Source organism: Papaver somniferum, chromosome 9 (genome assembly GCF_003573695.1).
Source record: "Papaver somniferum cultivar HN1 chromosome 9, ASM357369v1, whole genome shotgun sequence".
Taxonomy (NCBI): Eukaryota; Viridiplantae; Streptophyta; class Magnoliopsida; order Ranunculales; family Papaveraceae; genus Papaver; species Papaver somniferum.
In genome coordinates, this window is record NC_039366.1 from 5,595,374 (window position 1) to 5,648,145 (window position 52,772).

The window sequence follows — 52,772 nt, forward strand, 5'->3', positions numbered from 1 at the left end:
AATTGTGTCCAACTTCTGTTTATAGTCATACTTTTTTAATGAACTTTCCAATATACCCTTGAATTCTTTATATTCATAAATCCATTTTTAACGTGACTGAATCTAAAATATTAAAGAAATTAGTATAATTAAGGAAACAAATATATCCTTCATTCCTTTCAAGAAAATATACATTTAACTCTAAAAATAAAATTCCTTATAAAGTTTATACTTCATAAATACGATATTTTTTAAATTTTCCTTTTATATTTCGTATTTATAATTCTCACAACAATTTTGGATAGTCTTTATTGCTAGCATTTTTATTAAAATAAAATAAGTAAGTAACTAAGGGTAGTCAAGTAAAATAGTATGGTCTCCTTAATATTTTGACAAAGTCAAAGCGGACAATCTTTGTGAAATGGAGAGAGTATAACAGATTTCTAGAGTTGACTCGAGAATATTCGATCATTATTACCGAACATTCGTAATTACTGGTAATAGTTTACATATATAGAACATTCTTAAAGCGGGATATATTTTGGTAATTAATGTTGGGATATATTTTGGTAATTATTATTGTGCATACGGTGGTAATTGCTGTTAAAACGGGATATCAAATTTTTTTTTTGATCGAGAAAGGAGAATTTTATTGAAATGAGAAGAAAAAATTACAGCAAGCAGATATAACGGAAAAAACGAAAGAAAAACTAAAGAAAAAAAGTAAACAATGAAAGTTTTATCTCAGCAGAACATGTTATCCCACGAGAAGATGCAGAAGTCTAGCCTAAATTTAAAATCTCTTTTAAAGGCACAACTCCAAGTCAAAAGGGATGTTTTGACCTCTACACTTACTTGGAAGTGAGAGAGAGATTTTTGCTCAAAAATTCTTCTATTCCGCTCATTCCAAATTGTCCACAAAACTGCAGCTGGAACCAAATCCCACATTTTCTTTGCCGGACCATTTATGCCATTGGCAGACCAACTTTGTGCCAAATGTAGAACTGACGAGGGTGGGTTCCAAGGGAGGTGGTTAGGAAAGATTAATGACCATACTTGTCTAAAGAACTTGCAACTCAAAAGAAAGTGTTGCGACGATTCGCATTCGGACAAGCAAAGTGGGCAACGACTTGCGAGATGGAGACTTCTTCGTTGCAGAGCATCTTGAGTGGAAATCTTATCAAGTGCAGCAGTCCAGAAGAACAAACAGACCTTTGGGGGAACATAAGGGTTCCATATGGTCTTGTGGGGAAAAGGAGAGGTCTGTGTTGTTGATGGGTCGTGAGTGATATCTGTGAGGAACTTGTAGGTAGATTTGGCTGAGAATGTACCTGAGCTTGAGAGACCAAGTGCGGGAGTCAGGATGGTTTGTCAAAGTTGGGGGAGTATCACCAATGAGCACCAATAAGGACATAAGTTGGGCAACTTCAGGTTCTTTGAGATCTCTTTTAAAGTGGAAGGACCAACAACGGTTGTCGCTTGAAATGTGCTCGCGGATTGTACCTTGTTTGAGGCCTGCTAATTTGAAGAGAGCAGGAAACATTTCCTTTAAATTGCCTTCTATGTTCCATTTGTCGAGCCAAAAAGCTATTATTGCACCGTCGCCGATTGAAAGATGTGAGAGTGATACCACCAATTGAGCCTGAGTTGCGATATGCTTCCATACAGAACAACCATAAGGAGTTGACGGAATTTGAGGAGCCCAGATGGACTGAGGTCCATCATATTTGTTCCACATGATGTTGTGCAATAGAGTGTTACGTTCATTACCAAATCTCCAACCCCATTTTGAGAGAAGAACTTGATTCATTAATCTTAGATTCTTGATACCTAGCCCACCAAGTTTAATTGGTTTCATCATCACCTCCCATTTGACCAAATGCGTTTTTTTGGATCCACCGCTATCCCAAATGAAATTCCGCATAATTTTCTCTAGTGACTTGACGACTGATATGGGAGCTTGGAACACTGAGAAGTAATACACAACAAGATTAGACAGAACATACTTTACAAGGGCTACTCTCCCAGCTCTAGTGAGAAAGCCTTTCATCCAATAAGGTAATCTGAGTTCAAAATTCTCCACAGCAGGATCCCAAAGTGATTTTGCTTTGGATTTTGCTCCAAGTGGCATACCTAGGTATGAAAAAGGGATCTTCTCTGTTAAGCAACCAAGTCTTGCAGCCCAGTCTTCAAGTTCTGGAACCATTCCCACTTGGATTAATTTTGTCTTAGATGGATTCACCCTCAGGCCAGACACCGCCTCGATGCACTTGAGAATACTCATGAGGTTATGCAGTTCTTCCCAATCAGGATTGATGAAAAAAAATGAGTCATCTGCATAGTGAAGGTGTGATATAGATGGGGTCCCCTGCTTCACTGTGAATCCAGAGCACAAACCAGACTCCACAGCCTTATCAATAATTTTAGACAGACCTTCCATGACAAGCACAAAGAGTAAAGGAGATAGCGGGTCTCCTTGTTGGAGACCCCTGGAGGTAAAGAAGTTACCAAAAGGAGATCCATTTAGAAGAATTGAGAAAGTTGGAGAGACGTAGCAGAATCTAAGCCAACTCAACCATTTCTCTTTGAAGCCCATTTTCCGTAATACATCCTCTAAAAAGGACCAGCTCACTCTGTCGAAGGCTTTCTCTAAATCCACTTTACATATCAGACCGGGAGACTTGTCTTTTAATCTTGAGTCCACAATTTCATTGGCAATTAGAATACCGTCAATGATTTGTCTTTCAGAGATGAAACCCGTTTGGCTTGGATCAACTAAACTTGTCATTAGAGGTTGGAGACGTGATGACAAAGCTTTGGAAATGATCTTGTATGCACTTGTGAGAAGGCTTATTGGTCTGTAGTCCTTGACAGTCTCCACATGATGCTTCTTTGGAATTAAGGTAATAAATGTTGAGTTGTGTCTTGTATCCATGAAACTCGTAGTTGAAAATTCTTGAACCATAGCCATGAAGTCACACTTGAGAATAGGCCAACATTTCTGAAAAAATGCTATGGGGTATCCATCGGGACCTGGAGCTTTATCATTTGCTAAGCTTTTGAGAGCAGTCAGTATTTCCTCCTCGGTGATCATTGCGTCTAATGCATCAGCTTGATCTTCAGAGATATGTGGTAGATTGATGTCTCCGATATTGGGTCTGTGGGGGAATTCTTCCGAGAATAAATTAGAATAAAATCCAGTGATGTGGTCGACAATGATATCTTTTTCCTTTACGATATTGCCATCGATGAACAATTGCTTGATCATATTTGACCTTCTCCTATCAGATGCCACCTTGTGGAAGAAAGTAGTGTTTCGATCGCCATCTCTCAACCATTCATTTCGCGCCTTTTGTTTCATGGAAATATCTTTCTGAACCGACATATTTTCGAAGTCTACTTTAGCCTGAGCACGATTAATGAATTGAGTTGGTGATAGAGAACCCAAATTTGCTTCAATGCCATCTAGAACATCAATGGTGTGTAGACATACTTGTATCTTGGGATCAAGAAGACCAAACACCTTTTTATTCCACTCTTTTATCTTGTGTTTGAGAGATTGAAGCTTGTTCCAGAATACTGTGCTTGGAGATCCAGTGAAGGTAAAAGACGACCACCATTCAGAGAGGCTTGTCATAAAAGAAGGATGCTCGAACCACATCAATTCAATCCTAAAAGGAGATGGACCCCATGATGGATCAGCCAAGTCCAACACTATCGGGATGTGATCGGATGTTGGTCTTGTCTTTGCCAATTGTGTAATGAATGGGAATTTAGTCTCAAAATCTGTTGAGAATAGCCACCTATCGATTCTGGTTAGGACCGGAGATGCTCGACCATTCGACCATGTGTATCTGGATCCAATAAGTGGGGGATCTATCAGAGCATGGGTGGAAATGAATTGGGAGAATTTTCTCATGCTCCGAGTTGTTCTACCGAGATTATTCTTGTCTTCAATTCTTCTAATGACGTTGAAATCACCACCAATCACCCAAGGAATTTCCCAAAGGCCTCTGATATAGTACAGTTCCCTCCAAAAAAGTTTTCTTTCAAAGAGGTTATTAGGACCATACACACCTATGAGAAGCCAAAGAAAGTTAGTGGAAATAAATCTACATTCAACTGATATAGAGTAAGCACCTTCTAATGATGATAGAACTTCAATTATATTGGGATTCCATATTATGATTATGCCACCAGAGGCACCAATGGACGGTTGAAAAGTCCATCCCATCGATCTTGAACCACATATGTCAACAATGTCTGAGTTTCTGCATGTTGGCATTTTTGTTTCTTGCAAAATTACGATGGTTGGCTTATGGAGTTGTAGCAACTGCTTGACTGCCGCTCTTTTGGAGGGGGAGCACAGGCCCCTTACATTCCAGGACATGAATGTACCACTCATTTGAAACTCTTTTGAGCCCTTTTCCTTGCAGACTTGGCGCCTTCCGGGGAAGACTGTGGAGGAACACTGATGTCCAATCTTCGAATTTCTCTTTGTAACTTTTTGGGTATCAAAGGCTGGATATTTTCTTGTGTATTAGGGGATACGGGGGATGAAGAGGGATCAAGGGAATCAGAGATAAAAGGAGGAGATTGAGATGATTCAAGGGGATCTAAACTGGTTGAGGCTTTTGTGTAAACACCTGGAGGGTTCAAACCGGATATTGAGGCTTGGGATAAGGGGGGGATTCTGTAGATGGAGAAACTGGATTATTGTGGACGGGGTTAGAGAAAATGTTCGAAATATCTGGTAAGATGTCTTCAATACTTTCCGATGGTAGATTGGGATTGAAAGATGCAATGGGTAGTTCATAGAGAACCTCGTTGTTGGGGTCAATTGAATCAAAATGAGATAAAGCAAAATTTGTATCCGAATGGGTATTTAGAGGTGGGAAGATAAAAGGTGAGTTAAATTTGTCTATGGGACCATCTCTTGCAATAAGAGCATGCAAAATTGACTTTGAGGTGTTAGGTGTGGCATCAAAACCAATACCGATGCTTGACCCGAGAGAGAGGAGGCGCATAACCTCCAGGTTTATCCAATTTGACGATAATTGTACACCATTACCTGGATAGGGAACAAGAGAAATGAGCCATAATGGAGCAGGACAAGGACCAAGAATGCCATCCGAGGATGATACGGGATATCAATCTTTTACGTATTTATTGTGTATACGGTGGTAAATGCTGTTAAAATGGGATATATATTGGTAGTGATATATCAAAACAAAACTAGTCATAAAAACCCAAGGTGACCAAATTTGTGATACAAAAACCCCACTCAAATGTTGGGATCCACTAAAACTCCATCGTAAACAAAATTGATACAAAAACCCCAAATTTTTAAAAATTGACACAAAAACCCCAAATTTAAATGTTGGTTTCATCAAATTTTATTTTGGTTTCTAAAATTTGACGAAACCAAAATAAAATTTGATGAAACCAACATTTAAATTTGGGTTTTTGTGTTAATTTTTTTTTTGATGAGTTTTTGTGTTACTTTTGTTTTGATGAGTTTTTTGTGGAAGGATGGTGCATGATACCTCTGGGGTTATAACTCGCGGACCGTTTTCGTAGTGTGTGATCAAATCTATGTATGTTTTTTTTTTAATCCGGGATATTTTTGTGAAAATTGGTTTGCCTGCATATTTTTCTTCCTAAATACTCTGGAATAATTCTATCGTGGTGGCAACCATTATTATTCCTGAATCATGTAACTATGAAGCTGGTGATGTTAAGTCCGGTTTTAAACGTCTTTTTGAAAAAACGTTTTCTGTCCGTTATCTTCGGGATGTCGCCGTTTGAGTGCTGTACAGAGACATTTAAGTCCTTTAAATCACTGAGTTCATTGTTGACTCAGTCTAAAATCGGTCATTAGCAATAAAAAATCAACCAAGAATTGACTTCTCCGGTACAAAATCAACCAAAAACTGATTCGAAAGACCCCAAACTAGTTTTAAGCCATTCCAAGTAACAACAGCTCTTGCATCCACCTGACAGTAGTTTGCACTAGTGAAATCAAAACATAACATTAATTCGAAAGACCCCAAACTAGTTTTTGTGAGTTTGAGGAATCTTACTGACCAGGTATGTAACTCGAACACCACTCCTCTTCCTCTAGGCCAGGGAGGATGAAAGGCTTCAACGAACCCTGTAACAGAAGCAAAAGCTTGTTGTACCTTTACCATTTTACACATATAACAAGCTCTTAAAATGTGATCTTCAAAGAGGTGGGTCATTTACAGGGGTTAGTCAATTGTAATCTCTAGTAAACTTATTAGGTATTGGAAGACAACAATTCTTTTCTTCTTTTTTTTTCATTTTTTATGAATTTAATTGTATCTTATTTAGTTATTGTTTTTAGTATTTTGATATTAATCCTTCAAGAAAAGAAAAAGAACTAAATCTCTACAAATCTCAATTGACTAACCCCCTGTTAAATCAAACAATAAGGATCAAAGCAGTATTAGCTACCATTTAGTTTTTGAGATTTCTTTGACAATTAGGATCAGAATATTATAACATTTTAATAAGGTACAATCCATCTTATTCGGTTGATCCATGTTTCTTAATACTTGGTGCATTCTTTACCGCAATGGAATTTATAACAATCAATCACTTCCTGTCCCCGAAGAGCTTGAGCGGTGCTTTTGTTGATACAGTTGAAAAATGCACAACCAACTTTGCAGTAGGCGTATGCAGAGGTAACCTTACCGACAGAAGCCAGATCCTTTTCACACTTTAGGCGACAACCCATAGGACATATAGTTGGATCAACATCTCCGACGTATTGACAATCTGACACGCATTCATCCCAACACTCAATGTCTAAATTGCCATAATCTTGTGCAATACTCTTCCTAACAAACATTCCCAATATCAGCATCACCATCACAAAACTCATCTTCAAATTCCTGCCTGCCATTTTCTCTACTCCCTTTTTTCTTTTCTTTTTTTTTTCTGATCAGTAAAGAATTTGGTGCTGGCGAGTTTCTCTGCGCTTTCTTTCTCGCTTTCTCTAGGAATTTTTGATAAGATGAGTAAACAATGAATGTATACTCAATGACTAGTTCTGTCGATGAAGAAGAATATATATATAAGAGATCGTAGAGTTGACTCGAGAATATTCGATCATTATAACTGATCAAAAAAACAATATTCGATCATTATAACTGATCAAAAAAAAAAATTCGATCATTATAACCGAACATTCGTAATTACTGGTAATAGTTTACATATATGGAACATTCTTAGAGCATTTCCAACAGAGGGTGGATCTATTTATTTTTAGTGACACGTAGGATTTTAGACCCTCGTTTGGCATAAATCCATCTCCAAAAGTAGGGTCCTGGAAATTAGGAGACCAATTACTAAATATGAAGGTGTTCAAGAAAGTGTTATCTACACATCTGATTGCACCTCCACGTCATGTTTTTAACCAAATTTCTTTTAATTCTAAGGATTAAATTTCTCATTGTTGGAAATGGTTTTTTAGATATGAGGTCCTATATTTACTCTATGTGTAAACCCCATAAATAAAAGGATTAAATGAAAAATCCAGGTAAGGTTTTTTACACCTTCTCTTAGAGATGCTCTTAAAGCGGGATACATTTTGGTAATTAATATTAGGATATATTTTGGTAACTAATGTTAGGATATATTCGGTGGTAATTGCTGTTAAAACGGGATATCTTTTACGTAATCATTGTGTATAAGTGGTAAATGCCTTTTTTTTCTTTTTCTTTTTTTTCGAAAATGATTTGTGGCACCCGTTTTAGTGCACCCAACTGCACCCAACTTTAGGTGTGTCATCCAGGTGTTGGTTAAAGGGAAATAAATCGTTGAAGAACGTTTTAAGTTTTAACTTTCAATGGATGTTGATTCTGTACGATTTTTTATATCAGATCTAGATATAGTATGAGATTTATCATGCAGACTGATTGTTATGTGCTCTCTGCGTTAGAACTTAGAACAAAGAAGTTAGAACTTAGAACAAAGGAAAACCATCAATTCAATTTGTTCTTTAGAAAAAATACCTAATTGTTAATGGGAGCAGAAGGTCAAGAATCATGCTTCATTAACAACATCATCACTAGTACCAAGTTTTAATTACAGCTATTTTTTAATTTTTTTGGTAACCATTGATGATACCTCTTGGATCTTTGGGTAATAAATTTTTTTCTTAAGACGTAATCTGAAATCCACGTTATGGCTAATGAGGTTAGGGTTCTTTAGTTTACCGTAATGGTTAGAACAAATCATAAAAAAGTGTGGTAACACCAAAAACTAATTCTGAAATCAAAAAACTTAAATGAGATTTTGACATGGTGAGATTGCTTTGTGTGTAAATGTTATGGGATGACGTAGGTTTAGATTCTCCCGATTTGATATTGGTCTCTGTAAATGATAAGAAGAAACACTAATTTATGTAAACATGTTCTTTTTTCCTTTTAATTAACACGTCATCACCGAATAGATGCCACATAATATTGGGTGCATTGGGTGCACTAAATACGTGTGACACAAATCATTTTCGAATTTCAATTCATTCAAATCAAAATAGTGATTACATGTTCACTTACAAGATTAACAAAAACATAAAAAATATCAAGATAATCAAAACCCTAATACAAATAAGGATATCAACTACAAGTAGGCGAAGAAAAATAGCGATAAACCGCAGAGATACCCAATTTTTGATTATGTATACGGAAATAATTTCGACCATTTGATTTGATTGTATTCTTCTATGATAAGAGATGCTGCTGAAAGAAAGGAGTGTCGAATCGTTGATGTTTTTGAATCGAGAGTAGCAATCCACGAACTAGCCATCAAATATTGAAGAACTCGCCGCACAACGACGAAGAAAAATCGCCCCAAAACGGCGAAGAAACATGCTGAAAGACACAAAAAATGATGTAGATACATCTTATTCGATAACTATTACCTAAAACTAGAAAAGAAAAAATGATGATTATACAAAATCGGTTTGATTCATTTGAATCAATTCATGAACAGTATAGCCACGGTTCTCAAAGATTGCATTCCTTATAATTCATTTGAATCAAAAATCCTTGCTCAGATCTGGTCTTATTTGAGAAATAACCAGCTTGGGTAATCGTACGGGTATGCGTATCTTAGCTACCGGATTTGAGTTTCCAAACTCAGCTGAATTTTTCAGGTAGCAAAGTTCCACCAGTATGCGAGCGGGTACGCGTACCTAAGGTGACTGGTTTATGAGTTCGTAAACTCCAAACTCAGCAGAATTTTCCGGGAGGAAAAGTTCCGCCAGTACGCGTACGAGTACGCGTACCCAACCTGTCTCCTTCACCAATACCGTATGCACACATATGTACACACTTGGTTCCTGGCACATGGATTTATATACTAGTGTGCGAACACACTATATATGCTTATATCCATAGATGGTTACATAATCTCAACTCTACATTTCAATCATTGAAACATTCTTTTATAATGTTATAAAAGTCGTTATTCACAACTATCTTCATCAAATCCATTTTCAAGATTGAAACGTCATCATTGAAAAACCGGGGTATAACAACCTCACCCAATATTTCGATTAGCAATCTATATGGACTAACTCCAATATACTTTCTAGAGAATCAACTAGACAGTCAGACTCAATCTAGAGAAAAGTATATCGAGGAGTTAAATATCTCTGTCACCTGATTTGATCTTTACTCAAGTAAATAAGAATTTGCGAGTCTGTATCAAATATCATAATAATAAACTTGGATGGTACCAAAGACCTATATCCAAGGATCAATCAATTTCCAATCAACAACCAAAGGTTGGGTTTCACAATTGATCGATACAACGCACAATCTGTGATATTTCAATTATATAACAAAATATAATGCGGAATAGAAATAACATAGACACCAGAAGTTTTGTTAACGAGGAAACCGCAAATGCAGAAAAACCTGGGACCTACTCCAGATTGAACACCACACGGTATTAAGCCGCTACAGACACTAGCCTACTACAAACTAACTTCGTTATGGACTGTAGTTGAACCCTAATCAATCTCATACTGATTCAAGGTATAGTTGCGCTCCTTACGTCTCTGATCCCATCAGGATACTACACACTTGATTCTCTTATTTGATCTCACCCACAACTAAGAGTTGCTAGGACCCAAAGTCGAAGACTTTAATAAACAAATATGTATCACACAGAAAAGTATACGATGATAGATAAATCTGTCTCCCATATATAAACCTATAAGTTTTGTTCCGTCTTTTGATAAATCAAGGTGAACAGGAACTAATTGATAACCCGGACTTATATTCCCGAAGAAAAGCCTAGTATTATCAATCACCTCACTATAATCTAACTCGTATGGTAGCGAAACTAGATATTGTGGAATCACAAACGATGAGACGAAGATGTTTGTGATTTCTTTTTATCTTGCCATATCGGAGATATAATCTCAAGTCAATTATTCGATTTAACTCGTACGATAGAAAATGGTAAGATCAGATCGCTCAACTACAAGAAAGTGGTTTCGTCTGGCTTCACAATCCCAATGAAGTCTTTCAGTTGTTAACCGACAGGGTCTCGAGAAGAAACCTACGGTTAAAGGAGAATCGACTCTAGCAAAACCAACTAGTATCACACAAGAAGTGTGAGGATTAGTTTTTCCAGTTGCTAGATGTCTCCTTTATATAGTTTTCAAATCAGGGTTTGCAATCTAAGTTACCTTGGTAACAAAGCATTCAATAATCACTGTTAGATGAAAAACCTGATTCAACCAAGCTAATATCTTTCAATCGTTGGAACGAAACTTAGCTTGTCACACACAAATGAAATGTATTCATTTAGGTTTGAGTAACCATACCTAAACGTGTACACTTAGTTGGTTCACAAATAGTTAATCAATGGTTAGCCATATGAGCACTTTCATATTGACCGTATTCATCTTTCTCATAACTAGTTCAAATGACTCATAAGAACTAGTTCTAGAGTTGTTCAATTGCTTAGGTCTTTATACATAGACACAATTGAAACAAAATCGGTTTGATTCACTTGAATCACTAATGGAAAAAGGCCGTTTTAAGATAGTCGGATAGTGTCGTTTTGGCCAGTTAAACGACACTTCAGAGCTGCCGCTGAAAGTGCCATAGATTTAGTGTTCTGGAACGACACTTTCAAGTTTTCGCTGAATTACGATACTTTCTAAATGCCGTTGAGCACGACACCTGGATTACGTCGTTTATTTAATTTATTTTAATGTAAAAAGATAATTCAGTTTTAGCTAACTGATTTCGGCAATTCTGACTGGGATTAAATAATTCTGATTCAGACTCAAATTATACTGAAACTCAAATGACAATTCAAATGAAATTCAAATTCAGATAAAATACAAATAATGATTCATTTCATACCAGATGCCAGTTCCATTCATTAAATTGTAAATTTAGTTCAAAATCATACAACTACAAGTCCCAAAGAAATAACTAAATCAATCTACAAGGATTTTGTAATCAATTTCAGTGATTATGACCTGAGAACCAAAATCCTTGGTCACAAGACGCAAGACTTGCAGAAATTTAAACTCTACTGGTCAAGGACAAGGTATTCACCTCTACCAATCGCAATTGTAGGTAGGCAGTGGCCATGGGACTTGTCTAAATGCAGCAACTTCCAACCATCTGGTACAAAGTAACACCAATGCAGCAGAAAACATAAGCAACAATTCACGAGCATGATATCTTGCACCCTTCAACAATTCACAATCATAGAAGCCGATGATTTTGCACCCTTCAACGATCTTGCAGTCATAGGCAGCAACAACTTTCTGAATAGCTTTAGTTAGTAACTTAGTTGTTTATTCTGCATAACATTAAAAGAAAATCATCAATAGAAGAATCATTATAATGGCAGAACGTGAAGCTTTTTTGTGTCACGAGTAACTATCTAGGTTTAAGACTCGCAATCTCGCACATCATAGAAGAATCATTATATTTAAATTGTATTCATAAATTTAGTTCAAAATCATACAAACAAGGATTCAAGTCCTAATTCATAAGTTTAAAGTTTCTTAAAGAGGAGAACTACAAGTCATTGGCAGCAACAACATTCTGAATAGCTTCAGTTAGTTGTTTATTCTGCATAACATTAAAAAAAATCATCAATAGAAGAATCATTATAATGGCAGAACGTGAAGCTTTTTTGTGTCACGAGTAACTATCTAGGTTTAAGACTCGCAATCTCACACATCAATAAAATAATCATTATATTTAAATTGTATTCATAAATTTAGTTTGAAATCATACAAACAAGGATTCAAGTCCTAATTCATAAGTTCAAAGTTTCTTAAGGAGGAGCGCTACAAGTCCTAAAGTCCAAGGTTTCTTAAAGACAAGATTAAACCGTCAAAATAATGAACTGTCTGATGATGAATTACGCCCACGCACTTACGACTGGTGCACCAGCAATGAAAGTAAGATCTCAACATCAATTAACCACTGCTTATATTTAATAATCGGAAACTGAAAATAAACATTTAGAGTATCAACATAAGAAATGCCACAAGTTTAATGATAGACAAGGTGCCAAAAGACCTATACATCTAAATGCCATATAACAAAGAGATTGCATCATTTGTCCCACCTAACTTGAACAAAAGATGCAACTATATCTACTTTCAGTCCCAAAGGCAGCATCATTTCAGAAAATCAAACAACAAGCATTAAACTCAAAGCTTTACCCTAATAGAACATATATACAAATCCAAATATTTCTCTCGAACTCATATAGGAAAACGCAGAATGTGAGCATGCCTGACAATAGATATGCGCAAGAGCATGAAAGCAAAACCGTTACAGAAACAAAGATAAACACCTTTCAAATTCAAAAAGAAAAAGAGCCACAATATTCTGTCGTTGGTACTAATATTTGCACATAACCCAGGGATTGAATACTAACAACATCAGCTAAATCAACATTCGCATACCCACTCGGCAGACTCATTGGTGTGACATTTGCATACTAGTTAAGTGTAATCAGGATTGGGGCATGCATTAAGAGAAGGCTTACTATGACATTTCATAGTAAGGAGTGAATAAGTAAATCAAACAAATGGGGACTCGTACTGATACCTTATAAAGTTGTTTCCAACTGTTAAGAACCAATTCCATCGGCCACAAAGAGCCAATTTCATCTGCAACGATACAAAAAAGAGCAAGAGCAAAAGGTCATACACTAGTTAAAATAAAAGTGGAGGCATTGAACTTAAGATTCTATTGATATAAATGAGATCAGGAGATCAACTTAAAGGGGAGTTGTATTCATACCTTGTAAAATGGTTACTTCCAATAACATACGTCTGTTCCAATTAACTTTAAGTTCCTCCATCCTAGGGTCCCTTAATACTGCTAGCAAGAGTAAAGTTGGAGGATAACACTATGAGGCCGTGGACCTGAGTAATGAAATGAATGATGCATTTGACAATGACTGATGCATTAATAAAATTTCAGATTAATGAAAGCAGTTGAACTAAGGACTAAACTAAAAATCAAGTAGGTAAAATAAGTACCAAGTACGGAGCATCTATTGGTTCCCATCCTTCATTGAAGACATCAGTTGGTAGATTGACCATACCAGAGCAATTTTTGGTACAACCCTTTGGGTACATTCCAATCCTTAAGCAATTACAACCATCCACTGCCTATCTCATCAAAAGCCTACAACATATTTAGAAGGAAAAAAAAGACTGAAATGAGCCCATCAGGACATCGTCTGGCTTAATATCTTAATACACGAAAATCTAACATGAACTAATTCAACTCAATTGATCTGACATGAGCATTCACAAACGCGATAAGGACATGACTAACAGAAAAACATTAGCACTAAAAAATAACAGCATAATCATCAATACAAAGTTTATGGAGGCTTACTCATTATCTTTAGTTCAAATTGAAAAACTTAACTGCATGCTGCCCTGTGGTTCGCCAAAAACCAGAGAAGTTTGGTTAATAAAGAAACATAGTTATCTCAAAGCAAAAGAAACCAAAAAGTAATCAAGAGTAAGAGGAAATGTGTCCATCAAGGTTACATAAACCTGGGGTTTAAGATTGTGGCATATGCTTAGAATGTACCAAATGAATCTCAAGTAGAGAGAAACTTATAATTCATGAAGGACGAAGTAGATATAGAAATTTGGACCGACTTACATAAGCATATTGTACATGGAGAAAACAACAAAAGTCAACATTATGAAATGAGATATACCTTAAGATAAATGCTTTCTCATCCTCAGCCCACTTTTGTGATTAATCTCGAGTAAACAAATTATGTCCTGTTTGAAAAATTGCTTCCCAAGGCTTATACATAAGGCAGCCCCTCAAAGTTTCAAATAACTCTTTAAATCATATAATTTCCATAGGACAGGCAACGCAAAGTGCATCGTGATACCTCATAACTAATAATCGGCTCATTGTACACTTTTTGAACTTATTATAGTTCTTAAAAGAAACTTACATACGAGAGTTGCTATTTCAGATATCCCACGGACTTGGAACCAACATATCCATAACCTATAAACAAGTAAATAGGAGTCTTATCACATAATCATGTACAAAACACACACATTGAATGACTGAAACAGCCTCACTTGTTAGCACAAACCAACCAGAACATACCATGATATAAAAATCTCCTTGGTTTCTCCTGTAATGAACTCTCGGCACCCATTAGTACCACCAAGCGTGCTGCACAAACAGAAAAAATAGTACAAACACAATTTTTTCTGAACCACATAAACAAAAACCAAAACTTTTTTATGGATTTAATAATATACAAAAATTAGCACAAACATGAAAAATATAAAAAACCAATCGATTACTGAAGAATAGAGAGAAAATATGAAACCTTGGAAGTTTAAATTTCCACTCCAACTCTGTCAGTACTTGCTGGTTCAAAGCAAAACCAAAAAAAAAATAACAAAAATCAAAAACCAGAACCAGATCTAGAAAACTAATAATCCAGACATAAAAATATGTAAGAAATGAAGAATCGCTCGTTTCTTACCACTACAAACCCCCAATTTATAAATCCCCCAATTATAAAAACCTAGGGTTTCATTCTAATGAAAATCCAGAAAATTGATTATACGAAAAAAAACTAAATTGGTTGATTCTGTTGGCGCAATGCGGAAATGTGATGGGTTTATGGAAATGATTTTGAAAGAGAGGTTGGTTAATTGGAAAGTGAGGCTTTGATTAATATGAAAATGAAAATGTTACAAGAGGTTTGTGTAGCAACTTTGGCTTCCACTAGTTGTTTACAAAGAGGCACTTTGGCTCTTACTCTAACTCTAGCTCTCACTCTACTACTTGGTTACTCACTTGAGTTTTTGATGATCAAAATGAAACCATGGAGTGCCTATTTATAGGCCTAGTGAAGAAAACTCTAGAAATGAAAATTCTAGAGACTATGATCTACTATGCCTTAAGAGAATTCTAGAGAAAGAATTCTCTAGATTACATGTGACTAAAAAGAAGACTCTAGAGGCCCAAAAACTCTAGAATGTATTGGGCTTTACCTAGTCTAGGGAACTTCAAGATTATTCTAGAATAATGATCACAAATTAATTTTTATTTTTAACACTCCCTCTTAATTTGTGATGTTGAGCTTTTCTCTGAAATGATTGAACTTATCCACCGTGACTGCTTTCGTGAAAATGTCTGCATTTTGTTCTTGTGTTGGACAGAATTGGAGCTCGATTTCCTTGTCTTCTACAAGCTCTCTGATGAAGTGGTGTCGTAGCTCTATGTGCTTCGTCCTTCCGTGGAAGACTGGATTTTTTGTCATTGCAATTGTAGACATATTGTCACAGTAGATAGTCGTCGGCTGCATTGCCTTTGTTGTAGGTCGGTCATTATTCTTCTTAGCCACACTGCTTCACATGCTGCACTTGTTGATGCTATGTACTCTGCTTCGGCTGACGATAATGCCACCGTGCTTTGCTTTTTAGAACTCCAAGAGATAACTTTTGTTCCCATACAGAAAACATAGCCTGATGTGCTCTTTCGGTCTTCAATAGAACCTGCCCAATCGCTATCTGTGAAGCCAATTAAATCATTATCTTTTTCTTTTGTATACTTGATGCCAAAATCCTTCGTTCCCTTGATATACCGAAGAATTCTCTTTGCGGCTGCATAGTGTAACTTGCTTGGCTCGCTCATAAACCGAGAAACAATACTGGTTGCATTGACGATGTCTGGCCTTGTATTTGTTAAGTAGATCAGTGAGCCGACTAGACTTCTGAATAAGGTTGGATCAACTTTTGTCGCTCCATCATTTTTTACCAATTTCTCATTGGTACCCATTGGAGTTGCAATTGGTTTGCAATCCATCATGTTGAACCTTTTCAGTAAGTCTTCCGCATATTTTTCTTGAGAAATGAATATTTCTTCTGGAGATTGTTTTACTTGAATCCCAAGAAAATATCGCATAAGCCCTAAGTCTGTCATCTCATATTCTTTCATCATCTCCTTCTTAAATTTTTTCTGTCATCTCTTGTTTTGTACTGGCATAAATTAAATCATCAACATAGAGACAGACAATTAGGAAGTCCGTACCTTGTTTTCTGATGTAAAGTGATGGCTCACTTGGACTTTTCTCAAATCCATTATCTCGGAAATACTTGTCGATTTTGCTGTTCCATGCACGCGGTGCTTGCTTAAGACCGTATAGTGCTTTGCGGAGACGATATACCATTTTTTCTTTTCCTTTTCGTATATATCCTTGAGGTTGTTCAACGTACACCTCTTCTTCTAGTTCTCCGTTTAGGAACGCCGACTTTACGTCTAATTGGTAGACTTTCATTTTGAGTTGAGCTGCCAAAGCTAACACCATCCGAATTGTTTCCATGCGAGCGACTGGGGCGAATGTCTCGTTGTAGTCAATTCCTGGTTGCTGGGAATATCCTTTTGCAACTAGCCTTGCTTTGTGCTTTTGAATTGACCCATCTTCATTATATTTTGTCTTGTAGACCCATTTCAGACCAATTATTTCTTTATCAACTGGCTGATTGACGAGCTCCCATGTCTTATTTTTCTCAATTACTCGCATTTCTTCGTCCATGGCGTTTCTCCATTTTTCTTCTTTTGCCGCTTCCTCATATTTTTGAGGTTCTAGTGCTATAAAAGCACAATTAGATACATTATAAATATCTCTTAGGGAACACACCTTTCTAGGTGGGGCACTTGAGTCAGATGAGCTTGGACTTTGTTGTGTTGGACTAGGAGATCTCGGGCTTGCTGGTGGAGTGTTTTCTTCTTGGTGTGACAGATATGGCTCTTCTTCGATGAGTAGTGGAGACTCGTGGTTATCTGGTTCATCATTCAAATCCCAAGCTTTGAATTCATCAAAGATAACATCTCTTGATATTACCAGTTCCTTTGTATCTGGATTTAGAAGTCTATAGGCTTTAGACTCCTCGCTATATCCGATGAATATAAGATTTTCTCCTTTTTCATCGAACTTTTCTCTATGTTGGGATGGAATATGTGAGTATGCTACACAACCAAAAATTCTGAAAGAAGTTACCTCAGGCTTTTTATTATGCCATCCCTCGTATGGAGTTTTATTGTGAACCTCTTTTGTTGGCGAGCGATTAAGGATGTACACTGCTGTGTTGACTGCTTCCGCCCAGTAGGTGTTGGGTAGCTTCCTTGCTTTTAGCATACTGCGAGCCATTTCCACGATCGTACGATTTTTCCTTTCCGCAACGCCGTTTTGTTGTGGAGTGTATCGGACGGTGAGCTCCTTTTTAATTCCATTTTCTTTGCAGTAGTTGATAAACTCTTTTGAAGTAAATTCTCCACCACGGTCTATACGGAAAACTTTCAATTGATGGCCACTTTGCTTCTCTGCCAGCGCCTTGAATTCTAGGAATTTAGTGAATGCCTCGGACTTTTGCTCAAGAATGTACACCCACATCATCCTGGTATAATCGTCCACGAATAAGAGAAAATATCTTCTGTTGTTGAGTGAAGTTGTTCTTGTCGGACCGCATATATCAGCGTGCACCAATTCGAGGGGCCTTCTTGCTCTCCACGATGTCTTCGTAAATGGAAGTCTATGAAACTTCCCTAGAATACAACCTTCACATACTTTATCTCCACCGTCGATATTGGGAAGACCAATTACCATGCCTTTTGATTTTAGAACCTTTAAGGATCTGTAGTTGAGATGCCCGTATCTCAAATGCCATAGCTTTCCTTCGTCAATATGGTTGGTACTCATTGCACAATTTTCAATTGATGGCATAGATAGGGGAAAGACAAAATTTCCTGACATTTTTACTTTTGCCACCAATTGATTATTAATTTTATCGTAAATTGTGCATTCTCCGTCTTCGAAATGTAGTGAGTACCCTTTTCTTATAAGTTGTCCAACACTTAATAAATTTTGAGCTAGGCCAGGAACATAAAGAACATCAGATATGTATCGAGTTTTACCTGACCTTGTACGTACGGATATGACTCCTCTTCCTTCAACATTCTGGAACTTTCCATCTCCAAGTTTGACTGGCGGAATCTCATGTTCCTCCAATTTTACGAAATATTCTTTGTTTCCTGTCATATGGCTGCTGCATCCGCTGTCGACGTACCATATACCTTGCGATTCTTGTTGCGAGGTGAGGCAGGAATAGAATACTTGATTATGAGAATTGTTTTTCTCAGAATAGTTTGCTTCATTAAGCCAACAATCTTTCTCCATGTGATTTAATTTATCACACTTGGTGCACTTATACTTGCAATCTTCAGTTGCATGTCCAAAATTTTTGCAAACATTGCATCGGAGATTTGAGGAGTTATTTTTTCTGTACCTTTGATTGTTGTTTCTATAACCTCCTTTTCCTTTTCCACGTCCGCGGGAGTAATTTCTGGGTCCTTGATTTGACGTCGACCCTTTCTCATACTGCGAGTTGGATGATGATCCCCTCTAGAGCTTTCTTTTTTGGCTTCTGTATTTTTCTTCTCACTGAAATTTATTTTGATTGAAATGCCTGCTCCAATGGTTGCTCCGCGAACCTATTTATTCTTTTCTCGTGCGCCTCGAGTGAACCCATTAATTCATGTCCGAGAGAGTCGATAAATTTTTGATTCTTCAATGGCAGCGACGATATGATCAAATTTGAATGGTAAGCTTCTTAATATCTTTTCTACCACTCTTTTTTTCAATGGTATCTCCAAACTACTGATTGATTTACTATGCCAGTAACTCTTGAGAAGAAGTTCTGGATAGTTTCATTTTCTTTCATAAGTAAATATCAAAATCTCGCCATAAATTTTGTAGTTTAATGGAGATTACCTTTTCTGATCCTTGGAATGCTACTTTGAGAATATTCCAGGCCTCCTGTGAAGTTTTTGCCACCGAAATTCGAGGAAAAATAGCTTTGCTTACGCCCTGTTGTAGAAACAGTAATGCTTTAGCATCTTTCTTCTTATTTTCCTTATACTCTTTTTTCTCTGCGTCCGTCATGACGACAGAGTTTCTGCCGACTCTGGTACTTTATAACCTTCTTCTATAAAATCCCATAGGTCTTGTGAAATGAATAGTGTCTTCATTTGTAGACTCCAATAATCGTAACTCTCACCATCAAAAATTGGAATTAGACTTTGGGCATAGTTGAAACCTTGAATATTTTGGTTAATTGCCATGAGTAGAATTTTAGGATTACTGGGTTAGGTTTGCTCTGATACCAAATTTGTTGGCGCAATGCGGAAATGTGATGGGTTTATGGAAATGATTTTGAAAGAGAGGTTGGTTAATTGGAAAGTGAGGCTTTGATTAATATGAAAATGAAAATGTTACAAGAGGTTTGTGTAGCAACTTTGGCTTCCACTAGTTGTTTACAAAGAGGCACTTTGGCTCTTACTCTAACTCTAGCTCTCACTCTACTACTTGGTTACTCACTTGAGTTTTTGATGATCAAAATGAAACCATGGAGTGCCTATTTATAGGCCTAGTGAAGAAAACTCTAGAAATGAAAATTCTAGAGACTATGATCTACTATGCCTTAAGAGAATTCTAGAGAAAGAATTCTCTAGATTACATGTGACTAAAAAGAAGACTCTAGAGGCCCAAAAACTCTAGAATGTATTGGGCTTTACCTAGTCTAGGGAACTTCAAGATTATTCTAGAATAATGATCACAAATTAATTTTTATTTTTAACAGATTCTTCAATTACATCTGAACCCAAAACAACTAAACTCAAAACTAATCATTAAACTTACCTTGCTAATGATATTTCATTAGTTATTAAGAGAAGTAAGTTAGTTGATTCTTCAAATGTTGATGAATATGAATCACTGTGAGAAAGAAAGAAGAATCAGAAGAAGAAGAAAAAGAAGTAGAAAGAAGAAGACGCTGGTGGTGGTGAGGTCGTGGTGGTGGCGGCTGGAGTGAGCAGAGAGGGAAGAGAGTCTTGAGTCTCAAAGGAGTAAGAAACTAGATTTAGGGTAAGAAACTAGAGGAAATTAAGTTTTGCTAGTTAGTAGTAGTGACTCAAGTGAGTTTCATTGTTTTAATATGCTGATTTCTGTGATGAGAAATGAAGTTGCAGATCTGGTATAGGTTTAGGTTCGATGAGAGACTGAGAGGAAATGGTGGGATGAAGTTCGCTTCGTCTGTGAAGGTGAGAAACAATTGAAACAAAATCGGTTTGATTCAAGTCAATCAATTCATGAATAATATAGCCACAGTTTGCAAAGATTGCATTCCTTATAATTTATTATTTTAAGTTCATGAACTACGGATTTGAGAAAGAACCAGCTTGGGACGAGTACGGGTATGCGTACCTGAGCTACCGGATTTGAGTTTACAAACTCAACAGAAATTTTTGGTTCGAAAACTTTCATGTGTACGCATACCTAAGGTGACTAGTTTACTAGTTTGCAAACTTATAAACTCCAGCAGAAATTTTCGGTATGAAACTTTCGTGGGTACGCGTACGGGTACGCGTACTCAACCTGTCTCCTTCACCAATACCGCATGCATACATATGCACGCACTTGGTTTCTGGCACATGGATTTATACACTAATGTGCGAACAAACTATATATGCTTATATCCATAGTTGGTAATCTCAACTATACATTTCAATCATTGAAACATTCTTCTATAATGTTATAATAGTCGTTAGACATAAAGAATCGACTATCGTCATCAAAGCTATTTTCAAGATTGAAACGTCTTCATGACTTGCATCACGGGTAAAGATGAAAATGGTTAAAGCAAAAGCTCACCAACACATATTTCGAGAAAAAGATACGCGAGTGAACTCGGCTCGAAATAGCAAATGTCTATGTATGAAAACTATCATACTTATACAACTTTGTCTCAAGAGTAGGAGATAGAATATACTTTTGAGTGACAGATAAGTTCAAGTCTCCATATACTTTTTTGTCGGATGAAGTTCCACTTATTCCTCGAGTAGTTCTTCGTCTTCGTAAGATGATCGCCATGGAGTCTAGAGCTCAACTGCACTTAACTATCCTAGACCGAGACTTAGTCATAAGTAAACTAGAAATCAAGACATATAGTTTTGATCACTAATATTGAAAAACATGCTTGATATAGCAACGCATGCGAGTTCGACCGAGCAGTGCTCTAACAATCATGACTTTCGTCACGGGTAAATATGAAAAATGGTTAAAGCGAAAGCTTACCAACACTTATTTCGAGAAATAGATAGGCGAGTAAACTCGGATCGAAATAGCGAATGTGTATGTATGAAAACTATCATACTTATACGACTTTTGTCTCAAGAGTAGGAGATAGAGTAGATAGACTTTTGAGTGATAGATAAGTTCAAGTCTCCACATACCTTTTAGTCGGAAGAAGTTCCAATGGTTCCTTGAGTAGTTCTTCGTCTGCGTAAGATGATCGTCATGGAGTCTGGAGCTCAACTACACTTAACTATCCTAGTCCGAGACTTAGCTATAAGTAGACTAGAAATCAAGACATATAGTTTTGACAACTAAATTTGACAAACAAGCTTGAGATAGCAACGTAGCGAGTTCGACCGAGCAATGCTCTAACACAATGAGCTTGTGAGAATTTGTATCAGTGTGAGAGAATTTAAAATAAAACTAGATAATCGCTTCCAGGGTGGGACGGCCGACCGAAGAAATCGGAGCGAAAGTATCATTTTTCGTGACACGTTGGGAAAGTATTATTTTTTCCTGATACGGAGCGAAAGTATCATTTTTCCTGACATGGGGGGAAAGTATCATTTTTATGACACGCATTTTTTATGACACGGAGTGAAAATATCAGTTTTCCTGACACGGGGTGAAAGTATCAGTTTTCCTGAAACGGAAAATTAGCCGATGCTTTAACCAATATATGGCTGCATAATGTGTTATGCATCTTTTGTGGTGGTTTGCATAATGACTATGCATTCGATTTTCGAAAATTGTGCCTATACTGAACGTATCACTGTTTTATAAAATGGAGGGAGTACATCGTTTTATTAGTTGCAACGGAATATAAATTGATGCATAAACCAAATTATGACTACATAAAATATTATGTATCCTTTGTGGTGGTTCGCTTAATGGATATACATTTAATTTTCGAAAGTTATGCCTAAAATGATAAACATCTCCGAATTTTTCGTAAAAACTTTAAATTTGATATTGTTGTTTGTACTCATTGATTAGATTTGTTTAATACCATTCCAACGAGATAAAATTTATTAAATTCCAAGGCACGGATTTTTAGATATGTTATATTAAAGTTTGGTTGTCAATTATACCCCTGAAAGAAATAGGATACATAATGAGGTTAAAGATATGCAATGAATAACAATACCAATAACCCCTGTAGATTTCCTTTTCGATTCACAAAAAAAGTTCATGAACTTACTTGTAAAACATTGTTTCCTAGGATGAAATCCTCACCTCATACTCATACATAATCACAATAGCATTCAAACGATTATGTCGATGTCTTATATATAAATTTTAATGGTTAAGCAATAAACCTCTTATTGTATTCCTTAATACTATGTCTATCTAGAGTGTTCATGCTTCGTAGTTTTGTTTTCAATATGCACGCCTTGAAAGATACGTTAGGGAATGAAACAGTTCAAGTCAAATATTACTAACCTCAAGTGGAAGAATGATGTTGTTGTTGTAGCTCCTTACTTCTTCACTTCTTCAAGTCTTCGCAATACTTGTAATGTCTCATATCTTAATACTTTCAAGCTAACCTATACGAAGTTGACTCTAATACATAATCAAGCGACTCTTAAAATGAGTTTTGATTCACGAAAATATGACAACCAAACTTGACATACCAATGCTTGGTGGGTTCAACCAAGCTATGCTCTAACAAGTGTGTTTTTGTTTTTCATAATGCCAAGCCAAACAGAATGATATCTTTGAGTAATATTGCTGCTATGGTGGACAGTCATAGATGAATGTGTTGAGTTGAATCTCCCTTGTGAAAGCTTGTTACTGCTTTTGCAGGTAAATCTTAAATTACAATTGTATTTTGAATTCAATATTTCTGTTAGAATGTATATTTATGTAACTGAACATTAGAGAGTTTACTTGTTGAAATGGTGTTAGAGTTATATTTGTATCCATGGATGATTTCATTGATTTTCCCAGTATTCATCAGCTCAGTAAGATGTATGGCTGGTTTTTTGTTTCTGACTCAGTTTATCTGAGTGAGTCAAGTGAACCCTGTAACCTGAGTTGAGTCGATTTGACTCAGACTTAACTAGTTGACCAGAGACTTTAACCGTGGACTTGAATTGACCCTTGACCAAATGTTGACTGTTAGTTGACCCAGATAGACAGGCCTTGTGTAGTGGGCTGATTTTAGTGGACTTGGGTTTAGAGTTAATCTTTCTAGTTTGATATTTTGGATCGCTTATGATCCAAATTGACCTTTGGTTCCTTCTACAAAGTTGTTTATCTTCATAATACTTAGCTAATGGACTATAGAACCAACTGAATTGAACTAGTAAACCTTAGATATGTTAAAGATAAATAATAAAAAGGTGTAAAGTCATAAATAGGCTTAGAACAATTAGATAGACTTGTATGATTCTTGATCCATTTTGGCTACATTCTCAGAGTTATTGTGTGATTAAAAATTAGTCTATTGTAGGATCAGAATCTCGCAACAGTTATGTCTCAGCGAAGTTAACAATGGTATTGCACGAAAGTGTCGCAGAATAATTTCAGAAGCGATATCAGCAAGGATCATGAGAAAGGTGTGATAGTCTTGCGAAAATAAGAAAGCTTGCGAAGTCAACATTTGTAAGGTTGGGAGAATGTCGCAAACCATATCCGAAAATAAAGGATAGATTAGCTGTCATCCACTATGTATTTCCCTTATAAATAGCCATTCGAGTTGTAAAGGAGAGGGAGATCTTTTTTGAGTGAGAGATAAGTAAATATGAGAGAGAAAGTTGAGAGCAGGGATCATTCTTGATTTCTTTATTTTCCTTGTAAGAATATTCTGAAATTAATCAATAAAATTAAGAGTGTAAACATAAAAATAGTCTGATTAACGATGAAATCATACGAGGGATATATTGTAGGATTTCCTGCAACGACATAATGGCGCTAGAAACAGGGAGAGGCGATTGAAGATTGAAGACTATTCTAGAAAAAATCGAAGATTAACATTGAGATTTGTGAAAATTTAAAGTAGTTGATTAAGAATTTTTCATAATTTCTTGAAACACTGTTAGCATTGAAGAAATGGCTAGAAGAAGAAATACATCCGAACAACCAACTACTATTAGAAGAAGCAAAAGAATTGCTGGAAGAGAAAGAAGTGAAGTGGGAGAATCTACTAGAAGGAGAAATAATAGAGAAAATATAATTCAATCACCAATTCAACAAACACTAGTTCAAGAGAGGAATACAGATTATGACAGAGTGAGCGTACACACTTGGCGATCAAATTCAGCAGAAGAAATAAGAAGAGCAACAAAATAGAAATTACAGACAGGAAGAGAGAAATCAAGAAGCAGATGAAGGAATAATTCATGGAGATGAAGAAATTGGAGCGTTAGAAACATTGAGACGAAGAATACGAAAGAAGAGCTGAGGCAGAAGAAACGTGCAATTTAACAAGACAAAATCACGAATTAAGGATGGAGAATATCAGATTGCAGAATAGAAGATCGAGAAGTATTACAAAATCATATTCCAGATCAACTAGAAGAGAAATGAGGCAAAATTCACCTACAATCAATGTTGGAAACAATATTCAAGAAGAAATGTCAAATCCTAATGAAGAATATCGCGAAAATAGAGAAAGAATTGATGATCGTTACATTCCACAAAATGAAACTTTTGATGATAGGCAAATTGGAGGAAATCAAGAGAACGGGAAAATTCAGAGAAAATAACCAAGATGGCGAAGGAAATCAAGAGGAGGGAAGAAGAATTTTACATGTGAGAGAAAATCAAAGAAATCAACAGACAATTGAAGAAGAAATTGAAAGACATAATGCTGAACAAGCACGTTTAATCTGCGAACGTGAAAGTTGAGAGAGGAAATGGAAGAGCAAGAGCTTCAGGAGACAATTCGCCAGAACAATCATGACAACCGAGAAAGAAGGCGTATACAAAACGGAATAATGATAATCTCAATGAGGAGTATGATAGAGTGAAGAGAATGGTGAAAGACAGCGAATTGAGTTGATAAGAAATGAACAAAATTATGGAGGGGAAAATGAACGACATCATCACTTGCGAATTCAAGATAGGGATGAGGAAGAGAATCGCAGAAGAAGACGAGATGAGGATAATGAAGAAGAGATACAAAATTTCGCAAGAGAAGATAACGTGAACGCAGAAGAAGAGAAGCAAAATTAAAGAGACCAATGGGTCAAGATTCAGGGTAAATAAACAAATCTTGAAAGAATTAGAAGAAATGAGAGGAATGCTAAATAACAGAGGAGAAGTAGGTAGAAGACAATTGGATGAAGCAATAGAAGAAGCTGCGAAAACTCCATTTACAAGGAAGTACAATTAGGAGGAATACCACCGAAATGCAATTTGCCCGCATTAACCAGCATTTTCGATGGAACAACTTGTGCAATTCAACACATTAAAGCTTATGTGAGGTGCATGTTACAATGGGAAAATCATGATGCGGTATTGTGCAAATATTTCGCATCCAGCTTAACAGGAGAGGCGTTAAAATGGTTTGAAGGTTACCAAAGAACACAATAACCTCCTTCAATCATTTGCAGACCACATTCTTGGGAGCATATATAAGTAATAATTCCTCACGACCTGGTATAGAAGATGTGTTTGGATTAAAACAAAGGATTGGTGAAAGTTTGAAACACTTGACTAAAAGATGGAGAACATGTGTAGCGAAATGGGGCCGTGTAGATGAGAGATATCTCATATTATCATTTATCAATGCTATGTTTGCAACAAACCTGTTGTATGTCAAATTTTCAGAGTCAAGAATACGATTACAATGACTGAATTGCGAGAACTTCAAGAAGAATACATTGCTTTGGAGGAAAGACAAAATGAAATGGAATCATATCCAGTTGCGAATACCAGCTCAAACAGCGAATGCAAGCTTATTACCCAAGCTAATAAATACAGTGGCGAATACTTCGCAAGTACAACAAGAAAAGGTGACAGGTAACAATCAGCAGAAGTTGGTAGCTATGGGAAGTCGAGATCAAGAAGAGTATGAAAGAGAAAGAAATTTCTACAGTCGTGGAGGAAATAACAAGATTCAAAGACTCGATCAACCGCAAGAAACTTATGGAGGTCAAAGACCAAACTTTAATAGAGGACAAGGAGGTCAAGGTAGTATGGGAAGAAATCAAGATGACCTCTATCAAGTGTGGAGAAGATATGGGAAGCTATAATCTTGATGGAAATATACCAACACCGTGGAACATGGGAACGGAACCACCTCCAAATCACAGAAGTCATGAATTTTGTTCTTATCATCATTTTCATGGACATACCACAAACGATTGCAGAAATGTAAAGAGATTATTTTGAGAATGATAGATCAAGGAAAATTAAACGACTTTCTGGTAGGGCATCCACAACCTCAACCATTACCACCACCACCAGAACATCACAAAGTGAATACAATGAAAAAGAAAGAAACATTCTTCATAGAAGTTGGTGCAAAAGCAAAAAATCTATTCTGTCACTCTATCGTACATTCATATAAGACAATTGAATTTTCATGATAATGTTTTAAGTAGAGTGTTCGCAAGAGATAATAATGGAAAGAAATTATGAATATTGCGAAAATTTCGCAACTAGAGGAATGGCAGAAACAGATCATTTCTTTACCGCAGAAGAAGTTCCCGAAGGAGAAGAGTGCATGACAATCCATTGGTAATAAAATTAGAGATTAATCCAAAACCAAAAGAAGATGAGGATGATGAAGCTGAAGATTCATGGGCAATCAATAGAATCCTAGTCGATACTGGAAGCTCTGTGAACATCTTATTTTATCATACTTATAAAACCATGGGTGGAAGAGATGATGATCTTATACCATCAACATATAAGATATATGGTTTTAATGGTACTGCAAACAAGCCTAAAGGGGAGGTTACTATGCAAATTCCATTGAAGGGAATATCTTTGAAATCTCATTCTGTTGTTGATGTAGAATCACCCTACAATGCATTAATTGGTCGACCTTGGCTACATGGGATTCGGGTGTAGCTTCAACTTTCCATCAATGCATCAAATTCCCTCACCCCAATGGTGTAGGAATCATAAAGGGAGATTGGGTTGAAGGAAAGAAATGTTACGAAACTGAGATAGAATCTTGCGAAGGAAGAGCAAAAGAAGGAAAACTGGCGACAAAATCAAGATGTACAAAGAAGTGAGAAGTTGATGGTGGATACAATCGAAAAGAAAGGAGAAGAGATGTTACAAAATCAATGCTAGCTCAGGTAAAAAGGATGAACATACCATTACCAAGGAAGCAGTAGCAGAAAATCATAAAGAAGCAGAGGAGGGCAAAAGTAATAAAAGCAAGAAATGTATGAATGATTAAGTTGTTGCGATAATCTCGCAATAAGTAAAATTCTCAAAAATACATTTGATTGAACAACAAAATTGAGATTGCGAAATTCAGATACAATATTATGAATTGCGAGACTCTCGCAGAGATAATGAATTTTACAGAAAATAATCAAAAGAATGACAAAAGAGAAAGAGGCGAACCTTTATGGCGTACACCCTAGTTCGCGAATAAATTTCGCAAGAGGCAAATGTAAGACCTAAAGTACGTCATATAGGGGGTACCTGTTACATGACTCAGGGAAAGGCTACACCGCCACCGGAACCTGAGTCATGGAGATTTGGGGTCAATAAAGCCCATCCGGGAGAGGCACCTTGGATTCTCAACTTAAGCATATGACTTAGGTTGGGCGACTAAGGTAATAAGGACTCTCCCAAGGAGTGCAGATCTGATCAAGGCGCCGAGGTACACGGTTGAGTCAAGAGTGCCGAGGGCGTTTGAAGCGTCCTTGCCATTCTTGACAAGTCTTGGCTTATACTGCACTCGGCCCGAAGAAAACCCCACTTAGGGTGCAGTCTCGTAACCATAAGCCCTATAGGTAAAAGGGATAAGAGGCTGCGAAAACAACTGGTTGTTGTTAAGACTGGATGGGAGGAGCTAACCTTGTATGGTAGAAGTACGCCTCCTTGAAGGGGCAACCAGGGGGAAGATAAGGGCGGCACCCTCCATTAGGGAGCTGATAAGTGTCTTAAGACGCAAATGTCATGAGGCTTTATTCGCAAGGAATTAAGGCTTGTCATATTTGTGCAACATTCCTGAAGAGGCAATACAAAAGAAAAAAGATAAGATGAGATCAATGGGTTTTCGCATGAAAGTGCGAAGACGTCCTGCGATTTCATCGCAAGACGGCAATGTCATGGGGCTTTATTTTCGCAAGAATATTTAGGCCTGTCATATTGTCGCAATATTCCTGAAGAGGCCATAATACAGAAGAAAAAGTTAAGGCAAGATCAATGGGTTATTGCATGAAAGTGCAAGGACGTCCTGCGATTTTGTCGCAATGACAAGAGGTGGCATAATAAGACCTTTAATTAGGAAGGAAAATAAGACCACACAGGAATGAGATTTTGAAAAGAAACAAAATTCACTTCGCAAGTTGCGAAATTATACAATAAGAAAAAGTTTATGAAATCTCTCATTTGGATTCAAATAACAGAGGCAAGTATGGGAATGTATGAAATTAGAAAATGTTATTTGTCTCCATATGAGAGATTTACTCAAAAATTCAAGAATTAATGATTATATTGATTAACTGTATTGCAAAGAAGAATTGTTTTAATTTACGCAGGCCAAAATGAAAGAAACACAAATATACAGAAAGAAGAATAAATATACAAGTGCTACAAAGAATCAAAGAAGAAATAAAGACTATTTCTTGGTTAATCCTTCATTATCTTCATCAGACTTATTTCCTTCTTCATCTGCGTCAGAATCCTCATCATCAGAACTTCCATCACTATCAGATTCTTCATCGTCAGCTTCACTATCAGAGATAATCAAACTGGGAGTATTTGTGGGATTTCTAAAAGACAAGGGTAATCAGAATGTGGGATATTATGATCATCACAAACCATCTGGATGGTTTGATTGCGAAAATGCATAGCATCATTCTTAAAATTCAATGGTGATTTTGATTTGATTCTTCAATCTAGAATACTTGTCGTTGCGAGAAGAAAGATTCTTTGCGAGTTCCTCCTTTTCAGCTTCAAGTTCTTCAATCTTTTCACGATATTATTTTCAGAATCTGCGAACAAAAGACAACCAATTATTAACTTGATGAAAATCATAAGAAGCAAAAGATTAGTAAAGAAGAGCAATTAGCAACCTTCTCTGTCAGAAATCATGTCTCTAATCAAGGCTGTATGTTCAACTTGGAGACTAACATTTACGCCTAAATCTTTTCTAGCATCATCTAAAATTTTCGCAGCCCAGACAAATTTCTCACTACTTATGAGAAGACGAGAACGAATTTGATTTTCCCTTTCGCAGAGTTCAATATTCTTGCGGTTAGCTTCATCTCGCTCAAGTTGAACTTCAAGGAGAGCCTCTTGGAATTTCGCCAGAGCCTTGGCACCTTGATCAGAGATACGATCTTTATCATCTATGAGACCGCTAATTGGTTCTAACTCATTGGTTTTCTCTTTGGAATCAATAAGGAGACGTTTAAATCTGTTAGCTAAGCCTAAACTGGATCTATGATCAATTTCTAAGAGGCGAAATTGTGATCTAAGTTCATTTAGAGAAAGAGATGAAATTCTATCATTAGAAAAGCTATTTAAGGAATTGTTAAGACGTTCAAGAAGGGTATCATTATCCAAGGCATTAGGAAATGAACGAAGAAGGGTAGCTTCATCAGAAAGACCATAAATGTCTGCAAAAAGGATCATTTAAATAAGATAAAACAACAAGATGAATGAATAAAGAGAAAAGAGAAAAGTAAATACCGTAAAGCTGATTATTAGCTTGTTGAAGACTAGAAATTTTTTCTTATAAGAGGAAGAATCAATTTCTAATTGTCTATTTTCTCGCGAAGACCTTTAACTTCAACTTCCAATTCTTCATTCTTTTGCGAAATTGAAGATTCTTCTTTTCAAGATTTCGCGTCTTCTCTCTAGATCTGAGGCAACGCAAAAGAAGCTTTTCCAGCCTGCGAAAAGAAATAAAAAATATTAATATAGAAAGAGATTTTGAGTTATAACAATGAAGAAGTAAAAAGATAAAAGTATACCAAACTATTGAGAGAATGCAGGAAGTCGGGAGTCACTGATCTAGAAACTTCGCGAAGAGAGCTATCACCATCTGGTAAAGGGACATCACAGAGGGTAGCAAGAGCTTTGCAGGTATTTGTGAACTGGCTATCTCCCATTACTTGTAGAGAATCAGAAAAGAGGCCAGAACGCTTAGCCATAAAAGATTCGGGAGGAGAATTTTCAGTTCCAGCGAGATCATCATTATCCTCATCATCCTTGTCACTTTCAGAATTCTCGTTAGGAAGAACATTTGAAGGATAAGAAGAACGCACTTTTCTTTTCTTTGGAGGAGGACCAGTTGATTTTTCTCTGCGAAGAGCACCTTTACCTTTATCGCCAATCTTCGCAGCATCAGCAGATTCTTCTACTTCAGCAATAATCTTCGCATACAGATAGAAGTAAGAAATGAGAGCATGGGAATGACAATACTATTTAAAGTCATAAGAGAAAACTTCTTACCTCATCTGTATATGAGCGAAGAGCCAACTGAGTACTAGACTTCCCAGTCCTGTTATAACTATCTTTTAGTTTTTGGATCTGCGGAATATCGCAAGAATTAGCGAACATAATAGTAAAAATCAATAAAGAAGTATAAAATGAGTTAAAGGGGAGAAGTATACCTCCTTGTCCTTTTCGGGCCTGGAGAAAACCCAAGGTTGATATGCTGCGAGATTCACAGGAAGAACGTTTGATCCAACAATGTAAGGACCCTTTAGCATTAAAGGAAACACGCACCATTTGTCATCTTTGGATTGGAGAGGAGTTGTGTTTTTACCAGAATGCCAGTCAATATCTTGCATAAGAATTTTTGATTCATCAATGTTATCCTTTCTTCTTAATCGAATACCCCAGCGAGTATTCTCTTTCTTCATGGAGATAAGTTCGTAATTTTCAAAGAAATTCACCACTGTATACTTCTCAGCAACTATTTCTAGGTTTGCGAATTTTGGATCCTTAAGTTCACTGGAGTAAAGAGATCCTCTACCAGCACCACGATTAGCGAATTCTAGCATTAGACGGATACAATCCCCACTTAATTGGAAAATGGCTCGCGAAAATCTCGGATGAGCGAGAATTTCATAAAATAAAGGGATGTATGGGTTATAAAGAGGAAGAGGGAGACCTGAAAGAATTTGACCTAGCAAAATTATGATTGATTCATCATCACTATTTTGATTGGAGAAAAGCTTGACAGAAAGAATTGATTTGGCATTCACATCAGGAATGGGGGAGAGTGTAAGACCTTTATTAGCAAGATCTTTTTGGACATCTTGAAGATTCTTCTCATATCTATGACCACTTGGACACATGATTGAATAAAGGGTATGGGAATGTATAGAAAGTAAAAGAATTGAAGGAAGAAAAAATTACAGCAGCAGAATTTGCAGAAGAATGACAAAGTTGCAGAGATGAGAGAATAAAAATAAAAGAGAAGGTAAAAAGAAAAATGGAAAGAGGGAAGGAGAAGAGTATATAAAGAAAATTTACTTCTCGAATAAATAAACACCATTAAGAGAAGAGACGTGAGCGGTTGAAAAGTAGCGGTTACAGAAGACGTGTCAAGAAATAAGTGGAAGAGAGAGAGTATGTGTGATAAATGTGGAATATGAAAAGATAAGGAGTTGCGAAAATTATCAAATCATTCTCTACTTTGCAGAGAAGATTTCAGAAGAGGCAAGATGTAGGATCAGAATCTCACAACAGTTATGTCTCAGCGAAGTTAACAATGGTATTGCACAAAAGTGTCGCAGAACAATTTCAGAAGCGATATCTGCAAGGATCATGAGAAAGGTGTGATAGTCTTGCGAAAATAAGAAAGCTTGTGAAGTCAACATTTGTAAGGTTGCGAGAATGTCGCAAACCATATCCGAAAATAAAGGATAGATTAAATGTCATCCACTATGTATTTCCCTTATAAATAGTCATTTGAGTTGTAAAGGAGAGGGAGATCTTTTTTGAGTGAGAGATAAGTAAATAGGAGAGAGAAAGTTGAGAGAAGAGATCATTCTTGATTTCTTTATTTTCCTTGTAAGAATATTCTGAAATTAATCAACAAAATTAAGAGTGTAAACATAAATATAGTCTGATTAACAATAAAATCATACGAGGGCCGTATTGTAGGATTTCCTGCAACTACATCTATATTAACAACGATCGATCCGAAGGATGAACCAGTGGATTGTGGATCCCGAGGTAGGCGTGGCTTGTCTTCAAAAGAGGTGGGAATTTACATTAACTCTTTTATAACCATTGATGTTTCTTTTACAAAAGTCTATGATTAACAAACTTATGCATTCTCTGTCAAAAAGCGGGGGTCTAACAACACCACCCAATATTTCTCTTAGCAATCTGTATAGACTAACTCCGAAATACTTTGCTAGAGAACTAACTAGACAGTCAGACTCAATCTAGATAAAAAGTATCTCAAGGAGGTATTATCTCAATCTCTCGATTTGATCTTTACCAATCTCTCAATCTGGAAACCTGCGAGTCTTTATCAAAGAGAGATAACTTGGACGGTACCAAAGACCAATGTCCAAGGATCAATCAATATCAATCAACAACCAAAGGTTCGATTTCCAATTGATGATCACGAACGCACAACCTGTATTATTTCAATTATATAAAATATAATGCGGAAAAGAAATAACACAAACACCAGAGATTATGTGAACGAAGAAACCGCAAATGCAGAAAAACCCCGGGACATAGTCCAGATTGAATACACACTGTATTAAGCCGTTACAGACACTAGCCTACTCCAAGCTAACTTTGGACTGGACTATAGTTGAACCCCTATCAATCTCCCACTGATACAAGGTACAGTTGTACTCCTATGCCTCTGATCCCAGCAGGATACTGCGCACTTGATTCCCTTAGCTGATCTCACCCACAACCAAGAGTTACTATAACCCAAAATCACAAACTTGATAATTAACAGATCCGTCTCACATAGAAAAGTCTATCAAAGGATAAATCTGTCTCCCACACATAAACCCTAGGTTTTGTTCCGTCTTAAGATATAAAATCAAGGTGAATGGGAACCAATTCATAATCCGATCTTATATTCCCGAAGAACAACCTAGATTAATCAATCACATCTCTACAATCCTTCCTGACTACACAAGCGAATTTTCGAGGAATCACAAACAGTGAGACGAATATGTTTGTGACTTCTTTATCTTGCCTATCGGAGAACTCTCACGATCTCAAGCCAATCAATCGATTGTACTCGTACGATAGAAGATGCAAGATCAGATCACACAACTACGATAAAAGTAGTAACGGTCTGGCTTCACAATCCCAATGAATTCTTTAAGTCGTTAACCTGATTTTAGAGAAGAAAATCAAAGGTTAATGGAGATCGACTCTAGCGAGCGCACTAGTAGCACACAGACGTGTGGGGATTAGGTTTGCTCAATGCTAGATGTCTCCTTTATATAGCCTTCAAATCAGGGTTTTGTCTTGGTTACAAAGCAATCCTTATTCGCCGTTAGATGAAAACCTGATTTAGATTCAAGCTAATATTTCTCATTAGATCGAAAACTTAGCTTGTCACACACACTTGGGTAAACGTTTACTGGGTTCGTCAAAACCATGCCCAAACGTGTACGTTCATGTTGGTTCAACATAGTAACCCAAAAGGTCAACCATATGAGTATTTCATATTAACCTTGTTCTTCTTCACCATAACTAGTTTAATTGACTCAAATAAACTAGTTAGAGATTTGTTCAATTACTATGAGATCTTATGTAACTACACAAGACACAATTGAAACAAAGATGATTCGATTCGATTGAATCGGCTCATGAACATTATAGCCACGGTTTGCATAAAGCATTCCTTAGTAATTTAATGTTTCTTGTTCAGAGCACATCTTTAGATCATAACCTCTTAAGTTCACAAACAATTTCGCGGACTTAAGTTAATCGGTTGAGTTTTCCTAACTCAGCAAAAAAACTTGGTTCGAGAACTTCCGCCAGTTCACGGACTGGGTTCGCGGACTGAGTTCGCGGACTAAGCACACAAACGAGTTTCAGAAAATCCAGCAGAAATTCTCGGTCGAGAACTTCCGACAGTTCGCTGAAATCTTCAACGTTCCCTGAAATCTTCGTCCTTCCAAGTACTCCAATGATCCCAAAGGTTGTAAGTTTAGCATCAACCTTGTTGAAGATCCGTAGCCATAACAATGAGAGAAATCGAGATTCTCGATCATTATTTATACAGTGTCATAGTACTATTATGTAATATCAAAGTCCAATTGTATCACGACTTCAACAATAATACTATGGTGATATATATCACTCCCCCTTAGTCAATACTCAATCTCGATCATGGAAACCACTCCCCCTTACACACAATGATCCGAAAACCATATGTATTTGTAATGTGAACTACAATATTTCTCCCCCTTTTTGTCAATAAAATTGGCAAAGGTACAAGAACGGGATCATAATGAAATTTCCACAAGAGACATTTCGTCGACTAAAAGAAAAAAATACATACCAACTTAATTTAAATGCAATCATAAAGCCGAAGATAAATGCATTCATCAAGGAGTTTTAAGATACAAGATAACCCCTATAAAATTCCACAGCCACACTCCCCGCAAGATATTACCATTAAGCACAAGTTCAAAAGAACTCTTCCGCATTTGATGTCATTACCGAGAGAACAACAAGAGCGACCTTAATTTCGAAAGAAAATAAGGATTTTTTTATTGGATACCAAAAACCATGATAAATGATTTTCTATATCCAAAACTCAACCAAATTAACCACAAGTAAACCCATGATTAATTTAATTGGAATACGCAACTAAATGAAACCACAAAAGTGATCAATTTAATTGAAGGTGCTCAACATAAGTAAACTTATGGAGCTACGATTAAGGTAATCATACGGAGACGACTAAATTAATCGTTCAGATACTCAACATAAGGAAAACCTTACCGAATATGCGACTAACATGATTAGTATATAGCCGTTTATATAATCAACACAAGAATTTGTGGAATATATGAAAACTAAACTAGACTAATTACAAGAGAACCTATATTTAATCCAATTGGAATACCAACAACCAAACTAATCACCGAAGTAATCAATTCAATTATTTTGGGCTCAACATAAGAGAACTTATGGAACCCCGACTAAGTTAATCATAGAAAATGACAAACTTAACCGTACATGTGCTCAACATAAGAAAGAAAATTTATGGAGTACAAACTAAATAACCAAACTAGTTGATTAATTTAGTTCCTGATGCTCAACATATAGCATCTTATGGAACAACCAACAAGCCAATAAGAAAAATTGACTTAGTTGTATCGTGCTCAACATAAGACACACAATGGAGCCTTCACGGTAGAACATAATAAACTGGATCAATGAAGATCAATACCGTGGATAACATACAAGGATCTATTCTATTTTCCATCATAACGATATAATAGACTTTATCCCTGTCAAACAAAAGATTTTATCCTATTTTCCATCAAATACATGATTGTATAGGCATAACATTTGTAATTGTCAAAAGTCCATTCGTCCTTTCATCAATACGAATACTAATTCATGAACGACTTTACTTTTGACCGCAATATGGGACCTTCAAGTTCACGGACGCAAAAAATACATATCCCATAAAAATATTGCAATATATCAAACCATTAAAATACTGCAATAACATCATCCTCCAAATATTTTTAGAATTTAGTACCAATAAACCTAAAAAATAACATAAGAAGATGAAAACAAAAATAGCTATGTGTAGTCACAATCATCTCTATTCAAAGCACTAGTTATTCTTCCAACTAACCAAAAAGAAGACATACTAGGCGACAAAAGATAGATGACAAGATTAAACGGATTCCGGTATATCCTCAACAGCGAACAGGAACATAGGAGGTACAGGATCCTCACGAGACATGAAATCAATGAGCTTGTGATCTACAACCTTCTCAACATCAACGGAGAGATGATTCTCTTTTCGAAGATCCTTGATTTGAGATTTTATGAGACCAAGGTCAGCCACAACCTTTTCCAACTCAGTTTTCACCTTATCAAGACCTTTAAGAGTATCAACAAGATGTAGTTTTGCTTTCCCAAAATACTTAAGAAAGTCATGAACAACTTCAGCAGAGCTCATACCATCCTTTTCAGCATCTTCATGAGTATATGCAAAGAAGCATGAGGCATTGGGATGATCTTCATCTACAAGAGTTCTCTTCTTCTTTGAATCAACCTCAACTCCTTTGTCAAGGAATCCTTTTCCAAATCCACCATAACAAGAAGAGGAGGAAGACATTCTCAAAAATCCAAAACTACCCGGAGTACACGTGTGTGACTTGTAACCCTAAGAGGTTGGATATTTATCCTTGGGGACAACAATTTAGGGTTTCAAGTAAACTGTTGACTCGGGCCAGAACGAAATCCCTCAGAGTACAACGAATACCCAAGAAATAAAGTCCTTCAGCCAATTTGAAAACAGGACATAAAAAAAAAGTTTTAAGACAGTATGCAACATCTTCTTTTAACTTAACCAATACTTGATCTTAGCGGATCTGTCAACACAAGTTTAGCTATGGACGATAAGAAAACAGCTTAACTTAACAGATGCAAGCAACAAGTATACATGTTTTTAACACAACTTACTCAGCAGGATTTTATATGAGTAAGCTCTCGAACCTTGTGATTAATTAGCACAAGTACGAGCCACAGGCTCATTACAAGGTTTATGTCTTTGGTTAAGTTTGTCTTTCCTCTTAGTCTTAGAGAGGGATCCAGTTTGACATGAGAAATTATCATAAAATTTACTGTCATCAAAATAAGAGACATAGTCAGAGATCTTACCAGAAGTGTCTTGACATGAGGAATAAGATAATCTGTTGACAAGCCCTTTGTACCTTACAATTATCTCTTTAATATCTTTCCTTATCTTATCAATCTTCCCATCTTCTGAAATGGCTTTCTCAACAGGAAAAATGTTTCTTTTAGAGACAAGTCATTGAACTTCCTCTGGACGATGTTTATTAAGACGTCTATTCTGCTCTTGAACGTTGGAGGAACTCACTGTGCTGACTTTCCTGGTTGCATACACAGGATAGGTACGAAAATCAATTGGTTCAATCATACGAATGTCAGTCACACCTTTGAGAATCAAATCTAGGGTGTGTTGAAGTTGAACTAAGGAGTCTTTATTCAACTTGGAGTTTCCCTTTTGTCTAACAGAACACTTGGTCTCACAAACAAGACATACCTTTTGATCATAAGAATGATTGGAGGATGTAGTCTTCATGTCATCGTCATAGGAGTTGTATCTTTTACAGAATGTCGCAAAATCATGATTGGAGGAAACATTAGGGACATCTATATTGGCTTCTGAGTTTAATGCATCAGAAGTTCTTGGTATATTAGACTTCTTTGAATATCCTTGAAAGGAGAATTTATTCAACCGACGTTCAATATCCAAGGCATCCTTTTCGAGGCTGGCCTCAAGAAACAAGCATGAAGACTGATCTTCAGCGTTGCCATGGACTTTGCAATATTTAACAATACCAATAAGAACGTTGACATGGTGTTTCATTCTAACAGCTTGAATTCTAACAAGATTTAGAATCAATTTACTCTCTTCAGCTGTATGCCATTCATTAGAGGAGAAGGTCTCTTTCGAAGGGTAATCATGAACACTCATGCCATTGTTAGTCTGTCTCGTCAAACCATAAGGTTTTTCTATATTCAAGATTGAACTATTCTCTTTAATAGATTTATACGAGAGAGAATCTTTATTACTGGTAACGCATTTATCAGAGATAGTACTCTTGTCCATAGAGTCAGATCGCTACAAACACAGACTTGTTAGGTCTTAGGGGGTTGCCTGCTCTGATACCAATTGAAAAAGCGGGGGTCTAACAACACCATCCAATATTTTTCTTTGCAATCTGTATGGACTAACTCCGAAATACTTTGCTAGAGAATCAACTAGACAGTCAGAATCAATCTAGATAAAAGTATCTCAATGAGCTATTATCTCAATATCTCGATTTGATCTTTACTCAAGAAAATAGAAACCTGTGAGTCTTTATCAAAGAGAGATAACTTGGACAGTACCAAAGACCAATGTCCAAGGATTAATCAATATCAATCAACAACCAAAGGTTATATTTCCAAACTGTAAGCGATGATTAAATCCTCGTTTTTCTCTTTTTCCTGGCGAGGAATCCTTCCTCACCTATTTCTAAATCCCCTCTCACCTTCCCTGCTTTCGAGCAGAGAGAAGATCAACTCGTTTTTTTTTAGACTTTCAGCCACTACGAGATGTCGCTATCATTCCCTTCTATTACTCCACTACACTCAGCCTTACGCCTAAGCGACTTCCCAATTTCAGTCAATATCACTTGTAACACTCAATTGTTTTTTTTCTTCTTTTTGAAGCATACGTTTTATTATGTTATTAAACTGATATTACACATGAGAATGTTATGCCCATAAAATCTTCTAAGAGTATTACAATAGAATTGATGGGTAGGGTAATTATATTGTCTCACAATGTTGTTGCGAGCTTCCGCATAGATCAATCATTCGCCGCTCAATTTTTCATACCGTCCGCTACTTGATTTTTTTCTTTGTTGATGTGCTTAATAGTATATTGCTGGATTTGGGTAAACCTATAATTGATTTCTGCAATCTAATAAAAAATATACCATAAAATATTGGCGAGCATGTTTCAAATCGAACTTTTAGACATCCGTATCTTCTTAAAAGTGTCATGAGAACAAAAAAAGGTCTTAAATCTGACTTTTTTTTTTATCGAAAGCGTCTTAAATCTAACTGATTTCAAAGTCAGATTTAAACGACGAGTCAGCCAAAGTTCCAAGTCAGATTTAAACGACGAATCGGCCAAAGAAAAGAAAAGAAAAAGGAAAAAAATCCCCCCTGATTTCATTTCCACAGTATCCAAGTAGAAGAAGAAGAGGACCAGAAAAAGGAAAGGAGAGAGTAATGAGGCATGAATCGATGAATCTATGAATGGTAACATAAAATTTCAAATGAATTCAATCACGGGTTCTCTTCATTTCTTAATTTCCTTCTCAAAGTTTCAACCATTTCCTCATTCACACTGACAACAAAACCCCCAAAATCTTTCTTCATCGTCTTCTTTGCTATTGGGGTTTCAAATTACAGAAACTACAATGGGTAGACCACCACCAAGTGGTTTTCCAGCTTTCCGTTTCACTTCCTCTGAGGTACTAACTACTCTCTCTACTTCTTTCATTTCCTTTTTCAGCTAATTTTTTTTTCCATTTTTTGTTACATTTTCTGTAAAATTATTTCAAAATTTCAAGTTTGTGTTTCATTTTGAAGCTTGGGTTTTGTTTAATTTATTAGATTTAGGGTTTTTGGATGGATGGGGCAAATGCCCCCACAAGCCTAATAATGGTGGTCTTTTTGAAGGTGGCAGAGATGGATGCTCTTTTACTTGGAGCTAATAATACTCTTCCAACTCGTGAAGTTGTTTGTACACTTGCGGAAACCTTTAGGTATTTTGGGGGGGCAATTGCCCCTACCCCCAATTTCATTGTCATTGTAACATCTTGATTCTCAACACTGGCAGTGTTAAATGGGGCACACAAGGTTAACCTAGATTTTGTTTTTGGTGTAGTGCGGCACCAGAACGAGCTGGAAAGAGTGTCGTGCAATGGAAGCAGGTCAGTTGTGGATTATACAATTTATGCTACATTTTGTCGACATTGGTGATAGGTGATAGTTTTGAATGCTTGTTTATTTTGGGTATTTTCGTGTAGGTGTGGAATTGGTTTCAAAATAGGAGGTATTCATTGAAGGCAAAACTGATTAGGACTCCTGGGAAACTCAATGTTTCTTCCTTGCCTCGTGATGATTCCGGTCTTATTAGAAATTTGTGTAACTCTGGACCCTTGCTTCCAGGTATCGTATAACGGCTACCTACGTTTTCTTAGCATTGCAGCGATGGAATCAACTACTGACAATGCTGGGACATACTTTTGGTTGAAATATTTTACTTACCTTAGTTTTGGTTGTGAAGGAACGGATCCTTTTGATAATAATGCACGAGTGGAGTTTGAAGCCAAGTCAGCAAGGGACGGAGCCTGGTAAGTTTTATTCGCCATTGTATTGGTTTGAGAAACAACTCCAACCTTCTTCATGTTCCTTCAATTTTTCTTTAACATTTACAATTTTATCTCAGGTATGATGTCGCAACATTTGTCTCTCATAGGCTGTTTGAGACTGGTGATCCGGTAATTTCCAGCAAACCTTTCTGTTTTTGGACATGTATTTATGTTTCTTGAATTGCAGCCATATAAGAAAAACATGTAGATATTGGGATATTGGAACCCCAATAATGAGGCTGTGCAAGTGCGTGCTATCATCTACTTCGTTTCTGTTGGGATATTGGAACCCCTTGGTCTGTAAAGAATTGGATCCTTGAAGTAGTAGAAATACCAAATTGTTGGAGTAAATAGTATGGCTGATAATGCGTATATGAAAATGGGCTCTTCGTCTCCTTCATTTCCGGTGTTTTCTATTTCAGGAAGTTCGAGTTCGGTTTGCGGGATTCACCCCAGATGAGGATGAGTGGGTTAATGTGAGGAAGCATGTAAGACATAGCTCTATCCCTTGTTTAGCAGCAGAATGTGGTGCAATACTTCCTGGAGACTTGGTACTCTGTTTTCAGGTATGGTTCCGTTTGTAGGAATCTACTAAGTTGTGAACTTTTAACTTTCTGAGTATAGTCACTTTCTGGAAATTTTCAGGAAAGGCAAGGCCAGGCTCTTTACTTAGATGCCCATGTAATTGATGCACAAAGATGGAGACACGATGTTCGTGGGTGTCGTTGTAGGTTTCTTGTGCGTTATGATCATGACCAATCTGAGGTGCTATTCCTTAAATATCCTTCTCTGTTTGTTGTTTCCGTTATCCCCTTATGCATTTACATTTATGGGAAGGAAAACAATTGGGGAGCTACTATATTGGCATTCACTTATCCCCATGAATCATGTATTGATGCTTGGTTAATCAATTCTTTCTAGATATAGGAACTTATTATTTTTTGTTTTGCAGGAAATTGTCCCACTGAGAAAATTGTGTCGTCGACCAGAAAGTGACCACAGGTTACAGTTACTGTATGCATCTAAGGAGCCTCCTTTGGCAGATCTGCAAGACCTTGGTAAAGACCATGCCTCTCTTTTTGGCACTTCTGAGAGTCTCAATTCAACTCCTCGAAAGACAAGAAAACGACATAAACCAAAAGTGAATGCTGATGTTTCGCAGTCTTCCCATTCGGGGGAGCGGTCAATATCGTGGATGAAGAGTGAAAAGTTTGATGATAGTAGCAATAACTATAATAATTTCAGAACATCAGATGAACCAATTCGTGATGCTGCTGCTGCTGTTGCAGCATTAGTCATTGGAAATGCTACCGGCACAGATAGTGGCTCTGTCTCTGTGATGCCTACAAATATTGAGGGAGGGGGTATTTAATGGATTCCATATGGATGTGCTATATATGTCCTCCACACCCTTTGTTATATGTAGTCAGTTTGATGTATACTAGACGGTGAAGAAGGATTTTGTAGTAATCTATGTTGTACTGCGCTTTTGATTACTATGTTAACTCAATGAGAACGCTTTCTTATCTAACTTCTGATCGGACAATATCTAACTAACTTTGCATTTGCTGTGAAATCAATTATTTATAGTTCGAGGAAATTTTGATAAATGCAGTCTTGGCTTTTCCTTCCCAGTGCAATCTTCCTCTTGCAGGTCATGCTAATACATGGTGGGGATGATTTGTGAAAGCTGGAATGTTTCTTGAGGTTTGGTTCAGAGATATGGATAGTGTGATAGATCATGCCAGTTGCTTCAGGAAGCCGTCAAGATACATAATGTTAAACGGCGAGAACGATGATATGTCCGCTGTCTAGTTCCTGCAAGTGTTCCATCGACGGTCTTTATGTTTTTCCTTTGGTTGTTGTTTGTTACAGTACATTGGAATAAAGTTTTGTCTTGGCAGGTAAATGTTGCACATGATTCTTTAGGTTTTGGAATATTACAATTCACAGATGCCTTCTGCGAACCGATCTTTATTTTCTGAAAATGTTTTATTTTCCTGTGCAGATACGGCCGAACGAACGCAAAACCTGGCGCAATGGATAGGTACAAAATCCCTTGGAACTAGATACTCCCTTTTGTCATTTACCGCAAAATCCAATACAGCTACTGAAAATTTACATGGAATAAGTTGACCTCAACTCTTTGTTTGCAGACGGCAAAATGGCATCCTATAAATAGCTTTGATTCTTTGAACCAAGTCAACAGAATATTTCTAGCCTTGATGATAGTTTTGTTAGTTATGTTTTAATAACTGACAAAATCTGGTGAAGAAACCAAACCAAAATTTCAATTGCCATAGATCTCACCAAAGAATTAATCCTATAAAGAAAGCACCGCAATTTCAGAGTTTCAGTTGCTAAATCGAAGTTTCAAATATGTCTCATCTTCCACACATAAGTTTTCATTTTCTGTACAGTTTTTCCATGATTGCTCTTTTGTTTCAGTTTCCATCATTCTCTTGTTCATCTGTTGAAATGATGAATTCTACAACAGAATATTTTCAGCCTTACACCGCCATTTCAGAGTTTCGAATGCTAAATCGAAGAACTTTATTCGAATGTCCTGATCCAAACCCATTTCTACAAGTTAATGTCAGTTCTTCATCTCAGTCGGGACTTTCAAACGAAGAAAACATAACTGTTACTGTTTCTGGTGTTTTAATTCCTTTGGATTCGGATTGGTTGGCGATGATCTCACCATCAAGTTCCGAGTAAGTTATGCGGAACCAAATAAGAAACTTTTCTGTGTATATTTCATTATGTAGTTGAACTAAATGGGGTTGATAAATACATTGGCAGTGTCTCTTCTTGTGCTTTAAGTGGATTGTATTACGAGCAGACGGGGGATCTTAGTAAGCTGCCTCTTCTTTGCCATTATCCTGTCAAGGTAATTGAAACTGCAACTTTTTGTTTTGAAACTGCAACTTTCGTCATATTCATTATTATGTAGTTTGTGATATCTGAAAATTGTTTTGGTACTATGGCTTTGCAGGCTCAATATTTGAGCGCGGATCCTTCTTATCTTGGTTGCAAGACAAAAGAATGCAAAAAGGAAGATTCGGGTAAATGTGTACTGCATACTTGCAGTGGATCAGTTATGTTCCATGTTGTTAATATAAGAACAGACATCGAATTTGTGTTTTTCGCTGGAGGCTTCGAGACACCGTGCATTTTAAAAAGGTCAAGCCCTATGAAATTCGCTAATCCAAATTCTCCTTTGTATGGTCATCTCTCCAGCATTGATTCATCCGGGACATCGGTAAAATTTACTACTATATCTCCTACAGCTTGTATCACTAATTCGATTTTTTTTTCTTTTTCTTGTTGTTAACATAAATTCGTTCCGGGCAGATGAAATTGACATGGGTAAGTGGAGATAAAGAACCTCAACAGGTTCAATATGGGGATGGAAATTCACATGCATCAGATGCTAATACGTTTACTCAAAAGGAAATGTGTAGTAAGTCTCTTAATGTTTTGAAATGTGTAGTAAGTCTCTTAATGTTTGTTCAACTGTAACTTACCGAAATCTAGTGAAATGAATAAAATGCTTCAAATCTGTGTATAATGCTAATGTCTATCTATACAGATTCACCAATAAAAAGTCCAGCTATTGATTTTGGATGGCATGACCCTGGTTACATTCATTCAGCTGTGATGACTGACCTTCAACCATCAACCACCTACTCCTACAGATATGGCAGGTAAAACGTATGTCTTCTTGTTAGTTGGGTCATCGATTAAGAATTTTTTAGTTTAAGTGAACAAATATATATTCTGAAATTCCATGTATGCAGTGATTCAGTAGGCTGGAGTAATCAAACAAAATTCAGGACTCCACCTGCAGGGGGTTCAGACGAACTTAAATTCCTTGCCTTCGGGGATATGGGAAAGGCCCCTCTAGACGGGTCCATTGAGCACTACATTCAGGTGCTAATTATACAAAATTAAGAAGAAATGGTACTCATTTAACTCTTATTACTGTATTAAGAGCAATGCATATGTGAACCAGGACTAATAAACACTGGATTAACCGATAACTAGCTTTTCTTTTGACTAACAAACACTGGATTAACCGATAACTAGCTTTTGTTTTGACGCTAGCCCCTTGGTACTCATTGGTAGAATTTCATTTGAAAGACCCCATCACCCATATTGCCAAACACATATGTATTTGATCAATTGTCTTGTTTTATTTTTTTCTTCATAATAGCCTGGATCTCTTTCTGTGGTGGAAGCCATGGCGAAAGAAGTAGAATCAGGCAAAGTGGACTCAGTCTTTCATATCGGAGACATAAGCTATGCCACTGGTTTTCTGGTAGAGTGGGATTATTTCCTTAGCCTGATCCAGCCAGTTGCTTCTCACGTCACCTACATGACAGCAATTGGCAACCATGAGAGGTATGGAAATAATACTCACGCATCCACTTACAGCTTGCTGAGCAACCATTTAGGTCCAAATGCAACTTACTGAGAAAGACTAACGCGCTTGTAACATAACCAGAGATTATATAAACTCCGGGTCAGTTTATATAACCCCGGATTCTGGTGGAGAATGTGGAGTTGCTTATGAGTCTTATTTTCCGATGCCCACATCTGCGAAAGACAAACCCTGGTACTCAATCAACCAAGCCAGCATTCACTTCACTGTTATCTCAACAGAGCATCCTTGGACTGAGAACTCTGAGCAGGTAGACTACTGTGAATGACCGTTGAATGCACATGTAAGACGCGAGTCTTGTTATGTACATACTAAATACTTGATGGTTCTTCCTGTTTTATTTGTTGTTGGTAGTACGAATGGATTGGAAATGACTTAGCATCTGTCGATCGCTCAAAAACACCTTGGGTAATTTTTACAGGGTAAAGTACAGTCTATTATTTTTCTCCGTTGCAAAACAAAAAGTACGAAGTTATAGAATGCACAAATGCACAATAATGAAGTAATTGAGCTGCTGTAACAGGCACAGACCTATGTATTCATCCTATCCTGGCAATGTGGATGCCAGGTTTACTGATGCGGTGGAGCCATTACTACTTAAGAATAAGGTAATAATATTTGAGATATGTTTTTAAGTAAAATTGGGCATTCATAATATGGTATACTGAAGTCTAAAAGTATTTCGATCCACACGATCAGGTGGATCTTGCTTTGTGGGGTCATGTGCATAACTATGAGAGAACCTGTGCTGTCTTTCAAAAAAATTGTAAAGCCATGCCTACAAAAGGTGCAGACGGGATTGACACGTACGATAATACCAATTATACTGCTCCAGTCCATGTAGTTATTGGTACGGCAGGCTTCAAATTGGACAAGTTTTCTGAGAACCAAGTAAGTGTAGCTATGACATATTGTGCAAAATTGACACAATTTTGAGGGGATCGAATTCCAGATCAAGATTATAGTTTGCATTCAGCATTCAGGATATGAGAAAATCTCTGAATTTCTGATTGTGTGTTACTGTGGCAGATTTACGATGGTTGGAGTTTATCAAGGCATACTGAATTCGGATATATTAGAGGGCATGCTACAAAGGAGGCGTTAAAAATAGAGGTTAGTGCACATATATCATATCTACAGGAGATCAATTCTGATATTTCCATCGAACTTTTACATGTTTCTTCTTTTATCCGTTTCTTTCAGTTTGTCATCTCAAACACAGGAACTGTTGGCGATAGCTTTGTCATCAACAACGGAAAGAAGCAACAGAGTAGCTGGAGTAAGAAGTTGCTTCCAGATAAAAGCTTAAAGGATATTTTAGGTGAAATAAAGTTGTAATATGTAGCGAATTGTGAACACTTTAGGTGTATGTGTTCAGGCATATGTATATGTATGTACCTGGGACAGAGAGAGACCTCCCATGGTTGTAGTTTGGATCCTGTAGTAATTAATCTTACGGTACACTGGAAAATCACAGATGGATTATGGGAATCAATGTTCTTTGCTTTTTGCAACTCTTGCAGTTTTAAATTTGTTCTAGCTAGCATAATTTTCTGTGCAGATACGTCAAGAATGAAAAATATAATCCAGGAGTTTGCAAAACTTGGTGCAACAGGTGGTCCCTGGAGACTGTTAGGTACCCAGCAACAGCCTTCAGATATAGATACTCAGAAGTGACGTCCAAAACCAGAACAGCCAGTGAATATTTACATGGACAGAGTAGACCTCAAACAAGAACAATACATGTTAAATGACTGACAGAAGCTACTGAGATGCAAAATTCAAAGATCCATAACTGATGGTACTCGTGGCATTTGCTTCAGAACTACAAGAACCCCATACTGGCTGATCTTGATGATCTGATGCTTCTTCATGAGGGAGGGCAGAAGGTGATGACATACCGAGGTGCCCTACATTTGTGAAGACTTGAAGAATCATCATAGGCAAAGCTGTATGCTCTCGGGCAGATGGCCTTGAAAAGGTGGGCAAAGAGTGTTGGTTTGCAATCTTTAGGATTGGCGTAATCTCCTGTGCAGCAATACTTGGCTGATTTCATGGCTAAACAAGCACTCTTACATCCAACCACCTTACCTCCTCGTTTTACCTCTAATGCAGATGGGCAACACAGGTTCAAGTCCAACTCACATCCTGCAACTCCACACCCAGCTCCACCTCCCACAGGCACCATCGATACAGGAAGATTGAAGCCGTCAACTAGGCTCACGTCATAGTAATGTAAAGGAGAGTTAGAGGTTCCGAGTGTCATTTCTACCACAGTAGCTGGTGGCATCCCTGATGCACCCTTGCACTGTAATAAACCTGCACAGTCGCCAGTATTGCAGGTACCCTCGCCAATTCTATTGAAAGAGCAGCCTTGCCTTCCCCATATCCTTCCTGACCACCTATCCGGTACGTTGAGAACTACTTCCTCACCAAAGTTGAGATGGAAACCGCCACCACCCACAGATGAATGACCTGAACTACCAAGAATACCAGGCCATATGCTCTCTCTGCAGTTGTTTACTAGTATCAACTGAGTCCCATCTACACAAAACCAAAAGCAACAAAAGAACAGACATAAGGAAGTTTGAAATTTCATCTGGATCTGGACTATTTTGAAGTAGATGAGTGTTAAGCAAACCATAATTCAACTGAGAACAATGTATGAAGATTAAATAGAGTCAGATGAAGCACATAACCTCACCAGTCTACTCTTACTTACTAAAGAAACCATTTTATGTACTTGGGAGAAGTGGGAATATATTCTTTGCTTTGATTCTAAGTTTTCTCTTTTGGTCAAAAAATCTTCATATATCAATCTGTCTTTTCATTATCTTAAGGTTAGTGTTCCACAATATCACAAATGACATCATTTTCTGCTCAAAAATCTAATATTTTAGTAGCTTACTTTTTTTTCAGGTGGCGACAAACTTAAGCTTGAAGTCCTGTAAGATTTTGCTTTAGAAGATCTCCATCTTTCAAACTTCTTTAGTGCAAGAGTATCTCCCTTTATATCTTTGGGGATGATTTGAGACAAATGTCATCCATGATCCATGGTGGTATTAAGCAGAAAGAATAGGGTTCCTTGGGTCAGCCACTTCGACCAACGGGCCGCCGTGTTAGGGACTTAACTCTTAAGTCAATTTTCATTTTTTTTTTTTTTGGAAATGGTCTGCCGGGATTCAAACTAGTGACCTCAAGTACGGCAATGCCGATCCCCCTAGTTGGTCTATTTTCATCATTTCATCTCATGACTCTTTGTAAACCCTAAACTGATAAACGCCAAAACCTAAACATGATGAGAGGGAAGTCACCCTAGAATTATGCATGGAATCTCTACTTCCTAATCCTCTCCCACCACCATCATTCTTTCCTCGATTTGGTGGTCAATCAAATTCATTTACACCCATTAACAAGTTTGGTCATGGGAATGATCCACTTGAGTTCCCTTCCCTCTCTGCTTGTTTTGGCCATGGAAATGATCAACTAGAGTTTCCTTCCGTCTCTGCTTCCCATTCATGTTTTGCAACTCTTACTGCTAAAACTAGTAGCAGTGGGATTCTTGCAAGGGCTACTGCTGCTGCTGGTGGTGGTGGATCTCTGTATGATGTTTTAGGTGTTTCACCTTCTGCAACTTCTGACGAAATCAAGAGTTCTTATAGAAAACTTGCACTCAAATATCATCCTGATGTTAGCAAACAGGTACAATTTTTTTTGTGCATTTCTTTTAAGTTAATTGGTTTTGTTTGCCCATTACATTTGTGTGTTGTCTGCTATATGCACAGGCGAATGCCCAAGAGAAATTCATAAGGATTAAAAATGCGTGTGATACATTACTGGATTCAGACTCACGGCGTGAGTATGATTACGGAAGAAGAAGAACAACACAACCAACATCTAGTCGTTCGGCCAGCACTACTAGGAAGAAAAATCATTCAAATCATTCTAAGTCACGGGGGCGGAAGAGGCGTACTTATTATTATTATTATGGAACTGGAGGGCTTCATTTTACCATTTCAGAGTCTTGGACTAATGGAAGAAGAGGAACATCTTCCACTTCAAAGCACCAAAGCAGGAAAGGTACATATGATGAAAATTATTATTACTCCAATGAGACAATTCTATGGGTCTGGTACTTGTTTCATGGATTACATTCATTGCATTGATTTCATGTATTGGTGGAGTCGTGTGATGATAGTAGCGAACTCGTTAGTGATGAATTAAAAATACTCAAGAATTGCACCAACTGCAATTCATCTAAGAACAATGTATGAAGCTGGTAGATAGATAAAATGCATATCCTTATTATCATCATTGTTTGCTGCTTTTCAAGTCTAATTTAATCTCCATACTTGAGAAACCATTTTGTGTTGGGAACAGTAGGCATCTGCATATTTTTGCTTTGATAGTGAGATTTTTCCTTTTGGTCAAAATCATTATATCTTGACCCATCTTTTCAGTATTCCACATTGACATCAACTCATACAATCGGGTAGTGGCAAAAGACTTGCTGACCCCTACTCCATTCCATGATTCAAAATTTGTGCAGTAACATAAACTTTGCTTTGTGACTCAGTGTTTACCCAAGAACTCATTATCCTTTTGAGTTTAATGAAATCTAAAATTAGTGTCGAACTTGGAAGATAAGGGAAGAATAAGTGAATAACCATGTCGACCTCATGATTTAATATGTGCAATGACTGCAATCTAAAGGGAACTAACCCGAAAATTTCCATGTGATCTAAAATCAACATTGTGGCCCAAACACCTGTATTGAACTGAGTTTGGCATCATAGGAAAGTACATACACACTCATTATGATTGGTGACTTCTCAAGTGATTATGAACTGCGATGTAGGTACAAGAAGAACACATTCTTTACAAACTTCCCTTTTTGACTTCTGTGTAATATGAAAAGAAGAACATTATAATTTTATCTCATGAATCTGTTCCATCTCTCTCTATTTCTCACTTAAATTTGCTGCATGTACTGAATACAAAGCATCATCCGTGGAAAACTAAATCCGAACAAGTTTCATTCAGTGATCTAAGCTCGTTTAAACACGGATTATGGACAAAATTCACAAAATTACAGATAGTGATTCCAACTAGTAGTATTAGGGATTCACAAAATTACAGATACTGATTTCTGCACTGGCCACTACCTTGTACATACGACTACTACTCATTGTTTGGAGCAGCTTTTTCTGCAATTTGGACTTTGGAGTAGCTGCTGATCACCAGAACCAGCTTGAATTTGGAGTAGCTTCTGATCTTCAGCACACCAACTTGAAGGATTTGTAGCTGAGCAACTGATGCGCAATTCCGAAGATTCGCTGGTCTCTCTTTCCAAGAGTAAAGAGCTGCTCGGTATCTGCTTTAAATCTGATCCATCTTTTCCTTGTAGTCTGAGTGAGAAGGAGGGATGTTTAGGTTATATAGTAAATGTCATATAGAGAATAGAATAGGGAAGGAAGAAAACAAGGAAAAGTATATCATGCAATGCTCACCTTGGAGATGACTACCCCTTGGAGTTGATAAATCTGGATTAGCTGTACATACAGGAAATTAGAAAACTGGAAGAAAAGAATTTTATTGGTGATGGGCATTAACAGATTAAAACTCAAACAAGTTTTCTAATCAGGAAAAAAAAGTTTCAGGCAACAAGAAATGAAAATCCATATTACCTGGTAGTATTTCCGATTCCGCTCATACCAAATCAAGATTCAACAACCATTTTGTTTCTTCTTCTTCTTCTTCCTTCTCTTTCTCTTCGTCATGTTAGATTTGTGACTATCTAAGATACAACAATTGTGGCTGTTTTCTCACAGAAATTGATGATGTTGAGTTAGAAGTTATAGTTACAAAATTGAGATATGGGCTGGTTTTATGAAATTGGGTCTTGATCTTGATAATTAGTAGCTGAAGCAATCTCAGTGTGCATATATATAGAGAGAAAGAGAGATAGAAAAAGAGATAGAAAGAGAGGGGTAGAATGCATGTAGAAGATATTCTTGATTCTTCTCTGCAAAGAAAGAAGAAGCAGTTTGATTAACAAGATGAATCCTTCAACCAAACTTATGTGCCTTCCCATATTCAATACTTCAACTACATTCATTAATCCCCCAACCAAACTTTACTAGTATATCCATTAAATCCTTTCTTAATCATGTGCCTCACCTATAACATCAGCTAAAGTACACATCGTGTTACATCTGCTCAGCAAGAGTTGCCTTTGTGCAAACTCTTCAATTAAAAGCATTCAATACATTCTGTACACTTTCAACTATCATTTCAAAATACAAATTCAATGCTGCATTATATAATTTGATTTCACAGTAACACTAAGAAGTAAATACATGAGGAGATCAAGTAGAAAATTAGCTGAGATGTTCCATCTCTCTATTAACGTGAACTACCAACTCTGGCAGGGACCAATGCACCATAATGTATTGTAATCATGCATGCATTTGTCATTTTTCCTAATTATGATCAGTTCACAATAAGTTGGTGATGCGTCAAGTAACATAGAGTGCTACTCACGAGTCACGGACAAGTACTCTCAATTTTTGATTTTTATTTTTTTAATAGCAATTGAGATGTTTTGGATTTTGATACTTGAAATGAAGTTTTGGATTTTGATACTTGAAATGAAGTTTTGGATTTTGATACTTGAAATGAAGTTATTGAATCTGTACCCTTTGAACTATCATTTCAAATCAAATGCTGCATTATAGTATAATTTGGTTTAGTAATAACATTAAGAAGTAAATACACGAGGAAAGCAGGTAAAAAAGAGTTGAGAGGACCTCAATTAATGGGGATTGGTCCATCGATCTCTCTATCAACATTACTAACTCTGAAAGGGACCAATGCCGCGTAACGTGTTATAATGATGCATGCATTTGTCAGTCTTCTTAATTAAGCTCACAATAAGTTGGTGATGCGTCAAGTCATGCATATCCAACCACCGTAGTAGAGAGTAAGCATCTCAGGGGTCCATCATCACTCCTTTTCTGGGCCATCATGTACTTAATAGAATCATCAAGTACATGCTTAATTAGGTAATTGGCATTGCTGATCATGCATACAAACTGTTCAAGTCTAATATCCAAAATCTAAACAAGAGATTTAAAAAAATGCCCCAGTTGTGACTCAGTTTGATGCCAAATGCCGAGTCAAAAATATACTCTTACAGGGATCGGGATTTCCCAAATCACTCTGTCTCTGTGTTATTAAATGCTGACTCGCGAAGTCTCCAACTTGTTTCTCAGTAACTAAATACAACAGTACCTCTACAAAAGCATCCTTAACTGTTTCTCATGTTGGCAATAAAGATGGTT

General features: G+C 36.9%; 4 protein-coding genes and 2 long non-coding RNA genes across 8 annotated transcripts; 3 read left to right on the forward strand and 3 right to left on the reverse strand.

Moving 5' to 3' along the window:
• Window positions 1–11,387: 11,387 nt before the first annotated feature.
• Window positions 11,388–20,673, reverse strand: LOC113308930. The gene is made up of 8 exons (XR_003340186.1): window positions 20,263–20,673; window positions 14,884–14,924; window positions 14,655–14,723; window positions 13,911–14,549; window positions 13,547–13,694; window positions 13,305–13,429; window positions 13,110–13,171; window positions 11,388–11,841 (listed from the first exon to the last, which is right to left on the reverse strand). It is a non-coding gene; the product is annotated as an uncharacterized LOC113308930 (long non-coding RNA).
• A 19,092-nt stretch (window positions 20,674–39,765) lies between these two features.
• LOC113309463 (protein SAWADEE HOMEODOMAIN HOMOLOG 2-like) lies at window positions 39,766–42,585 on the forward strand. Of its 3 annotated transcripts, none has more exons than XM_026557882.1 (9): window positions 39,766–40,082; window positions 40,291–40,376; window positions 40,499–40,544; window positions 40,641–40,782; window positions 40,901–40,967; window positions 41,063–41,114; window positions 41,408–41,551; window positions 41,610–41,750; window positions 41,938–42,585. In XM_026557882.1, the coding sequence occupies exons 1-9, from the start codon at window positions 40,029–40,031 to the stop codon at window positions 42,355–42,357; spliced, it is 1,152 nt and encodes a 383-aa protein (XP_026413667.1). In that variant the 5' UTR covers window positions 39,766–40,028; the 3' UTR covers window positions 42,358–42,585. The 3 variants fall into 3 exon arrangements, with proteins under 3 accessions (XP_026413667.1, XP_026413669.1, XP_026413668.1); XM_026557884.1 differs by having other exon boundaries at window positions 41,631–41,750; XM_026557883.1 differs by having other exon boundaries at window positions 39,963–40,082; window positions 40,225–40,376.
• Window positions 42,586–42,725: 140 nt separating this feature from the next.
• On the forward strand, window positions 42,726–46,943 carry LOC113309462 (probable inactive purple acid phosphatase 27). Its single transcript, XM_026557881.1, has 15 exons — window positions 42,726–42,889; window positions 42,994–43,032; window positions 43,142–43,699; window positions 43,788–43,875; window positions 43,981–44,247; window positions 44,340–44,448; window positions 44,578–44,692; window positions 44,786–44,918; window positions 45,202–45,389; window positions 45,493–45,679; window positions 45,784–45,851; window positions 45,953–46,037; window positions 46,129–46,320; window positions 46,459–46,542; window positions 46,633–46,943. The coding sequence occupies exons 3-15, from the start codon at window positions 43,365–43,367 to the stop codon at window positions 46,765–46,767; spliced, it is 1,986 nt and encodes a 661-aa protein (XP_026413666.1). The 5' UTR covers window positions 42,726–42,889; window positions 42,994–43,032; window positions 43,142–43,364; the 3' UTR covers window positions 46,768–46,943.
• An 89-nt stretch (window positions 46,944–47,032) lies between these two features.
• Window positions 47,033–48,122, reverse strand: LOC113309464 (thaumatin-like protein). The gene has a single exon (XM_026557885.1). The coding sequence runs from the start codon at window positions 48,071–48,073 to the stop codon at window positions 47,300–47,302; it is 774 nt and encodes a 257-aa protein (XP_026413670.1). The 5' UTR covers window positions 48,074–48,122; the 3' UTR covers window positions 47,033–47,299.
• Window positions 48,123–48,739: 617 nt separating this feature from the next.
• On the forward strand, window positions 48,740–49,595 carry LOC113311216 (dnaJ protein ERDJ3A-like). Its single transcript, XM_026560060.1, has 2 exons — window positions 48,740–49,131; window positions 49,215–49,595. Exons 1-2 carry the CDS (start codon window positions 48,757–48,759, stop codon window positions 49,593–49,595), a joined length of 756 nt encoding a protein of 251 aa, XP_026415845.1. The 5' UTR covers window positions 48,740–48,756.
• An 845-nt stretch (window positions 49,596–50,440) lies between these two features.
• On the reverse strand, window positions 50,441–51,790 carry LOC113309465. Its single transcript, XR_003340616.1, has 3 exons — window positions 51,117–51,790; window positions 50,940–50,981; window positions 50,441–50,837 (listed from the first exon to the last, which is right to left on the reverse strand). It is a non-coding gene; the product is annotated as an uncharacterized LOC113309465 (long non-coding RNA).
• Between the last annotated feature and the right edge of the window lie 982 nt (window positions 51,791–52,772).

Bases quoted from the DNA above. Each gene is read 5' to 3' on its own strand.
- LOC113309463 (XM_026557882.1), top strand. From the start codon at position 40,029: ATGGGTAGACCACCACCAAGTGGTTTTCCAGCTTTCCGTTTCACTTCC. The intron at 40,968-41,062 runs GTAAGTTTTATT...ATTTTATCTCAG, and splicing joins TCAGCAAGGGACGGAGCCTG to GTATGATGTCGCAACATTTG. The intron at 41,552-41,609 runs GTATGGTTCCGT...TTCTGAGTATAG, and splicing joins ACTTGGTACTCTGTTTTCAG to TCACTTTCTGGAAATTTTCA.
- LOC113309462 (XM_026557881.1), top strand. From the start codon at position 43,365: ATGTCTCATCTTCCACACATAAGTTTTCATTTTCTGTACAGTTTTTCC. The intron at 43,876-43,980 runs GTAATTGAAACT...ATGGCTTTGCAG, and splicing joins TTTGCCATTATCCTGTCAAG to GCTCAATATTTGAGCGCGGA. The intron at 44,919-45,201 runs GTGCTAATTATA...TCTTCATAATAG, and splicing joins CCATTGAGCACTACATTCAG to CCTGGATCTCTTTCTGTGGT.
- LOC113309464 (XM_026557885.1), bottom strand. From the start codon at position 48,073: ATGGTTTGCTTAACACTCATCTACTTCAAAATAGTCCAGATCCAGATG.
- LOC113311216 (XM_026560060.1), top strand. From the start codon at position 48,757: ATGGAATCTCTACTTCCTAATCCTCTCCCACCACCATCATTCTTTCCT. The intron at 49,132-49,214 runs GTACAATTTTTT...CTATATGCACAG, and splicing joins ATCCTGATGTTAGCAAACAG to GCGAATGCCCAAGAGAAATT.